At 34.5% G+C, this 60,948-nt stretch overlaps 2 protein-coding genes and 1 pseudogene across 2 annotated transcripts; 2 read left to right on the top strand and 1 right to left on the bottom strand.

The window, feature by feature from the left end:
• Positions 1-9,380: 9,380 nt before the first annotated feature.
• LOC116113994 (calmodulin binding protein PICBP-like) lies at positions 9,381-14,062 on the bottom strand. The gene is made up of 3 exons (XM_031400143.1): positions 13,751-14,062; positions 9,754-13,669; positions 9,381-9,414 (listed from the first exon to the last, which is right to left on the bottom strand). Exons 1-2 carry the CDS (start codon positions 14,060-14,062, stop codon positions 9,770-9,772), a joined length of 4,212 nt encoding a protein of 1,403 aa, XP_031256003.1. The 3' UTR covers positions 9,381-9,414; positions 9,754-9,769.
• A 10,538-nt stretch (positions 14,063-24,600) lies between these two features.
• Positions 24,601-28,587, top strand: LOC116113993 (annotated as a pseudogene).
• An 8,178-nt stretch (positions 28,588-36,765) lies between these two features.
• On the top strand, positions 36,766-37,495 carry LOC116113989 (probable calcium-binding protein CML36). Its single transcript, XM_031400140.1, has one exon. It carries the CDS (start codon positions 36,839-36,841, stop codon positions 37,493-37,495), a length of 657 nt encoding a protein of 218 aa, XP_031256000.1. The 5' UTR covers positions 36,766-36,838.
• The last annotated feature ends 23,453 nt before the right edge of the window (positions 37,496-60,948 follow it).

Below are 60,948 nucleotides of genomic sequence, written 5' to 3'. Positions count from 1 at the left end.
TTATGCATTTCTCGACCCGTGAAAATTTTCGACCCGTGTTCGTTTTACCTGTTACCTGTTGTTACCCAACCCATACCCGCTCGACCTGCCTGTTTGCCAAGTCTAATATTTATTGTAATGAAGATTGAAACATCATTTTGGTTGGCAATTTAGCACTGTTTCACCTTACGCAAGAATGTGAGAAAAAAGAAGTTCATTTTTGGAAAAAAATAAATTAAAAAATTAAAAATAGAAATGATAGGAGAGAATTGTTTACTAGAGCTTACGTACAACTTATCAGCAAACTGCAGCATCAACCAACCTCTTGCTTGATGGTTGTGGGGTCCATTAACAGAGTATACTTCTCTAAAATATCCTAGTGTAGTGCAGTAAGATTAAAGGTGGAAAAATAACCCACCTAGCCCAACCCGTGGCAGGTTAAGCAAAATTGCAGGTCGGGCCTAACCTAGCTCGCCAACATCAACCAACCTCTTGCTTGATGGTTGTGGGGTCCATTAACATAGTATACTTCTCTAAAGTATCCTAATGTAATGCAGTAAGATTAAAGGTGGAAAAATAACCCGCCTCGCCCAACCCAGCCTGGCCTGTGGCGGGTTAAGCAAAATTGCGAGTGGACCCTAACCTGGCCCGCCAACAACCTGGCCTGCCAACAACCTGGCCTGCCTCTTTGGCCAAAAGACTCAGAATTTTTTTTGTTTTTATATTTTTTTTCTTCTGTGTAATTTTTTTTAGCTAACTTTTTAAATATCAATAATTCAATTAAATTAATTTTTTTTGTTAACATTTCAAATATTAATTCAATTTTAATACAATAAAATTGTAATATAAGAAAAATTAGATTTATTCATTTATCAAAAAATAAAATAAGAAATAAGAAATTACAACAATCATTGCCTCGTTAAAAACCTTACCAAGAAAAACTCAATTGGGATAAAAACTTGATAAGGAAAAAAGAATGTAATAATTGATAGTTAATTTATAAATTATAAAGTTACAATTTATAAGACAACTAATTTGAGGGTTGACTAGGACCTCCCTTATCTGTATCAACTAAATTACAAAATTGAAATGATTATATTAAAGTATCGTTGACAACCTCATATTGATCCTGATGGTGCGACCGTTCCCAATCTCGAAGACATGTGAGAACTTTAATCAATTTTGGTGAAAGTTTAGTCCTCATGTCATTTAAAATTCTTCCACTTGCACTAAATATTTGTTCGGATAAGACGATTGAGACAGGAACAGAGAAAAAATTCAGGGCAAGTCTTGATAATACCGAAAAAAATAAATTTTTTGGTTTTCCAATATTCTAAGACATCAAAGTTTGCTCTTTGTTGTGGATCTGCTGGTAGCACGTAGGGGGTTCCTAAATATTGGTGAAGCTTATTACTCTGTAGCTGCATGGATGACAGTATATTTGTTGTTGATGCTCCTAAAGAGGAGGCTTTGCTTCAGGTTTGGGTCCTCTTCGGTCTATTAAGTGCATTCCAAGAGTCGAAGTCTTCATTTGTGTCTTCTGACGCTATTTCCTCAGGTATTTCACCTCTTCACTGGTTCCCATACATGTTTTCTTGCAATATACCTTTGCAAGACACTGTCTTATCTCTCCCAGTTGATTGACATATGTTTTGTCTCGTAAATTTTCAGTTAATGTGTCTAAACCATTTTCTAACCTCACTAATTTAATTCTAGGATCAAATATAACAGCTAAACAAAAAAGAAAATGAAGGGGTTTCCAATATTTTTTAAATTTTAATTCCATTGTCTCTATTGGTCTCGCTAAAATTTTATTGTTTCTACTTTTTTTAAATAAATCTGAAATTTTTATAATTGTATGTATTACCAATGAATTAGTAGGATAATATACACTAGAAAGTTTTTAAAGTGGACTGATAAAAAAAAATTAAGAAAAGAATAGAATTTTTTAGCTATATGTCAATCACTTTCTACCAAATAATGAGGACCCCTATTATTTGCTACAAAATAACTAATTAAATTTGCATAAGGTAAACATGAATTAAGCATTAAATAATTACTATTCCATCTAACAGGCATGTCTAATGCAAATGTTCTAGGAGACATATTTGATTTTATACAAGTATCTTGAAATTCAACATTTCTTTTATTACTACTAGTAATCCAAGCTAAAAAATTCATAATTCTATCAATATTATTTCTAATTTTTTTCGTGCCACTTTTCACAATTAAATTAATAATGTGGCATGCACAACATTGGTGAAAAGACTTCAAATTGTCATAAAAAGAAAAATTTATTTAAAAAAAATCTATAGCTTTACTATTAGCACTTGCATTATCTAAAGTTAAATTTATCACTTTGTGAACAATATCATAATCTTCGAAAACTTCAACAATTTCATTATAAATTTGTTAACCACTATGATCCACATCCATTAATCTAAATCCCAATAAAAATTTATTTAATTTATATTCGTTATCAAAATAATGACTAGTCACACAAATATAATTTTGTTTAGCTCTACCATTCCAAATATCGGTGATTAGAGTCACACTAACGTGACAGCTATATATTTTATTTCCTAATTCTAATTTCATTTTCATAAACAATTTTATTAAACCATTTTTAATTACAGTTTTAGAATAACTTTTAAATCCTGGAAAAAATGAATTTTTAATAAATCTTTCAAAATATTTATCTTCAGCCATATTAATAGGTTGATCAGTTGCAGTAATATATAAAGCTAATTGTTCCCTATGTACATCAGAATTATAGCGCCAAGTAGTACCCATATTAGTTATTTGAGTTTGATTGGTTTCTCTATTTCCATTACTAGCATGCCTTTTTAAGTTACTTGTATCATTACTTGCATCAACTTTATAAATATTTCCACAATACTTGCATCTGCTTTCTTCCCTTGAACTCCATTTTCTGTCTCGTAAAACTTTTCGAAATGCATCCATAAGTCTGATGTGTGTCTATCGTTAGTTCGACTGCAGTTGATGAACTAGCTTCTGCTTGAGATGCAGTTGGACGAGGATGACGATTACGAGAACGACTTCTAGAATTATCGAAAGCTATAGCAGCATAGGGAGGGGGGGGGGGGGGGGGGGGGGGGGGGGGGGGGGGGGGGGGGGGGGGGGGGGGGGGGGGGGGGGGGGGGGGGGGGGGGGGGGGGGAATATTATGAGGTGTATCAGATTCTAAGAATGGGAAAGTGGAACTATTTGAATCTACTGCATTTACGTTAGTAAATTTAGGGGGACTAGAATAATTTTCTTTATCGTTGAAATTGATGGGATAGAAATATCTATGCATTCTAGTTAAAAAAAAAAAAAAAAATTGGATATAGAAGAAATAAAGAATTAAAGAAGGAGAATTGGAATTTGGAAATATGAATTGAAAATTGCAAAAACCAATAAAAATTAAAATGAAAGCAAATTGACAACAAAGAGATTGAGAGATTTCAATAGAGAAAATAAGAGAATATGGGATATGAGAGTTTAGACCCTATTTATAGGAAAAAAAAAAAAAAAAGGGGAAAAGAAAATGACCAAAAAGACCCCTCCAACTACTATAAAATGGTTATATTTCAAGGGTAAAATGGGTTTTTGTGAAAAATATATATATATATATATATATATAATCCGTTGGGTCACCGAGTTGGCCTATGAAGGCCTAGCCTAGCCGATGGGGTATACTCAGGTCGGGTTGAACCCGGGTTGAGACGGGCCGGGTTAGGGTTTACCCGTCTAACCCGACCAATTTGTTCCACCTCTAAGCCTAGTTAGTAAATACGGGTACGGCAAAAAAACGGTACGGGAATTTTACGGGTATAATACGGCAAACGGTGAAAAATACGTTTATAAAAATTCGGCCATAAAATTCGGATACAGGAAAAATACGATTCGGGTTTAATACGGTGCATTGTTAATAATACGTTTTGAAAAATACGGCAATATCAATCTTAGTTTTAACACTTTTGTGGAAAATAACAAAATTATGGAAAAAGTTAAGCATATAGTCCTCCTCTACTCATCCCTTGGTTTATTAGAAATTTTATAATTTCTTTGCCCTCTCGGCATGTTTAGGTGGAAGGAGAAATTTCAAAAACTGGAGAATTTTGATGTCCGAGTATGTTATGAAGATGATAATACTGCCTGTAAACATAAAAGTTTGGATTTTCTCTTTGAAATATGATCTTATAGTCCATTGTGAATATTTATGATGGCATTAGTTTCTTCAATGAGTTTCGTGTTTTTGTCACTCTTAACTGTTCTTATAAACTAGTTTACAGTGTGGAGATAACATTATTCTTCATATGAACTATTTAATTACAGTTTAAAAATAATCTCATGGACTCATGGTTATCCTTCATTTAATCATTCAACAAATGAACCCTGTTTTTATAGTCTGAACTCTGAAGACGATCCCAAGATAGTACAGTATTAAGCAACTAACCGTTTGAACTAGCAATTGGAGAATAACTTCATCTGATTGCGTTATCTATTATATTATAAGATGTAGGAAAGGAAACAGATGAATACTTGATCTTAAAACAAACTGGGACAAAACCATGTAATATAATATAATAGCTAAACCAAGAGAGTAGAATTCTGATAACAAGAGAAACTAAAACTAATTTCCAGTAATGTACAAAAGCAAGTATCTTTGTCTTCCAGGCGAGAGAGAACCTACTAATTACACAAAAAGGAGCCTCAAAAGCCAAACAAAATTCAAGGCTCTAGCTTCTCGGCCCACCAAAAAGCTAACCAAAAACTGTATACAACTAACAAGCCTATACCAGCACCAACCAACAAAAATCTACACGAAAAATTACAGCCCCATAAAAACTAAGAGCAAAGAGAGAGCCAAGGACAGCAGCGCTTTTTAAGCCAACCACACAGACCAACCAGCGGGGCAAAAGCAAAACTGCAGTCGCAAAAGCTGCTGAATTTTCTGGGGCATTTTCCAAAGAATTCGACGGGAATAATAAATCCAAATAAAGTTCATTCCCTTCCCACCTAAGATCCAGTAGAAGCCAAAAAAGCAAATAGACCAAATCACTCCAGCAACCCATTTAGCTATATCTTCACGCCCTCTAAAGAAGCCATTATCCATCACAATCCCCTCAAGCCATTCGTGCAACCAGACAACCAATCAAGCCCAGAGTCCTCACGACCAACCACAGTAACAAATACAAATATAACTCTCAGTCTCTCACAAACATTTCATCAAACATGTTTCAAACAAATCCATCAATCCACCAGCCCCTCCTACTACTAGTCTACTACTACTCACAAGTCACAACACAAGTCACACCAACACAAACACAAGCAATCAACCAATAACATTCAAAGAGAAGAGAACAAGTGTTAAGTGTGTACCTTGAAGTCCCAAACTTGAAGTTGAAGCCTGGAAGAAGAGAACAAGAGATGAAGAAAAGCTGAAAACGTGAAGAACTGCGGAAGGAAAGCTGAAGAAGAACTGAGGAAGAAGAGGTGCTGCAAAACTGAAGAAGAACGAGATTTGTTTTAATTTTTAGTAAAAACCCACTAAAACGACGTCGTTTTGGGGGTGTGAGATTTTTTTTTTTTTTTTCAATAATTCGCGAATTATACCGAAAGCCTTATTATATGTGAATTATGCGACAGATTTTATAAAATATGTATACGTATATTTTATACGCGAATTATACGACTGTTTGTACAATTCGCGTATAATACGCGTTTTTACTAGTAGGCCTCTAAGTAGGATTGCTTTGGTTGTGCCTCTTTAGGTGATCAACTCCTCCTAAAACTAAAAGAAGGCAAAACCAGACTAAGCATCGTATGCCTGTTAATTATGTTTACAAGGGTAATTACTTTTTGATGTCTTTGTTTGTTTCAATTAATGTGAGTTCTACAACATTGTAATCTTTTACTCTCAAGAAATTAGACTAGCTTCAGTGGCAATCTTGTGTTGTTCAAGGAATAAAGCACTGTTTATGTAATCTTTTATTCACTGCACTTAATCTAAATATCAACTTTCTTTCCACTTTGTCTTGTGCCAGAAAGTAGACATGCATATATTTCCCTGCTGCTGGAAAAAATTGTAACATCAGAATCATTTAGAAAATACAGTGTACCCCGTATTTTTTTTTTATAGAATTTTATTTTGTGATTTTGGGGGGTAAAGTGTTATATTTTGAAAGTTTTAAGAGAGTAAAGCCAATAACCAAAATAATTGAGGACAAAAAAAATTTGCCACATATTTTGATGAACAGTGATCAATCAAAGAGAAGAAAAAGGGAGAAGAAGGGAACAGCGGGGAGAAGAAGAAAGGGAGCAGAAAAAGAAGAGAAGAGAGAAAAGATAGGGAAGAGAGAAAGAAAAGAGAGACAATGGAGAAAAGAAAAGAGAGAAAGAAGAAAGAAAGGAAGAAGGGAGTGAACGTAGAGAGAGAGGAGTAGAGAACGATGAAGGTGGCTGGAACGCCGGCGAACAAAAGTACTCCGGTGATCGGAAAGAGTGGAGGAAGATCAAGCATATGGGAGGTGAGTAAAGTTTAAAATTTCCCTCTTTGATGAGTTTTAGTTCAGTTGAATTGTGTTGTTTACAATTGAGTACAATGGCATGAGGGTGAATTAAAATAGGGAGATTGATTTCAATAATTTTATATGGGTAGAACATACATGTTGTTCCTAAACAAAAATGGTTAAAGATATGATTTTTTTATGTAAGAGTTTATTGTGCAAAATCTGTCCATCTGGGATTCCGAAAATTGTTTACATGTTTTGGGTTTTTAATTGAAGCTGAATTTTGGATATCTTGTTGTAGGCTTCTTAAGGAGTGTTTAGAAATTTATTTCACTCAAAAACTCGGAGGATTGAATTTTATATGGATTTTTGACGTTGCCTTGTCAATTCTGAAATTTTCGTTTTCTGTAGAGCATGTATTTTTGGAAAATGATTTGATGATCTATTCTTATCCAAATTGAGTGATTTTAAATTCTGGTGAATCCTATATGTGTCTAGTTTAATTATGGAGAGTTTCGTGAGGTTTAGATTAAGGGTTGAATTGTTATGAATTTTACTAGTTAGTAACCTCAATTCTGGAAACAGCCGGCAGATTTGAATGAGTTGAAAGAAAATTGTGTTTTAAATAGTTATTAATTCTAGAATGACTTGAGAAAATTATGGTAACAACTTATGCAACTCTAGAAGGCCCCAATAAAATTATGGCTTAAAATGATAAATAGATTTTCTATGAAAAATCTGAGTGACCAATGTTCGGTTATAAGACAGTTTTGTTAAAGAAGAAGCTAGGTTAATCTTTTGGTGTGTAAAGTATCCAATGAATTTAATAATGAGGTGTTACCTTAGGGGGATTTATATATGGAGGATTTATTAGATTTTGTATATAGGGAGGCAAGTGGGGGCATTGTTAGAGGATTTCAATCTTGTTTTTAGCTTAAGGGTCAAGCTCCAAAATGATGAGTGGAAAATCCAAACCCTAACTTTCATTTTGAAATAATTGTTTGTTATAAATTTCAAATGAGTTGTTTTGGTTTACTATTTGCCATAATTTAGTGATTTACTTCATAAAAATATGATTCATTGCTAATGTTATTGGTTTACATGAGAAGTTGAGTTTTTTTTTTTTTTGGAAAATTGTTGTTGATAATTGGGCTAAAGTGTTATTATGAAATCATTTTGAAAACTTGCATTTTAGTCTTATACTGCACATGAGAATTTAATGTTATGTTATATGTTTTCTTGATGAATAAAGGCATGAGATTTATGTAAAATGGTGAGTTAAAGGTATGCATATTGATGATAGTAGTTTTCAAACCACCATATATGGTACACATCCCTCTCATGATATTGATTTGATTCTACGCATTCGTATGATATGATTTTGCTAACCCAAGTCGATCGAAGGCCCGAGTGAGGCAGATATCGCTACACAGGATTTTGCCGGCCTATGTGGGTCAAAGGCCCGAGCGAGGCAGATATCGCTAGACAGGATTTTGCTGACCCAAGTGGGTCGAAGGCTCGAGAGAGGCAGATGTCGCTAGACATGATTTTGCCGGCCCAAGTAGGTCGAAGGCCCGAGTGAGGCAGATATCGCTAGATAGGATATGATTGTGCTGACCCGAGCGATATATGGTCTCGTTGGGTCGAAGGCTTGAGCGGTGACCGATTCCGCCTCGCAGGATGGATCTAGTGGTTCAACCCGCGCGATGTTAGATCTTGTCAGGTTGAACGGATTTACCCCTTAGGTGTTAATTGGATAAAAGTTTTCACATATGATTGAGAGATTGTTTGGATATGTATATGTATATCATGAATTTAAAATTGAAATTTATAAATGCAAATGCTATCTATCTATGAAATGTTTTAAGAAATGAGATTTTTTAGAGAACATGAGTATTGATTTGTTACTATAAAAGTTTTCAGAAAGAAGTTTTTGCAATGAGAGATTTCAGCATTGGTTATGAAAGATGATTTATATTATAAAATGTGTTTATGAAAATGAGATTTTATAAGCATTAATGTTTTATTGTATATTGAAATATTTCATTGCATACTAACCTATTCTCCACTCACTGAACATTATAGCTCACCCCTCGTTTTTAAATGTTTTTCTTTTCCACGCACACTAGGTCAAGAAGGGAGATCGTACAGAGGAGTGAATCTCACTCAAGGTTGATCCACACGACTTCATTTCATTATATGTGTCATAGTCGTGTTTTATTTTCCACTGCAAAGTTTATGTTACTTCATTATGTATTTATTTCATGTTTTGGATTGTAAAAGATACGGAAAAAAAATCTAATACTATACGTTTCATTTTGTAAAAATTCAGTTACATTTGTTTATTTACAAATGATGTTATAATTAATTGTGAAAAACAAAAATGAGTGCTTATAATTTTTTTCAGTTAGAAGAGTATTATGATATTTTAATTCATAAACATGTTTCATAGTTTTCCCGCATGGCACGTTTCGGTCATCCGAGTTTCATGGGTGTGCCTGAAGCCTATGGGATAGGGAAGGTCAGGACGGGTCGTGTCATACAAAATTTAAAATACTCCTGAAAATCATATAATCTATCAAGTACAAATATGTATAAAGAATTTAAAATGCACAAGAAACTCGTAGTCTATACACAATATATATTGTAAAGCATCATGAATTCTGCAACAAATACAAAATTAATGTAGTATTTTCCTATTTATTCTCCTAAAACACATTGGCTTAAGAATTGTAATTTACAAAATATCATAATCTTATAGTGTCTATAGAATTATGACTAGTACCTATCCCCTCCACTGCTCTCTCCAAAATGGCTTAATGGATAATAGCGTAGTATTTCCACGGAGGTTTCTCCTGATATTTTTCTTCAGAATATCACTACAAAGTGACTCAACAAACTGCTGCTTATTTCTATTCCTGCACACAACATCAGTGTAGATAAATTTAGCATGATTATAAAATATCACACCATAAAACAGACGATCTATGTTATTTATGGATGCTCTACTATATTTGAACATTGAGGGAGTCTCATGGAACTATAAATTTAGATCGGAAGCATTAAGTGATGGACTTTTCTATCAATGAAACTTTGAATCCTTCTGACGAGAGAGCCTCTACTGTCCAAGGGACTTTAGCTTATGTTGATGTAGCTTTATTGACTCCTTTTTCATAGGACACTACAACAGTTATGAGGCTTCTTGCCTTTAACTACAAACAAAGGGAAGTAACAACTGAGAAAGTCACTGTTCTTACCTAATGGATTCATAACTTAGGCAAGTACGAGTTTTGCATGAGGAGAGGCTGCCGCACTGTGCCGTTGATGATCTTTAACTTCTAAAGCAGGAGTGACTGTTTCAAACGCTTCTACAAGCAACTCCACTTTTCTTTTCCGAGCTGGAGTTAATTTAGCAACTACCTGTTGAAGGGCATAATCAAGCTTCCATTCCTCGGCATTTTTTCTGTCTTCTGTGTTTTGATGCCTTAGATGAACTTTTTCTGCTTCAGAGGCGGGGTCCAGGGGCAGATATCGTGGCTCTTGGGAGTTGAACTTCCTCACCTTTTCCAATGCCTTGATGAATTTCTGAAGAAGGATCAGTTTTTTCAGATTGCTCCAGCTCTTCTGCATTTGTGGCTTAGATTTATTTCCCAACTTTGGTATTGTTTCTGGTTCTTCTGGGGCATTGGTGTTATTAGAGTTGAGCCATGGTTCTCTTTGATCCACTGTCTTAAGATGGTCTGACTTTCTGTTCTTGGATTCTCTATAGGTATCTTCTGCAGTATCATTGGTAGTCAAGATGAAAAGTTCCCCATCTTCACCATGTTTCTTTTGGGCCTCCATTTCTGGATTCACATTGCCAGTAATTGATTGATCATCAGGTGAGTCATCTTGAATTTCTGGGAGCTGAATTTCATCGATTGCTTCTTCGATGAGCTTTATGGCTTCAATCTGATCAAGTTCAATCTTTCGGCTGCTTCTGTTTTTATTGTCAACTATTGTTTCCTGGTTCGATACAGATAAATCATCGCAAGAATCTGCATTTTTCGTTCCAAGCAATACGTTGGCTTCACCCCCTTGTTCCTTGTTGCCAACATCCTCAAGAAGTGATTGTGTTCCACCTTCAGTGTTACTTGATACCATGTGCTTATATATTAAGTACCAGAGCCTCCTGTATTTCTGTTTCTCCATCTTGGCTTCTTCTGATATATTAGTGGTGTTATTTGACTCTGGTTCTTCTAGTTCAGAAGACTCTTGGAGGACTTCATATTTCTGATCAGCTTCTTCTCCGCCGGCTGTTGCTGGTGCCTCCAACAGTTCACAAAATGAAGCTGAAGTGGTCACACTGTTAACTGCAGTTGTTTCTGCATAATTTTCTGGGCTTGAGCTTTTGGGTGGACATGCTTGTTCATCAGCTGCCTTATCAGTCTCCAACTTTTCATTGTTGAATTTAATATCTAGCTCATTGACTTGCAAATCATAGATCTCTGTGAGGATTTTTCCATTTACTAATTCCTCATGAGAGGTGCCCATGGTGTCATCTAGCTTTGAGGACGCCTTATCTGAAAATGTCGAATTTTCAAGCTTTGTTGGAGAGGAGTCAATGAAATCAGGCTGGTACTCTGTGAACATGGAATTATTATCCATTTTATCAGGGTTGCAAGCAATTGTTCTCTCTTCCTCCAAATTTGCTTGGGCAGCTTCAGAAGCCAATGTACGCATTACTGTATTACTATCACCACATGGTAAACTTCTTTCTTTCAGCTCAGAACATGTCCCTGGAATGAGCTGTTTTGCACAATCACTGACTTGGTCTGGGGTCTCTTTGAAACTCATACTCATTTCAGCATATGGTGCTTTAGAAAGCAATTTATTATTTTGCTCACTGGTGGCTTGAGCTGGAGTTGCATGAGCAGAAGCTCTTGCATTGGACCTCATATGGGTTCTAGTTTCTGGAAGCGGAGACACTGTTTCAAAAGCTTGTACAAGCAGAGCTACTTTTCTTTTTTGGGCTGGAGCTAGTTTAGAAATTACCTGTCTAAGTGCAAAATCAAGCATCCATTCTTCAGCAACTTTTCTCTCTTCCGTTGTTTGATGTCTCAGATTAACTTTTTCTGTTTCCGAATCAGGCTCCACTGGTAGACATTGTGGTTTCGGAGGATTGAAGTTCCTTACCTTTTCCAGTGCCTTGACAAATCTCTTAAGGATAATTACTTTTTTCAGATTGCTCCAGTTCTTGGAAATTTGCTGGCTAGACTTGTCCCCCGGCTGTGATGCTGCTTTCCTTTCTTCAGTATTAACAACTGTTAGCTGTGTTTCTTCTGGATCCTGCACGACACTCTCATTAGTGCCATCAAAGGAACATGAGATGTTATCCTCTCCATCTTCAACTTGCTTCCTCTCCAAGAAATCTTGTTCTGAAGTTGTTTCACTGGTTATTGATTGATCATCAGATGACTGGTCTGGAATTTCTGACAGGATTTTATCAAACGCTTCTTGTACCAGCTTAATGGCATCACTCTGCCAGAGCTCAGACTTCTGGTTGCCTGCATCACCATCTCTCATTTCCATGTCTTGATCTGTTCCAGAAGGACTCTGGTGAGAAACGGGATCATTATTATGAGACAATGTGTGGTCTTCTTCATCTTGTTCTTCTTTATCCTTGCCATCGAGAGGTAGCTGGGTCTCAACTTCTGTAGCAATACCTGATACCATATGCTGATAAATCATACCCCAAAATCCTGTAAAGTTTTGCTTTTTTATCTGGGTTTTGTGGCATCCATCAGTTGTAAAATTTGGTAAAGGGTCACCAGATTGTGAAAACCCTTCATGGAAACGATTATCTGGTTCGAAATCTTCATCGATTTCCCTGGTTGTAGTGCTGACATCAACAACTTTTTTTGATCCAGAGTAACCTTTGAACATTTCCAAGTTCAAACTTGCAACTGTTTCTCCATTGACTTCCTGGTTAACTGCTGCGTCCACTGGACCTCCCTCATTGCTGGTGCTCACAATATCATCAAGCTTCAAGGACAGATTATCACTTTGAATGGAATCCTTGACCTCCCGTAAACAGGAATCTATGGTTTCACGATGATCAAGTGTGTGAATGAGCTTATTATCTCCTCTGTGAATGTCTGATGCAACAATTTTCTCCTCCGTTCTCTTACTATCACTGGCTTCAGGAATCCGTTTAACAGGTTCTATTGCTTTGTTACAGTATTCATCCTCATTTGTTTCCTGAAATGTCGATAATGAACCAGCCTGAATGCTTGGTTTGTCCTCTAGAGAGTTACTGGTCATGTGTTGTTCCAATCTTGATTGGAGACATGATGTTTTACCAAACAATATGTCAGTGAGATTTTCAGAAACATCTATATGTTTATCTTCTATAAAATGAGCGCCTTCTCCTTTCAACTCGACCCTGAATGCCTCGTCAGTAACTGAGGAGTTTTCCCTTCTGTCTTTGGCGGCTTGTTGCTGTACAGATACTCCATTAGAGACCAGTTGACTTGTCTTAGTTCCTTTCCTCCTGTTACTAGAATGTTTTGCCTTTGGAACAGGGTGACTATCTGGTTTCATGCTCTTCTGTGCCTTCAACAAACGCCTGCGCATTGATACAAAGCGCTTCAGTGGAGGTAAATTGCCATGTCGATGGCCATGAAGAGAACAATATGAATATGGACAAACTTTCACAGCTGAAATTCCTCCAGATTCATTTCCTCCTGTTTGTTGCTCAATACGGGGAGAAAACTTGGAGTCTTTGAGAGTAGAAGAACATGTAGCTCTGACAATGCTCGAGTCTGAAAGTTGTGAGCGTTTCTTGGAGGGTCTCTTCGGTTTCAGACTCACCGTTTTTGTTAAGATCCTCTGAGGTCTCAGAGTTGTTGTTCTTTTGAAAACTCTCGTTGAGGAATCTGATTTTGGCTTTCCGATTTTTGAATTTCTTCCATTCTGATCATCGCCAAAAAAACTAGATTCAGCATTTTCCTCCCTTACAGATGCTCTTGAGCTTCCAAAACTTGCAATCTTGATTGACCTTGTCTTGTTCAATTTTTTCTTCTGGTCAGTTCCTCCAGACGATTTTCTCATCCTGAATTTTGTACTAGACACTCTGGTTAGACTCTTCACCGGCTTGAAACTAGAGCGTCTTGATAACATTCTTGATGGTTTCTGCTAAATGGATGCAGTATACAGTTTCAGTTCACCAGAATTCTAATAAAGCAAACAGAAATTTAGCATGAGAGAACTTGCCTGAAAATGCCCATTCTTTGCATCGGAACAGCTCGTTGGTTTCTTGTAATTTGGTGATGCATCTGAGATGACAACTGGAGTTGACTGTTGTGAAGTTGGTGCATAAGCAGCTAACAAGCTTGGAGATTTCAATGGTCTCAAACATGATCTTAAACTTGGCAATCTGATTGATCTCAACTTCATTTTATCATTTGCCCCTTTTCCTCTGCTTTTGCTATTCTCATCCTCAGAAGATGCATCACTTATAGATAGCATCTCAGAATCTGCACAAACTTGAGAATCTGTTTCCACTCCAACCTTGTATGAATCCATTTTTAACTCTTGTTTTTTGTGTTTCAAAGTTTGAGATAGAGGAGAATTGTTTGTTCTGGAAAAGTTATTCTCGTTTCCTGAGAAGAAAGTTCATGCATAGAAAAATTCAAAGTAATTTGTATTTTATTGTAAGTTTGATTATGAAATTTGACGTGTCAGATTAGAATATGGTTGGTAAGATGCCTTGACCTGCATACTAAACAGAGAGAATTGACTTGTTCTTTTTGAATGAGACTCTCACTTTATTCTGGCATTTACCATTATTGAATTGATGGTGTGGACATGTCTGCATGTGATTGTGGCCTGTAAAGGACTAAAGCTTCATCATATAAATAAGATATCTTTGCATAAACACATCACATGGTTGGCGTGGACCATCAAGATAATTGCTCCATGCGTAATTGACGGTGATGGTACACCCTTTTTTTCTTTTAACAATGAGGGACCCCAAAGTCCAAACTTTTCTCCATCAATCATGTGATGGGCGATTTTCTTTCTTTTAATTTTTTTTTTTTTTTTTTTTTAAGAAATTCAATGAACAAACTTTTTATGAAAATCACATATTATTGAAGCTCCGATGTTAGCCGGAGGATCACAATTTCTTTTAGAGCGGTTATTTAATATATTTTATAATTATAAGTTTATCCTCCAATGAAATTACTAAATTTATTCTTTTATATAAACACTTTTAAAATCCCATTCATTTGTACATAAACCCTAATTTTTTTTATATTTCTCATTCAAATTCTATTTTGATAGATTTGAAACAATTTTTAGAACTAAAAGGAGTTCTTTTAAGGAAGAACTAAGTTTCGCTAAGAGACATATTTAGTTTTGAATAATATACAATTTTAAGTTTGTGATTGTAATCTTAAGATTTATTCATTAATAAAAAAAAAAAAAAACACTCATCTTCTAAACATATATTTATAATAGACATTTTCATAGCCAACAAGTGTTTAATCTAATGTGGGTAAATAATTTGTGAAGAAATTTTATTTTTTTAGTTTTAAGTTATTTTTAATTGCCAATTTTGAATAACTAATTGCTTTTTTAAAAAAAAAAGAAAAAAAAAATATGGGCAAATTGCATTAGTGAAGATCATGATTTAGGTTTTTTTTTTTTTTTTTTTTTTTTTTTTTTTTTTTTTTTTTTTTTTTTAAATCAAATTAGGGATTTATGGTATTTGTGGTGCTATAAGCATAGAAAGTTTTTTAAAACTTTTAAAGGTGTGTTTAGATCAGGGTAATATCAGATAATGGAGATAATCTTTGTTTATTTTGCAAGATTTCGTTGTTTGGTTTGCAAATAATAAAATATTATGGGCATCTTTTATTGTAAATAATGTTTACTGCTAATAATATAAGGGGGTAATTAGATACCCTCTCCAGGAGCTGTTATTAAAAGATTACCGGGTAATCTGATTTTTATACATATTTTACCCTTAATTAAATATCATTTCGGACACAACTGTCCTCAAATGTCTACCAAATAATAATTACCTTGCCCCCCTATATTTGAGAAATTAGCTAAAACACCCCAACCACAAAAAAGTTTAAAAGTTAACAAAATACCCCTAGCCACCCAAGACCATCGCCAACCACCACCACCAACAACCACCGGTGGTAGTCACCATAATGGCGCACGACCGGTGGGATCTAGCCAGTTGTGCGCCACTAAGGCCGTTTCTATGGCCGTGAAAAGCCCATGGATTTGTGATCCATGGCCGAAAATGGCTTTGCCGGCATATGGTTGTCCATATACAACCAGTTGTGCGCCATTTCGTTGACTACCCGTGATGATCGGCGACAGTGGCTAGCTATTGGCAATGGCCTGGGGTGGGTGGGGTTTATTTTGCTACAAAATAAAGTTTTATATGGTTGGGGTGTTTTAGCAAAATTTCAAATGTAGGGTGTTAAAAGAAATAATTCAAAAAATAATATTATATTAATATTTAAAAAGGAGGGCAATTTAGTAATCTATATAACATACACACCCATTTATTCTTCCAACCAAACATATTACTCACTAATTTTTTCAAATCAACCAAACACATTTCCTAAACATTCATAATAATCTTCAAAGTGATCTATCTATCTATTAATATAATATCCCCTATAATAAAATATTATAAGATCCAAACGCCCCCTAAATAGGATGTAATAAGAAGTAGAGTTCTTCTAATGAATAATACTTACCCGTGCCAACTAGGGATGTAGCTAGGATTGGATTATAGGGGGTCCAATTACAAATGACAATATGATTGTCAATAAAATTTTAACATATTAGATCAAGTAATTTTTATTGATAATATTTTTTGTAAATAATATATTTATAATTGTAATTAATGAGTATAAAATTTGGTCAAAATAAACACTTTTATACAGCTAACACAAAAATATAGTATTTCCAAATTAAACCAAAATATATATCTTATAAATAAATATTTTATTGTTTCATCCAACTTCTATTATGAAATTGTAGCCCTTATGGTGATCTCACCGTTATATTTGGATCAACTGAATAATATTTTATCAAAATATATTTTTAAATTATTAATAATTTGATATATCAATGATGGATGCTTACCTTACATCATGACATTCAGTATTTACTTTTTTAGTTTTTAGTAAAAAATTTGAGAAATAAAACAGTTGGTAATATTTAGATTTGACTAGAAAAGATTATCAATATTGGTAATTCTAGAAAGCAAATAAAACTTTTTATATTTTGTTTTTTGTGGATATATTAAGACAACTTGGAATAAATTTTGCAAAATTTAGAAAGAAAAATTTGATATATTTTGTAAAATTTAAAAGTTTATATTGATATTTTAAGTGTACTTATAAACAATTTTCCATATCATCAAATGTGCCTAACTGCCAAGTGGTCACTCTTGAGTCTTGACCTCCCCTGGCTTCGTCGATGGTGCCAACTATATTCCAAATTTTACATTCTAAATGATTTGTAACCGTATCATCGAATGTGTAAATCATTTTATTTACATGTCAATGCCACATTTAATAAAACATCATTATTCTTTAATTTATAGCATGTTTGGGATTGCTTTAGATCAATTCTTGAGCTACAACATAAAAAGTGCTGGGTTAACGACTTTTGAAGCTTATTATCGTATAATCAAATTTATAAAAGGATTTTAAAAGCAACCTTGTGTAGCTTTTAAAAAGCAGATCATTTCTAAAATTGATTTTAGTTATCGGAATGACAAAAATGCCCATATGAGATACTTTAAATTACAAAATAATATTACGTTGAAAAATAATGCCCCTGTGGTCAACTGCCAACACTTACAGTAGTCGTTACTCAACAACTAGTTTTGCAAGGCTTGTCTATATGAACTTTGTTTCCCACTTCTTTAGACAATGTTTGTGACCTGAAACTGTAAAAATCAATTCAAAAGCCCTCCAAATCAATTTGTGAAAATTTTAAAATAATACTACACCAACAATCCTCTCGCATAAACTTTCACTCACAACCCTGACGTGATAGCTCGCAATTGGTCAGTTTGCAATTAATTAGTGGGACCTATGCAAAACCCATGTGGGACCCATTGTAAGCTGACTAATTACAAACTGTTATATCAAGTTGTGAGAGCAAGTTTGTGAGAGAGAGTTGTTGGTATATTGTTATTTAAATTTTATTTCTTTCATACCCTTGCTACAAATAAAACTTTTGAAAAAGCCATCTCCATTTCAATATAGGGATTTTATTTGCATCCTAAACCTAGACCTGGTCAAAGACCGGTCCCAAGCAGGCCCAGGCCTGGGCCCGTTTGGGACCGGTCTCAAACCCATGAGCAATTTTAGGACCCAGATCGGTCCTATGGGCTTGCAAAATTTGTTTCCCCCCTTATCCTTTTTTATATTTTAGGGGCGAAATGAAATTATGTAGGAGGTTTTAATAATTTTCAGGGGTAGATTAGTAAGTTTTTAAAAGTTTAATTAATTTTAAAAAATAAAAAAAATTAATAGTTAATTTTAACATAAATGTAATATTCACACATTCACGCTTCACAAATAAACAATTAAATAAATTTTTTTATTAAATTATTCATCTTCATTGTCAACAATATTTAAATCATTAAAATCTGTATTCCTAAAGAGTTCGAGTAGTTCAGGATCTTCAGGGTGCTATTGTAGTCTTCTTTCTGTATGAGTCCAATCTCGTAAACACATTATTACTTTAATCATCTCATTAGTTAAAGAGCATCTTCTGTCTTCAACAATCCGACCACTCGTTGAAAATGCTGACTCAGATACAATTGTAGAAACAGGCACAGATGAAATGTCACGTGCCATTTAGGCTACAATGGGGAATTGACTTTCATGTTGGTTCCACCATTGAAGAATATTCATCTCACGTTTCTCCTTCATCGTCATGTAGGACAGGTCCACTTGTAGGTAGCGATTCAGCTCATTTGGTTCATGTATGTACGAGTTGGAGCTGCTACTTCCGCTATGTTCCATATACGTCCACTTGGTCGATTCTTGACAAAGGTCTGAATCAGGGTCCTAATCGTCTCTCTTGAACGTTCCACTTCCACTTCCATTGTACCTATTCTGATATAAAGAAAAAAGGTTTTCCAATTTTTGCTTAAAGTCAGTCAAATAAGACGTATAATCATATCCTAAATACTAGCCTTACTCAGTAATTATACAGTTAACTACATGTAATTTAAACCTAGGATCTACAACAAGGCCTAATCCATATAAGAATGGAATATATAACCAATATTTCTTGTATTTTTCTTCCATCTTTGAAACAATTGCCATTAAAACATCATTATATCTATATTTAGCAAAAGTTTTAGCAATTTGAAGTAAAATATCTAACACTAAATTAGTAGTCGGATAATAAATACCACTTAATGTATTAGTAGAATCATAAAAAAAATTTAAGAAATGAACAAAAAAGTACCGCCCAATCATCATAGCTGACAACTTCCTCTAGATAATTCTTCCGATTGACAAAATCTGTAATTTGTTTTGCGGTTGGCAAAGCTTTTTCAAACATCAAGTAGGTGGAGTTCCAATGGATAGGCATGTCCGTACATAACTTCAAAGGTCGAATCAGTGGGTCCTCTTGCCTATAATATTTGACGTACTCCTGCCATCTTTTATTGCTACCATCGACGATAAATCTGATAGTCGTGCGCACCCTCTCCATCTTCAAATGTATAACATCTAAACCTGCTTTAACTATTAAATTGATGATGTGGCAAGCATATCTCTGGTGAAAAAATTTGCCTTCACCACGCGGATCCAATCTCTCTTCAAATAAAGAGATTGACGCTGTGTTAGCAACTACATTATCAAGCATTAGCGCTACAACTCTATCAGTTAATAGATATTCTAGCAAAACTTCAAGAATTGTAAAATAAATAATGTCAGCACTATGTTTTTCATATAATGGTTTAAAACCCATCAATTTTTGTTGTAAACCCCAATTATGATCTAAGAAATGTATTGTGATAGTTAAAAAATCGGTTTTTAATCTACAAGCCCATATGCCTGATGTAAGTGCAATAGATATATTCCTAAAATTTTGAAATTCGTTTTTAAGTTTATATTTTATTTTGTTATAAAGTTTTAGTATATCTCTTCTACTAATAGGGGTATATGCTGGACAAAATGCAGTTTTAATCATGTGAATAAAATAAGGATTTTCAGATAAACAAATGGGAGAGTACGTAGCAACTATGAAGCTTGCTATTTTCTCTCGTGCAACGTGTGCATTGTATTGCCATGTTGAGAGAGTTGAGGATTGTGGATTAAAATTAAGTTGAGTTTGAATTTTCCTACCTGATCTGGTTGAAGATGTACTAAGCAATTGCATTATTTGGGGGTGCTTCTTCTCCAAGTGTCGTCGCATCGTCGAAGTCCCCTTCTCAGCGCCAATCATGGTTCCACAGAAATTACATACCCCATATGATTCTTCCCCCTCCCCATTTGTCTTTGGCCATTTTGATTTGGTGAAGTGTCGCCATACATCGGACACGACCCTCTTTGACGGTCGAGGGGCTTGGGCTATGCCCGTGCTGGTTGACTCGCAGCTTACATGTGTTTGGCTATACCTCATCCTAGCTGAATGTGGTTGGAATTGCAGTTGCTGCCTTTGGAGGAAAGGGTGAAATGGATTGAACCCTTTCATTTCTTTAGTGGATGGAACGTAAAACTCATTTGGGGATGATCCTCCGAATGCATCATGTCGGGAATCCATTATGAATTTATGATAAAATAATAAATAATTAAAATGAAAAAAAATTAAATAATAATATGAATAAGAGATGATATTGAAAAATATAAATAAATAAATTATAATATGAATAAATTATAAATATAAATATAAATTGAATGAGAATTTGATTAGAGATCTGGAGTAGAGAGTGGAAAGATTGAGTGGTGTGGAAAAAATGAGAGATTTAGATGATATTTATAGTGCAATTGTTGCCTCTGAATATTTATAGTGTAGTTTGGGGGGGGGGGGGGGGGGGGGCGCGACGCTGGCAGGCTGGGGGCCTACAAACTACCGTTGGCTGCTGTTAGTGTATGCCCTAGAAACCATTCGTGTTATCGGTTTCAGAGCATTTTGTCTTGTATCAGTATATCATAAATAATAGAAGAAAGAGTTCTTCAATTCATATATATAAATTGCTTCCTTTATTCAGTCATGCATTTAAAATAAAGTATGTATATGAAATTCATATATATAAATTGCTTCCTTTATTCAGTCATGCATTTAAAATAAAGTATGTATATGAATTGTCTAGATGATTCATTTAATCGGTAAATGAATTTATCAGAAGGTTCCCAAAAAAGCAATATAATTTGGGTAACTATATTGCATAGTAGACATACTGGATGCTTCCGAAAGATATCATGAGTTGATATAAGTACGAATGACGATGATAGTCATGTCACTGGGGCATTAGTATGGATTAGCGGTTGATGAACTGTTTTTTGAACGTGACTAAATAACGACAAATCACTTGGAAAAGCATGTAGTCAATGATTTATCGTTTGGTTATATCAGTTCACGATGTAGTCCTTTAACCTGAGACATTGTGGTCGGATCCGATACGGATGCGTATGGTTCATACAATGTATAAGTAAGAGACTAGCCATGTTTCGTATGATAGAGCATATTTGGTCATGCGTTGTTCATATGTGGAAACGAACAATGATCAAGAAGGGATCTACTGACTCCGAAATATAGGATCGAGAGTACCGCTGACTGTCGATAAATGTCAGAAATCATAATCTCTTACCAGAGTCTATTATTAGTCATACGAAAGCAAGTTCGTGATGACAAGTTCCAGACATATTCGGTAGAACATCGAGTTTAGGATTTTGACGTTTCATGAATCCCTACTCGATCAGAATATATCAATGGAAGGACTTTACCTGCATGGTACATATGATTTGAAAAGGGTTCGACGAAGTATTTCTTCATCGTGGTTTAGGGACTATGACACATTACTAGATGTTTGCCATAGTCGTTGGGCCTCTAGACACGTTTCCGAATTCATCCAAAACCGGCTCACGACTAATCCACGGTGGACCTACATGGTCACACCAATAACCTTGAGAAGTTAGAGAAGGATAAGAGAGAGAAATGATTATCCGAAGAGGGCTAGCACCTTCCGAGGGTAATGACAGGATTTCTATGGTAATAGTTACATAGAAAATTATTTGTGACATTTTAAAGGTTAAAATGGTCAAGCAATGCGTTAAGATAAATGAGATGAACTAAAATAACATTTTAATAGTTAAAGGGCAAAAGGGTAAACTTATGGGTTGTTAATGTAAACTAGTTTAGTTTACATGGGCCCTTGAATAATATTGATTATTCAAAGGGAAAATTAATAAATGTTTGGGCTCCTTTTAGAATAAGATTTTATTGGGGCATGCAAGTGAAAAACAAGTAATTACAAAATAACCCATGTATATATAAATGCAAATGGTTGCATTTTAGGTTAAGTGTTCATTTTGTTCACTCAAAANTAGTTTAGTTTACATGGGCCCTTGAATAATATTGATTATTCAAAGGGAAAATTAATAAATGTTTGGGCTCCTTTTAGAATAAGATTTTATTGGGGCATGCAAGTGAAAAACAAGTAATTACAAAATAACCCATGTATATATAAATGCAAATGGTTGCATTTTAGGTTAAGTGTTCATTTTGTTCACTCAAAAGAAAAACAAGCTCTCTCTCTTAGGTTCGGCCACTCTCTCATTCTCTCAAGGTGGTGTTAAAGTGTGGAGGATTCATACTTTTGAATCTTGGCTTCATCAAACCTAAGCACTAGGAGAAGGTATAGGCTCTGTTTGGTTCACTTTTTTACACTTTTTAGAAAAGTTTTGTGAAAAAAGTTAAAAAAAGTTGAATTGGGCGGGTATTACGATGTAGAATTTGGAAATTAATAAAAATACCCCCTATATTTATTTATTTATTGAACACCCATATAATAAAACATTAAAAGTTAACAAAAATACTCCCAACCCACCCAAAAAATATGGACAGCCGGCCACCACCGCCGGAGGGTGGCCAGAGTAGCCGTATCGACGCATGACCGACTGGATCTTACCGGTCAAAGGCCAAATCTACGGTTAGATTTGGCCATTGATGGCCAGATCTGGCCGTATTTGCTCGTCAACGACGACCAACATATGGTCATCGTTGATGGTCAACGACGACCATATGTTGGCCGTCGTTGACGACTGGTTACGGCTAAAGATCTGGCCGTTAACGGCCAGATCTTTGGCCTTAGATGTGACCTTTTTCGACCAGATCCACCGATCGGCGCACTACCGGCCAGATTCAACCGGTAGTCCGCCGTTATACCAGATTTCGGCCATCTTCCGACAATGGTGGTCGGAATCTGGTAAACGTGGGTTGTTGGGGTGTTTTTGTAATTTATAAAAAAAATATTTAGGGGTATTTAATTAAATTAACAAATTTAAGGAGCTTAAAAAAAGTTGAATAATATTGTGAGTTTTTGCAATTTTACTGTTTAACTTTATTGGGAATACTAATAGTAGTATTCCCAAAAGGGAACCAAACAGAGCCATAATGTTTTTATGTTTTATTTACTGTTTTTGAATCAAATTAATCCATATCTTTACATGCATGTCTTGTTTACATGCTTCCAATCAACATTTTCTGCCACCTCTTCATGGTTCGTTCAACTACCAGCCAACGGATATTAAACAAATTTTTTTTTTTTTTAAATTTTGTAAAAATTTTTTTAACCCCTATAATTTATGTTTATTTCAAAATTTATAGGGGGTTTTATGTAATTATATAAGGGACTAAAAAGAAAAAAACTAAAAGGGTTTAGGCTCGGGCCTGGGACCGGTCCTAGGCTCGGGCCTTGGAGGAGGGCCCAGCGGAGGGACCAGGCCCTCCTCCTTAGGCCTGGTCCGGTTTTGGCACTAGACTTGCTAGGACCGATCCTAGGATCGGATTTTTGGGCCGGGTTTTTGGACTCGGTCCCAAATGCCCAGCTCTACCTAAACCCATCCGATTCGCCAAATTAACTCCCGAATCGCCAACCCAATAAAGATGGTTCCCCATAGGTACCTAAACTCCTGGAGTATGTTGCCATCTCTATGTTCCACTCACAGATAACATGATAGGTTTAGTTAATAAAGGAAATTTTATTTTTCATTGTTGACTACATAAAATAACAAATACTACAACTTTTTTCATACAATCTCGAGGCTTGTGTAGAAACTACCCAAATTTTGATATTTATTTCTTCAGTAAATATATGGGTTGGGATCTCAAAAATCTAACACAAATCTAGGTTAGCACTTGTTACAACTCAAACCTAAAAGAGAATCCAACTTAAAAGACCGATCCTAATAAACCCAACCATTAATATAAGGTAACAAAAATTTAAATATATGCGTCTTTCATCTATTTAAATTTTACATCATAGGAATTATTTCTTGAAGCAACAAAAACAATTTCGTTCACGCAACAACTTTTCAAACTTAAAATGACGTCGTATTGTTCTCTCCCTTTGTTCCCAAATTTTAGCTTCCAGAACAGAACGACCAATAATCACCAGTTTTGTCACCTACCCGTGCTTGATTTATTTTATTAATATCTAACCTTTTCATTTCGTTACTCCATCGCCTATCCAACTACACAATCAGCACCGATTCAGTGATGCGTCATCGTTTTCTATCGGTATCTTTATCTCTTCCCGCCTCCCAATGCACCGCATAACTTCACCTTTTAGTTATTTTTAGTTGCTTCTAAGTTTAGCTATAACCCTTGTGCTTAGTTTAGTTATCTGGCAGTTATTTTAGTTTGGTTTGGTAATTGGATTTCTTTTGCTTATTTTGATCTTGAGGTTCTTGGTTGGACATCGCCTCTGGGACACCCATCTGTATTTTACTGACTTTATTTGTATTTCAGGTGTTTGGTTTCTTTCATATATATATATTTTTTAAATTTCTTCTTTCAAATTTGGTTTCTTGGAATTCTTTTTATTTTTTATTTTTTATTTTTTTATTTTTTTTTTATTTTTTGTATATATTTCGATTTGAGAAAAGTAATTTCTATCGGTGTTTGGATCTTAGGATCCAGTTGGTGGGTTTCAGGTCAAATTCTTAACTGGATCAAGAGGTTTGAATCTTTTACTTGTTTCCATCTCTTGATAGTTGCTTATGATTAATTCAGGAGATTGCTAGAAAATCTTATTTGATTCTCTTTGATTCTTTTATAAAATTAACAGGTTGCTAAAAATATTATAATTGGTGTAAATTTTTTACATTGATTGAGAATTCCTTGTTGGATTTGTCTTTTCATTAGCCATAGAACCTTGATAAGCTTCAGCATCTTTATACAACTGAGAAATTATCCTAACATAGGGATATTGTTTGAACAAAGATATGGACATTAGTAATGAGGCTAGTGTTGATCGTTTTTCAATTGGACCATCATCCATGGTTGGTCGGACAATTGCTTTCAGAGTCTTATTCTGCAAGTCAATTTCACAATTGAGGCATCAGATCTTTCATGTCTTGTTGAATTATATATTTAGATTTAGGGATTTCTTGGCACCTATGATATCATGGCTGCATCCCCGGAATCCACAAGGGATATTAGCTATGGTAACCATAATTGCTTTTTTGTTGAAACGGTATACGAATGTGAAAGTGAGGGCTGAAATGGCGTATCGGAGAAAATTTTGGAGGAACATGATGAGAACGGCATTTACATATGAGGAATGGGCTCATGCTGCTAAGATGCTTGATAAGGAGACCCCAAAGATGAATGAAGCAGGCCTTTATGATGAAGAACTGGTGCGGAATAAGCTTCAAGAGCTCCGCCACCGTCGTCAAGAAGGTTCTCTTAGAGATATAATCTTTTTCATGAGAGCTGATCTCATCAGAAACCTTGGAAATATGTGCAATCCTGAACTTCACAAGGGTCGGCTTCAAATGCCCAAACTTATAAAGGAATATATAGATGAGGTCTCAACTCAACTTAGGATGGTCTGTGACTCAGATTCAGAGGAGCTTTCTTTGGAGGAGAAGCTTGCTTTTATGCATGAAACAAGACATGCTTTTGGGAGAACAGCATTGCTCTTGAGTGGGGGTGCTTCACTTGGAGCGTTTCATGTGGGTGTTGTTAAAACACTGGTAGAGCATAAGCTTTTGCCCCGTATTATTGCTGGTTCTAGTGTGGGATCAATTATGTGTTCTGTTGTTGCCACCAGGTCATGGCCAGAGCTGCAAAGCTTTTTTGAGGATTCTTGGCACTCGTTGCAGTTTTTTGATCAGTTGGGTGGAATTTTTTCGGTTGTGAGGAGGGTCATGACACAAGGTGCTGTTCATGACATCAGGCAACTGCAATGGATGCTGAGGAATCTTACAAGTAATCTCACATTTCAAGAAGCCTATGACATGACAGGTCGAATTCTTGGAATAACGGTCTGCTCCCCAAGGAAGCACGAGCCGCCTAGGTGCCTTAACTACTTGACTTCGCCTCATGTCGTTATATGGAGTGCTGTGACTGCTTCTTGTGCCTTTCCTGGCCTGTTTGAGGCCCAGGAACTAATGGCCAAGGATAGAAGCGGAGATATTGTTCCTTATCATCCACCCTTTAATTTGGATCCTGGGGAGGGCACACCAGTGCGTAGGTGGAGGGATGGTAGCTTAGAGATTGATTTACCAATGATCCAATTGAAGGAGCTCTTTAATGTCAACCATTTTATTGTTAGTCAGGCAAATCCTCATATCGCACCATTATTGAGGATGAAGGACTTGGTGAGAGCTTATGGAGGTAGCTTTGCAGCAAAGGTATGTATCTTTAGTCTTCAAAATTATTTACTTATTTTGATTTTGATTTTTCTTGTTAGCTTTTTGTGAAGATGCCTTTCCATACTATTTCATTTTATATTCTCTTCTTTTAAGTAGAGTAAGAATAAGTGAAAGGCCAAAAGTATGGAGGATTGAAGGGTTTATATCTACTACCCAATCAACCATGAATCTAGTATTTTGAGGGAATCTGTGTGCAGTATTGTCAAAAGGTCATAAATTAAATTACAGGATATTTGCTGACATATTCTGGTCTTGGGATTTTTTTATATTAATTCTTTTGATTGTAAATAAAATCTGATTTGACTGTTTTCTGAAGGCTCCATCTGTCTTCTTTGTAAACCAGATAACAACCACATTCACCTAATAAGGTGGAAATCATTAAGCTACTTATGAGGTTGGATAAGTTAGTAGAGGAATATATGAACTTTAAGAGTAACACTGGACTATTTCTGTTCTTGTGAGGTAACTTCAGCCCAAGGTGGAAATCATTAAGCTGCTTATGTGTTGTTAGTCTAAAACCACTTTTGTTGGATTCCCTTATATGTCGCAGCCAAACAATCAAAACTTACTGTACATGCATTACCGATTTTCATGGTCTCTTAGACATTCAACTTTAAATAGCATAAAATCAGAGAAAGTTTGAATAGAGCGTTGCTATTACGCCTTTAGAATCACATATTACTTGGAGGAGTTTTTTATTGGCTCTTTAGTTTTTATTTTTTTTTAAATTTCTCTGATAAATGTGCCTATCTTTGTAGCTTGCTCATCTTGCCGAGATGGAGGTAAAACATGATGCAATCAGGTATTGAACTTGGTTTTCCACTAGGGGGAGTGCCAAGCTTTTTGCTCAAGAAGGGGAGGTGATGTTACTGTTGTTATGCCTGCCACACTTCTCAGGTAAATGAAATTTACTATTCTATGGTTCAATAAAATTCAATTGTACAATATTTATTGACATGGAAGCCTAAAGCTTCAGTGTCATTATTTATTCGGTCATGGAGATTCACCTATGAATGATATAATGTGAAATATTGGTGACACAAATTTAGGTGACTTGAGGCTTTGTTTTAAAGTTCTTTCTCTAATGACTGTATTTCTTGTGGATCATTTTACCTATTTCTCTGGACTCTATTATGTGGATTGTTTAAAACAATCATTTGCACTGTGACTAACTGGCTTTCTGCTTCTCAAATACAATGCCAGTACTCGAAAATAATACAAAATCCAACCCATGTGGAGCTTCAAAAGGCATCCAACCAAGGGAGAAGATGCACTTGGGAGAAGCTTTCAGCAATAAAACAAATTGTGGCATTGAGCTTGCTCTTGATGATGTGTTGCAATTCTAAACACATGCGTAGACTCAAAAGGAGTGCTGAGCGAGCTGCTGCAGCTTCCCATGCCCTTCCCAGCACAAACAAATTCAGTGCTTCAAGAAGAATTCCTTCCTGGAACTGCATTGCACGAGAGAACTCAACTGGCTCCCTTGAAGAAGACCTCCTTGCAGATGCTGCTGCCTCATTCCATAAGGAGTTGGTAGCTCTTCAGGAGCACCATCTCCTGGTAGGAATTCTCGGGCTCACCGTAATACCCACGAAGGAAGTGATAGTGAATCTGAAAGTGTAGATCTACATTCTTGGACAATCTGGTGGTCCTTTGATGAGGACATCTTCTGCAAATAAGTTCATTGACTTTGTCCAAACTTGGATGTTGAAACTGAACTAGCCAAAGGTTTGATCACTCACCTAGTTCTCATGCATTTCAGATGGGAGGCAGGGATCCATTAATCGTAGCCCAAGGACAACTTCAGATAGAGGTTCAGAACATGAGTTTGATCTGAGGGAACTTGCAATAGACTGTCTGCTGGTAGTTCTAGCTCATGGTTGCCGAAGGTGATCTTTTGCCTCTGAGAGGATACATATGGAATTGTGTTTAACATTGTAAAGAAAGAAGGATTAGGGCAATCAAATAGGGCTCAGGATTTGGAAAATTACGACAGTGAAGTTGCTGAAGTGCAGATTGATTGTCCAGTAAAAGAGATAGATGGTAGCTAGCTCAGAATCTGAAAGTGGTGATGACGTTGTAAATGCAGCCAATGGCTTAAATGATGCTTCTAACGATCCTATGAATCATTCTGAGATACCCAGTAATACAATCAGAGTGTGGTAGATGGTTAGCTTGAGGCAACAATTCTTTTGAGTAGATACGCATGTCACTGTCAACCTGAGGAGGTCATACAGGACACAGGTTGCAGGCAGAGCAACTTTATGGTGACATTTTACTTGTGTAGGACATTGATTTGCTGAGGAAGTAGCATTGAATTGCACTTTCAATGGCCTATGAGCCAACCGATTGCATTACACTCCTCATTGCAGAACGATGTGGAGGTGGTGGAGGATATGCTTGGTTGTGGAAAATGCAATGTCTTACTTTGTAGACTAATGTTGCAGGGACATGTAGTCTTACAAATCTTTATGAAAAAGATATTAACTCCTCATATGTATCCGCATTCATGGGAGGGGCGCTTGTGCTTATGTTGGGAGGGTCAGTGGCTAATTACTCTGCATTGAGCAACCAACGGTTCATCTTTTTCTGGATTGGTGAGTATTGATATTACTTCCTTTGTTCATAAAATCGAGGGGGGATGGTTCCATGCCATGTACATATTTTATGTTGATGACAAGTTATATGAATTCAAGATGTATTAATTATCATCATTTACAGATTATAGCTACAGATAGATGTTTTTATTTTATCATTCGAGCACCAACTGAAACCATAGTTCAGCAGCCCTTCTTAATAAGAGTGTGTTGGGGATTGTTTTATTTAAGAATTAATCACTATAGCTTAAGAATTAAATTTAAGCTGATTATAAAATAATCAATTTTATAAAATGATTTAAAAGCTAGTAACATGTTTTGAAAACCTGAATCCGGTTCACAGATGAATAAAACTGAAATTAACTTTGAACCGTTTTAGACTACTATTGGACCGGTTAATAGTATCAAACCATTGGTCCAATCGGACGTGAAGAAAACCGGGTCAAAAAAGTTGAAAAACTAAAAACCCAAAAACTAATCTCTAATCGCTATTCACATCTCATTATCTTCTTCCTTCGTTCTCGTTGACGACGCAAACTTCTTCATTTTTGAATCTTCTTTTCTTGACTTGATCATTGTGGACCTTTGTTGTTCGATCTTCTTTGAATCTTTCATCATTCGACCGACCGGCCATCATTGACCTTCGTTTATCTTCCGATTGTTGACCATCTTCGTTTTTAGTCGTTGTAACAAGTTAATATTTTTAGAGTACATAATTGTCCATGCACATTTTCATTATTTTTTAAAATAAATGAATAACCTAAATACTCTGTGGGTGATTTTAGGAATTAAAATTGTGTTGCTGCTTGTTGAAACTTGAAATTGATAAAGCCAATGTCTTCCTACAGACTGTGGTAGTTTCGAGATAAATAACATAGAAATAAAATCACACCACACAAAGATACACGGTATTTACGTGGTTTAACATAATCCGCCTCAATCCACGGATGAGAGAAATTTACTATAGTTCATGAACACGATATCCAAGAGTGCACAACATTATAACCCGATACATAAATAGAGCAAAAACAATCATAGTTTCTAACCGCTCTCAACCCAGTACCTAGAGTGGAAAAGATCCTAGTTTCTAAGACTCGACCCTGATGTTTAATAACTCTTATATCAAATACTATGTGTTCTCATATTCTCTCATATTTTTTCATAACTTTGAATTGGTTCTCACCCCTATATTCATAAGTATGATATGAGATATTCTATTCTAATAGGATTCATATTTTAATTCTTAATAGGACTCCAAAATTCTATTCTATTTACAATGGTATTCTTTTTAAATAATTTTTTTTAAAGACATGCAATTTTACATAAGAACAAATAGAAAAACGAGTTACAATATCCCACAGACTAGGATTTTAGGAAGCAAAAACAAATTTAGTTTCATTATCTGTTTCTTTTGTTTGATTGCAGTTTATTTGATTGTGTTGCTGGATTATTTTCTGGGTTTTCTTGGTTGTTTGATTGCTATTTTTTTTTTTTTTTCCAGGTTAATGAAGCTAGAAAAGAAATGAAACTGAGTAGCTGACACTCAATTTTAAAGGGAGTTCAATTTGATATGCAATTGTACCGAGAATTGGGAATTGTAATGAAGTTTCAAGTTTGTTATTGTTTCTTATGAATTGTGATATCGAACATGTAATTGATTGTGAATTTTGATGATGGAAACTTGTTTGTTACTGTCTTGATGTTTTGTTGTTGAAATGAAAAAGAATGGGAATCAGGATTTTTTTTTTTTTTCTTGGCACGCATCATGTTGACGTCACCGATCCGATCAACCGTCTCACTGGTCAGACCGGTCAACCCGTGAATCGGTGGCCTTAACGGGTCACTGCCTTGTCTGGTTTTCAGAATCTTACTAGGAAGGGTAGCTTTTAAAAATCACATTATTTACAAAACTAATTTTACATCGTAAATAACAAATATACCCATGCATGAGTCTTTAAATTACAAAATGAACTTAAACAACATTTAACTCATTGAATTAATATTTATTTAAGAAAAATCTAAGTTGTAGTGGTTTTAACACCGCTAACGGTGGACGATCGTTGATTAATAGTTAGTCGACGTCGGTCAAAGGTGGTGCGTTGGCTCCTTTGTCAATCTCAATAGAACCAAAACTTCTCATTTTTATAGGAATCCGACTGAATCATTTGATTTTGACTAAAGAAGACGATGGAATATGTCGTCTCCTTTGGTGCCCAAACCAAACATTGGAATTCGGTCAACCAAAAAATTTAGTCCAATTGAGATGGACAATGGAGCCAATGCACCACCTTTGATCAGCGTCAATTGTTGTTTTATTTTTAAAAATTTTAATTAAATATAATAGATAATAATTATGATGTATTCTTTAAATGTTTATCAAATAAAATATAGGATTATAAAAATATTTTAAGAAATAATGTGAAATTTAAAAAGTAAAATAAAATTGATATCCAACTTAGTGAGCATGTTATATAAGTTACAAACTTAAAAACAAAGCACATGTAGGAAAGAGACAAGTTGATGGGGCAATATTGTATTGAAAGGGGAAAAGGTGAGTGATGAAAAGGAGTGGATCCAGCAAATGCCCACTAATTTGGGGGGAATTTAGCATCTACCATGGGGTGTCGGGCAGCCTGTCACTAGATTTTGAAAATTTATTTTAGAAAGTTTACTTTGAAGCAATCTTATTTCAGTAAAACGTGAGAAGTGGGTGGAAAGTCGTTTGTAGTGTTAAGTGAACGGGGGACAGTCTTGGCTCACCCTGACACGCTACTCTCAAATGATGATCCAAGGGCTACCACAACCTCCAGTTGATTACTGGACGGGTACGTTAACAATCCTAAAATTAATTCCAGATTATATCTTAATTATTATATTTATTCTATAACTATAATTGATAGATTATTCAAATACGTTTTTGTAAACGACTTTGACAGAGAAAATTGCTTATTTTTGTTTTGCAACTTTTTTTTTTTTTTTCCCCTTGTCTTCACGGGTAAAGGACTGGAAAAACAAAACAACACAGAATCGATCCTAAAAGGAGAAAACTGCTAAAAATCACTCGAACCGGTTTTTTATACTTAATCTGTAGCCCAATGGGGCAAAGGCCCACGGGGGCCAGTCTTCCTATTATACTACTCTAATTATTAAAATATAATTCTTATCTTGAAAAGTGACAGAAATGAAAAGGTAATTCAACCCATTTTAATATTCTTAAGAAGAGAAACAAAACTAAGAATTGGAAAACAAGAAAAAAAAAAAAAAAGGTAGTATCATCTTATATTATAGTAGAATCTTTTTATAGTTGGAACCAATTAAATTTATTACTATAAAGAGATTATAATGTAATAGAGGTGTAGTTACATGAATTATTATTTTGATTTCTTATTTATAATTCATGTTTTAGTAGTATTGAGACTTCAATTCATTATTTTAGTAGTACTAGGATAGTACAGAAATTGATATAAAAAAGTCGCTGTAAATTTAAGTAATCAGATTCGACAATTTCATTACACTAATCAAATAGATATTAATGTCGTCCTCAATAATCCAAATAAGTAACAAGTCGTGTATGTTTTAACTGAAAAAGAAATCATTACTGAAATTAAACATGAAGAGGAATGAGAAAATATTGAGGATGATAGTATAGAAATATAAAAAATTTCATGTCAAGAAATTCTAAACATGCTTGAAAGTTAGAAATATTTTGGTTTCAACAAGAAGGTATTCATGCCAGTGGCTTGTTATCTACCAGTAAGATAAAAGATGTGGTAACAACTCTAAAGTATAAATCATTGTTCCGAACAACTTTAGATAAATATTTTATTTCATTTTAAACCCTTAATGTAACATAGCATATATTTTTTGCAATATACATATAACTATTACTATGTAGAGGCAAGTTTCTTAAGACGAGACCTAGAAAAATTATAACTTATTACAATATGAAATTTATTCTTTATTTATAACTGGCCCAAGTTGGGACCGAAAGTTTTTATGACTATATGGAGGTTATTCGTATATAAAGTATCACTATAGAGAAGTTCTACTGTACTTATATTATCATGTTTGGTTATTAAGTAATATAATATTTCGGTAATCTTTCAAAACCAATAGTAATTATAATTACTGTTGGTTATATAAATAGTAGTCTGAAAACCACCATTTTTTTAGGTATTTTAAGATTACTTATGATAATTTTATTACAATTTTTTCTTAATTATTAAAATTTTTGGACAATAATGCCCTTGTTTTGAAAACAATTTACAAAAATATTCATGGACTATTTTATCCTTATATACAAAATTTTTAAAACATAAATACTTTTGAACTTGAAAATAATTACCCAAGACCAGTGGCCACCACTGTCGGCCATCTGCACCGATCTGGCCGTTTCTAACCAAATCTTTGGCTGGAAGCGACCATATCGCCATAGATTAGACTGTTAACGGCCAGATCTGGCCAGTCGTGTGCCATACCAATCACCACCGTAGGTGGCCAGCAGTGACTTGGATTGCTGAAATATTTTTGTTAATTTTTAAACTGTTATTATGAAGTGTTTTAGCTAAATTCTCAAATATAGTGATTAAAAAATAATCTAAATAATAATAATAAATAAGAATATAATAATAGCATTAAAAAAGAATGATAATTTAGTAATTTATATATCATACCCATAAATTTATTCCTCACAACCAAACATATTAATATAGCATACCCACTAATTTAGGGGGTATTTGTCTAAGCTTAGAAACTGGTCAAACCAGCTTATAAACTCTAAAATTAAGATGACCTGTTTGTTTGTAATTTTTTTGAGCTTATAAATCAAAAGAAATAAGTTGGGGGAAAGATATATATATATATTTTTTTTTTTTTTGCTTTGACTAAGCATATTTCCAAATTACTCATTTTTAATTTTAAAATTCCATCCTATACCCTTATTCTTAATTGATTATTTGATAAAATAATATAGTACCATTTTTAGTCATTTTAACAATAAAATGTACTTATAAGCCATATTTTACCAAACGCGTCAACTACTTATCAGTTATTTATAAGTACTTTAACCAAATACGTAATTGCTTAAATTTCAAATGCTTATAAGCTCAAATTAGCTTATAAACTAATTTTCATAAGCTCAGCCAAACACATATAACATTTTCATAAGCTCAGCCAAACATATATAACATTTTCAATAATCTTTAAGATAATTTATTTTTTCTTTAATATAATATTCCCAACAATACAACATTTCTTGAACCAAATACTCCCTCAAAATTGGTCTTCATCTATCTCATTTTCTATTTGACCAAGTGATAGCCACTTAGGAGAAATAGTAAATAAGCAATTTAAGTGGTTCATATTAAATTTGCTACTTCTACAAGAAGTAGGATTCACTATATAAGAGAACAAACAATAATATGATAAGTCTTAATCTTTCAATCTCAAAATCTCGATTGTGTTAGGGGGTTTGCTCACTCTCTCTGTAGACTTTTGTCACTAATTATGTATGTTCGCTCTCTGACTTGACTCTCTTTGATGTACAGACAGTGTTAGGTTTTTAAGGGTTTTAATACCTCTTTTTTTTTTTTTTTTTTTTTTTTAATAATCGGAATTGTTTGGATTAACTTACGTACACCTCAACTAATCTTTTGAGATCCTATAATTACTAGTCGGATAAGAGTTTCAATAGTTACCTCTATTGGAAACTGAGGAAGAACTTCAACTCAAGACTTCTTAAGTAATACATATAAGAGCCTATATCGAATCACTTGACTATCCAAAAATATTTAATACCCTTTCAGAATGCTGAAGAATTAGGTTGTATCACCACTTTTTTGGCCTCCTTTATTTGAGTTAATGTCCAACAAATATGTAATATTTTAAATTTTGTATATAAAAATAAAAAAGGTTGATATGAAAGTAAAAAGAAATAAGAAATGAAGACTTTTGGCAACATGATGTGGTGGAAAGGAGATACGAAATTACCATCTAGTTCCGAAAAGACACCTTTAACCACTTTTTTAGACAGTAACTTGTCAGAAAGTAAAAAGTTTCATATTAAACAAAAGAGTAAACGACATTTTCCCACCCAAGGTTTGGTGAATACCTCTAGTTTCATAAATTATCGATTCTCATCCTTAAATTAATAAAAAATTATTTAATCTAACAATTAAGAAGAGTAAAATAATCATTTCAAAGATAAAAATTTTAAAATAATTTTTTATTTCTCAAATTCACTCCACCAAAAAATTTTAAAGTAACTCTTCACTTCCCAAATTCACCCCACCGACGATTTCATGTCATTCCAACCTGTTTTCGGCACAATCGACCCCTCTCAACACCACCATTACAATTCTCTCAACTCTCACATCAAAACCCCTAACCTCCCCGCCTGATTAAACCCCCCAATCGTCTATTGTAGCTTTTAGTGTCAATTGGCATTTCATCCAAATTCTGACAGGTTCCGACATCGAAAACCACCCCCAAGACCACCAATAGCATTGTCGGCGTCCCCCCACCAAAACCCCCAGCATCGTCGATGGCAATTGCCCGCTGATCATCGCCGCCTCCTCTCCCTTAAGTTTTTGAATTTTGTCGCCCATTTCCAGCCAAATTCTAGCACCTTGCCAAGGTGCAATCGAGTGGAAAAGTTAGAGGTTTTGATGAGGAGGATAAAGGGATGCTGATTGTGGTGTCGGGGGGGTCCAATGATGTCGAAATCAGGCCAGATTTTTGGCTTGGCCGAGATCTCCTCTAGGGGTTATTTGAGAGAAATTTGAGATGTGAAGGTTATTTTAAGAGAAAAGTAACGGTGTTAATTTAAGGGTGGGAATCTGCAATTTATGAAACCAGGGGTGGGAACTGTAAATTAGCCAAACCTTGGGTGGGAAAATGTTGTTTACTCTAAACAAAATTTAGTCTTCCATGTTTTAGCAGATATATGTTCAAATCGGTGTTATCTGAATAATCTAAAATCATATTTACCTAACTATTTAAATTTTTATTGTTGTTATTTATTATGTTGAAGGTTATTTTGCAATGAAAAATTATTTGTATAAATTACGAGTCTGACTTTCTATATCACATATTTGAACTGAAAACAAGCAAACTCCATTAAAAAATCAATTAGTTGTGAGCATGTTGTACTAGTATTATACTCAAAATTAAATTAATGGGAGACCAAGTAAAAAATTATTTAATTTTCATATAATCTTTAATTAACCTGTAAAAATTAAACTTTTATTTCAATAATCACGCAAAAGTCTTCCTCACAATTGCTCAGTAACTTCCGTGTAATTTACTTTTTATTCTAAGATTTGACGGTTCACAAAAGCAACATTTTAAAATTAAAATAGATTTTTATTAATACAGTTAAAGAAGAAAGTTTCACATGAAATAAACTTGGGAAACAACACAAGAGCGCCACGTATCCATATAAGAAAACCACTTTCACAAATACAATTAAAACATTATTTAATTATAAATCAATTCCTTTTATTTACAGAATAAACAATTATATGTCATTTAATTAAAGATGAAGTGACAACTGACAAAGTTAACATCGTCTCGGGAGACCCACCACAACCACAAGCAAATAGTCCTTCCACATCCGTCAACTTAATTATAAGTATCATCATTTAATACCTTTTACGAAGTTTCCTGGAAGCTCCCTTCTTCCCCAATCACCATGGACTCCTTCTCTCTTTCTCCTTTTAACCTCTTCTTCCTCTTCATTTTCTTCCATCTCAACCCACTCTTTTTCTTCATCTCTTCTTCCCCTTCCCCTTCCCCTTCCCCTTCTTATTCTCATTTCACCCATGAAGCATATCATCCACAAACTCAGCCCCACACGTTTCTTCCTAAAGAAGAATAAAGATAAAGTCACTCGTTCCCACCCTTCTTCTTTTAGCTCCTCCTCTTCTTCAGATTCTTCATCTTCCAATCACCATCGTAAACCCAGCTCAACCCCTGATGTTACCTCCACTCCCACCAGTGTTTTACCCCAAAGATCTGGTGACTGGTCCGATATTTCCGCAGATATTCACTACGAGCTCGTCCAGGTGTTCAAGTTACTCGACAGTGACAACGATGGTTTGGTCTCCAGAACCGAGCTAGAGTCGCTCTTGATCCGGCTGGGAGACGAGCCTCCCACTCAAGAAGAGGTGTCTTTGATGCTCAGTGAGGTGGATTCTGACGGTGATGGTTGTATAAGCTTGGATGCTCTGACGAGCCGGGTGGTTGACTCGGCTTATAAGCCGGCTCGTGAACCGGAACTAAGAGAGACGTTTGATTTTTTTGACACCGATCATGATGGGAAAATAACGGCCGAAGAATTGCTGAGGGTGTTTACGAAATTGGGGGACCAGCAGTGCACGTTAGAGGACTGCCGGCGCATGATAGCACTGGTGGGTAAAAATGAGAACGGTTTTGTGTGCTTCGAGGACTTCTCTAAGATGATGGAGTTGGAGAGATGATCATGATTGTTGTCTTGTTGTTATTATTATTATTATGATGATGATCATGTGATGGTGTGTGTTCTTGATGGATAAAATGAAAGTAATTTCATTGTTTTTTGTTTTTTATTCATAAGAATATTATTTTTCTAATATTTATTATTTTTGGATAAAAGCGCTTGAGCACTAACAAAACAATGGCATGAAATAATCAAATTATTAATACAATAACACTAGACATATATATATATATATAAAGTAAGAGTAAACGGCTTTTTTCCACCAAGTTTGCCTTAATGACACTTTTCACCCAAAAAATTTTTAAATACCGCTTTTTCGTTCAAACTCTATATTTTCATACGTTTCACTGATGAGTTATCAGGAGCAGTGTAAGAGAGGTTTTTGGAGGTCAATCGATCTAATGGTAGGGATTGATTAAATATTCGTCATAATACATTTCACTCGGGAGTTATCAGGAGCTAGCTAGTGTAAGAGACGTTTTACACCGGAGATTAGTGGATCTAAATGTGGTGATTGATTAGAATTAGTCAAAAAGACTAAAAGTAAGAAACTAGGATGGGTGATAATCGATAAGAAATTAAGTGTGATATAGTTTTTGTTGGGAGGAGATGGGAGAACGAGAAATTAGGTGTCAGAAATAGAGTTTTTATAAAGAGGTGATTAAAGGTTTAAATAGTGGTAAAATCTTTCTATGACAGCGATGAAAGACTCATCCGGCAGATATCTTTTAATAATAATAATAATAATATGTGTTTTGAGTTGTTTGGGGATAGCCTCAAAGTCAATATATGTTCCTCGTTAGTTGTTACTAAGGCAATTTGTAACCTTTATTTTTATATGTCGACCAATATTTCGGTGCAAGTAGTACCATGAATATGATCCTAAGTAAAATTTTGTCACCGATTCCCCAAAAGTATCATGGTTGGTAACAATGATCAAATTTAAATATAAGGTTAAATAATTCCAAATATTTATACCAGTATGGACATATTTAAATATAACACTCTATGATTAAAATTATTTAATTTAAGTATATGATGGAATCCGATTTGGTAATATTATTTTATACACACATCAATATATGCGAAACTTTGATGCTCTATTTTTCAGTGGAAAAAAGTATTTTATTATTTTTACTGATGATTTTTCACATTATGAATATATCTACTTGTTTAATGAAAAAATTCAATATGTGGATACACTTGAGGTGTACATAAATGTGGTTGAAAGACAATTAGATATAAAAGTAAAAATAATAAGATTTGATCGAGGTCGTGAATACTATGGAAAACATACTGATTTAAGACAATGTCTAGGTCTATTTGCAAAGTTCCTCAAAAGTCATGGCATATGCACACAATATACTATGCCAATAAAATGGTGTGCCAGAAAGACGTAATCGATATAATTAGGAGTATGATGAGTAACTCCCCATTATCTATATCTTTTGGATGCGTGCTTTTAAAACTATTACATAATTAATGAATAGGGTTCCTAGTAAGGCAATCTCAAAACTCATTTTGAGTTATAGAAGGGAAGGAAACCAAGTTTAAGATCACTGCATGTTAAAGGTTGCCAAGCGGAAGCAACCTTTAACATGTACCCATAAATATTTGAGAATTATAGAGATTGGTATTGCCAGATTTCTTGAAAATGATGAAGTTAGTGGGAGTGAGGAATGACGAGTTGTGAACATACAGGAAATTAAGCGATATCTTCTTGTACCCATAAATGTTTCCTTATCCACAACTACTTCAAATTTTGTTCTGGTTGTTGAAGAATGCCCTTACAACGTTGGACAACTTTTGAACGAGGATACACTCCCAACAGAAACTAACTCATAAAGATCTGGATCTACTCATCTCAAATGATGTGTAATCCTATTTAATGTTGATATATAAATGAAGTAATGATTTAATAAATAAAATGTCAACACTACATACAATGACATATTACTTGAGATGAGATACACTTAAATCTCCATAAATTAATAACTTTAATTAAAAAATATTTTTGGTTGGTCCCATCTCGGGATTAATGTGCTAAATTAGTAATTCGCTAAATTTATAAGATAATACATTAAAAAAAAACACATAGGTATCACTTCATATAAAAATTAATAATCTCTTTATACATCAAAATTATATATATACATGACTCAAATAGAAGGCTTTGTAAAATATGACTCAAATAGAAGGCTTTGTAAAATATGACTCAAATTTACTTGCTTTCTATAGACTAATTCCTATGCCACATTAACTATGAGCTATTCCTTATACTACATTAATTCTTAGCTATAAGTTACGCTGATGATGTTATTTCCAACAATTATTTCTTATATCATATTAACTATACACAATATGTACATGTATTAAGTTCAATGTTTTGAAAAAAAGAAAATAAAGAATGCCTCGATAAATTAATAATTTATTAATTTATATAATTAAATAATATATCGATTAAAAAATAAATTTTCATGATCTGAAAGATATTAATTTATTTAGGTTTAACTATATTTGAAATATCCATGAGGATGTGTAACGTTAATCTTAAATTATCATATTGGATGATTAAGGGTTATTTTAATTTCATCGTTGAGGTTTTTTATATTACACTTATCTCCAATATTATGGAATACAAACAGTTTAGTTCAATTTGATGAAAATTTCCATAAAAAGTATATAATAACCTTGTTGTCTTATTCGCATGTTATTAGAAATAAATAAAATATAAAAATTAAGAAGTATACGTTACACTAAAAAAAAAAAAAAAAAAAAAATCAATAACGGTTGTCGGTTGATATCCAAATATTATATGGACCTTGGAACTAAGGTACCCAAATAATCCCGTTGTTACCAAGACATGAAACACCAAGGAGACGCCGAGAAAGAGGAAGGATTGGTGTTGTCGCCTACACGGCTACACCTATTGTGCGTAGTAATACATGGTCTCATCGTTAGTCCTCCTAACAAAATAAGGTTCTCACACCACTTCAATGACTCAAATGATGGCATGCGTAGGAACCAATAATAGAGGACTAAAGCAATAATAAATGTCCTTGGAGAGTTAACCTTTGAAGGAACCAAACAAGCCTTTGGAACATGCTAAGGAGTTCCTACTTCCTAGTACGGAACCAAACATGTCTTTGGAAAGAGGCCGAGGAGTCTTAATGTTACAAAATGCTTAACAGAAGCACCTATCACCAGTAGAATTAGCAATCCATAGCAAGAAAATAAGTGAAATGAAAACATACCTCAAAATCATGGAGAAGAAGCGCCGATTTTGTTTGGAGTTCTTTTTTCGTTGTTACTTGTTAGGGATTTGGCCTTTGGGATTTAGGGTTACTTTAGGCAAAAAATAATTTGGGATTATTTGTTTTTAAAAAACCGGATCGAATTCGGATATCCCTTTTTTTGCAGAGCTGATCCAGTATCCGGATCTTTCAAAATTGCAATCCAAATCCGATCCAGATTTTTCAGATTGGATTGGGCTGGATTCAAATTGGATATTAGATTTTTTTGCACACCCCTACCTAGAATGTCACATATGAAACAAGGGCGGGAACACTCCATAGTCATAGCCACTGGTCCAAAACCATGAAGACCATATAAAAACCCTCTTAAAAAGGTAAAAGGCAACTAATTCATTCATATTCTCACAAGTCCATACACATAAACACTCTAAAATTAGCTCTTAGGGTGTGTTTGGTTAGGGCTATGGAAAGATAACTTCGGTAATCTATCTTCAATTTCGGACATTCCCTTGTTTGGTTGTCAAGTAATAAAAAATGTCGGTAATCTTTCAATACCAATAGTGATTACTGTGAGTTAAATAGGGGGTAATTAGATTACCTCCTTAGGGGGTGGTATTAAAAAATTACTAGGGTAATCTTAATTTTATACCAATTTTGCCCTTAATTAAATACTATTCTGGACACAATTGCCCTCAAATGTCTACCAAATAACAATCATCTAGACCCCTTACATTTTTAGAATTTAGCTAAAACACTTTAACCACAAAAAGTTTAAAAGTTAACAAAATAGCCCTAGTCATCAAAGACCATTGCTAGCCGCCAGCCACCACCACCGGCCACCGGAAATAGTCACCAGATTGACACACAAGTGGCAAGATTTGGTGGGCCGTGCATTGATCTAACTGTTTCTAGACAGATTGAAGGCCGAAAACGGCCAGATTGCCGTGGATTTGGCCAGAAATGGCCAAAATAGATCGGTCATTTGTGGCCGTTGATCCACAATGATCTGGCTATTTTTGGCCTTTGATCTGGCCAGAAACAGCCAAATCAGCATGGATATGGCTGGAAACAGCCAGATCGCCGTGGATTTGGCTCTTTTCGACCATATCCATAGTGATCTAGCTGTTTTCGACCTTCAATCTGGCCGAAAACAGCTAAATGGCCACGACCAGCCTAATCTCGTCGGTCTTGTGCTGTTTTGGTGACTAACGTTGGTGGCCGACGGTTAGTGATGGTCTTGGGTGGCTGGAGGTATTTTGTTAAAATTTAAACTTCGTTATTGGAGGTGTTTTAGCTAAATTCTCAAATATAGGGGGTCAAAAGAATTTATTTAAATAATAATAATAATAATAATATTATTATTATTATTATTATTATAATGATATTAAAAAGGAAGGGCAATTCAGTAAAAGCCTCTATTGATAATATTTTATTCTTCCTAACCAAATATCTTAATTATTTATACCCACTATTCTAATCAAACATATTGATATAACATTATCTCGTAATCTTTAAGGTAATCTATCTTGGTGGTAATCCTATCTTTTCAACAATAAAATATTCCCTGAACCAAAAACACCTTTAATTTATCTCTTTTGAAACCATTAAAGTTTTATTTTGTTCATTTTTATACTTGAGCATTTTACATATGAATTTGGATAAAGACCATATACGAATTTGCTTAAAGACCACAATCTGGTTTGAACGTCAAAGAGTTAACGCTAGTGACACTCTCATTAACCCTCTTTGACCTATCTAATTTGTAGAGGAGAATTAAACCTCAACCTAGATAAAGTTTGGATTTAGTAAAACTTGGAAGAATAAAGAATTTAACGTCAATCACCTGATAGCACTTCACCATTGTTAAACATCCTAAAACCCGAATTCAAAACTACATGACACGCGGCCCAGTGATTTACTCATTCTCTTTACATACCCACAATTAGCAGCTTTTAGATTAGAAATCATAGAATAAGTCATGAAGCAATTTATGGTAATAAAATTAGGAAATTTTTGTGCACATTTATAATGTGTGGCTGCTTCATTCACAACCCACTTGATATTAAAAATTGACCAGACAAAAAGCAGCACAAATTGAGAGCTCATCCTCACCTTTGTATTTGTTGTTAATAATGCACAGCCAGTAACCGACCAATTAAGGTCATGATCCATGTATATACAAAAAGAGAAAAAAAATCACACTTAATAGTTAGTTAAAAGAATATTATATTAATGAATAAAAAGTGGACATGTTTATTTATATAATTATAGGTTTTATAGTTGTTAGGCATCGCATTCAATAATCTAATCCCATAATAAAATTATTATAATTAAGAATGTTGATATATGTACAACTACAAATTGATGGGTTTAATTTGTGACATATAAAAAGCATAAGTTGTGACATTACTTTAATTTTCTTATTTATTATTATATTTTGTGTTATTTAATGCGAGAGTGTATGAAAAAGACATAAATATGAATATTAAAATTTAGAAAGAAGAAAAGTCATAAAATTAGGGCGTGAAGTAAGGGGAAGGAAAATACATGTTTGGTGAATGAGGTCACTATTATTATATTATTATAATGTAATAACGCCGTGCTTCAAGGATTGAAACTTTCTAGGAAATTTCCATTTCCTAAAGTCTTGCGCTTGGGTGGACAAGAAAGTATAGGCTGCGTTTGTTTCAGTTTTGGGAATACTACTTTTAGTATTCCCAAAAAAATTAAACAGTAAAATACTCAAAAACTCAGATTTTTGGGAATACTACTCCCAATATTATTCAACTTCTTTTAAACCCCTTAAATTTGATAATTTAATTAAATACCCCTAAATATTTTTTTAAAATTACAAAAACACCCCAATAATCCACATTTACCAGATTTCGGCCACCACCACCGGAAAATGGCCGGAATCTGGTAGGATGGCGCACTACCGGCTGAATCTGTCCGGTAGTGCGCCGTGGATCTGGCCGTAAAAGGCCAGATCTAAGGCCAAAGATCTGGTCGTTGACGGCCAGATCTTTGGCCGTAACAGTCGGTCACGACGGCCAACAAACTGTCGTCGTTGACCATCAATGACGACCGTTTGTTGGCCGTCGTTGAGAGCAAATACGGCCAGATCTGGCGGTTGACGGCCAGATCTGGCTGTAGATCTGGCCTTTGCCGGCCAGATCCACCGTGGATCTGGCCGGAAAAGGCCATATCGGCGCATGACCAGCAAGATCCAGCCGGTCATGTGCCCATAAGGTGACTTCGGCCACCTCCGGTGGTGGTGGCCGACTGGGGGTGTTTGAGGGTGGGTTAGGGGTATTTTTGTTAACTTTTAATGTTTTATTATAGGGGGTATTTTGTAAAAAAATAAATATATAGGGTATTTTATTAATTTATAAATCCTACATCGTAATACCCGCCCAATTCAACTTTTTTTTAACTTTTTTCAAAAAACTTTTCCCAAAACCCCCAAATTTTGAACCAAACGGAGCCATAGTTTTGAAGATTTGGGGGTGGGAGTGATTAAAGAAAGGTGAAATTTGAGTACTTGTCACATTAAGTTAAGGTGAAGAATATTACAAAAAGAATTCACATGGGGCATCAGTTTCCAGGAAACTTCTCAATTGAGTAGTCCAAAATTACTTCTTTTCTCTTCCAATTGGAGTATACGGCGGGTGAGAATATGGGAGCAAAAGATGCTTTTGGCAGGCAGCAAAAAAAAGAAAGCCAAATATATACACGAATCTTTAAATTATTAGAAATTATATAAAATAATCCGTTTTTCAGATGTAAGTTATTTTTAAAAGTTTTTTAAAAAATAGCATTATTTCAAATTTCTAACATTGGTTAAACCAAATTACCATTCATTTACTAAAAACCACTTTGATCGATACCAACAACTAAAAGCCGATAAGGTTTTGCATGAGTCAATTGATAAATCAAATAGAGTTTGTTTTGTATCATAATACCCCTATGTGAAAATTATATATACCCTCTATTGTCCTTTGGGATGTTCGATACCCCCTGTAGTATCGAACATCTAGTGCCCCCCAATTGCACAATGTCAAACACTTTTTCTCGTCTTTAGCCTTGGACTAAAAAAAGTTATTAATACCCTTCGATATCCTTTGATAGATAGTCATAGTTTTCGTCAAAAACATTAAAATCCTTCCAACTTTCAGCATTCCCATCTAAAAACTAACTCAAACAACCAACTTTAATCAAATATCCTTCAACTTGGTAGGGACCGTAGTTATGGAGAAAGAGTTAGATGAGTTTTAAGGGTTGAAGGGTTAGAGATCATCTCAACAAGGCTATGATAATCACCATTCGGTCCAATAAGTCAAGAGATATGCCGTGATCCCTCTGCAACACAACATAAACACTTGTTGTTAAGTGCATGCGAAAATCCAAGTAATTGGCTATTCAAATTGCCGTGTTCTCCCATTTGCACAATGTTTTCAAACAAAATCATTTTTCATCTTTGGAGCACACAGTAATTGTGAAAGACAACCACCAGAATACAAAACATTGATGAGTCCTTTCGAAGGAAGATTTCTTTAAGACAACAAAATGATTCCAACATCACCGTGTCCACAATATTCTCTTAGTCATATGTCATGAGATTTCCAATGAAATGTGTAACTGAGCCAGTAATCAGAAACCCATGTAACTAAACAATATATACAAACATTTATGCTGGAGTGTGGCCACAAGCAGCCTTGCACTTGCTGGCCACAAGCAGCCTTGCACTTGCTGGCCACAAGCATTGTTGGGGTGTGGCCACCATCGCTGGCAGCCGTGGTGGCTGCGTTTACAAAATGGCCATGTCTTCTCTCAACCATGGTCTCAACTCTCAAACTCAAAAACACAAACAACTATGGTATATAACCCATTATTAGTATCCAATGCTGTGGCTGCCCAGAGAACTCTACCATACGGGCCGTTAAGGTGACATCCATCAAGCCCAATATAGCTCCCATATCCCCTCAAATATCCTTCTTTTAGTGCTGGAGAAGAGCAAGAAAACACCTCACAAATGTAGAAGTTACAGAGGGATCTTTCCCCTTGGAATATATGAATACATTTGTACCAAAATTTCTCTATTTTAGAACATGTGCATATGATGATAGTTTGTTGAATCAGTTTTTGTGATTCGCTTTTGATTCTTAAGGTCTAGATCCTTAGCCCTATATAGTGTCAAGTTGCTAATAGTCACCTTGTATCAATGTTTTGAAAACCAAATCGGGACTTGACCCGATCAAGGGCCTAGTTCACAATTTGACCAGTCCGACCAGCCGGTTGGATCGACAATGTCAGTTTTTCAAAAAATTTTAAAATTTTGCAAATTGGTCATTTAAATTCTTGTATATTATAAAATATCCCTAAAAAAAAATACAAATTAGTCCCAAAAAATTTAATATAGTTTAAAATGCCCTAAAAATTTAATTTGTCCCTAAAAATTTGAAACATTACAAAAACACCCCTATAAAATTACAAATTAAGCCCTATATGTTTAAAATATAACAAATACCCCTTGGAACCTCAATCGAACTAGAGAGGTTGCCGGTTCCCGGTCCGATCGGCCGGTTCAGTCCAGTTTTCAGAACCTTGCCTTGTATTTTTCAGTTAATATATCACCTAATTCCTTAACCTTGATATTTGGGTTTGACCTTATAAGCCCACCCTATTTCTTTGCCACCCATGGTGCATTTATAGTTGAAGGCTTGACATCGTTTTCAATACAAATATGGTACCTAAAATGCTTCTTGATCTTCAATGTTATTGCATCCCTTAGAAATCACTTGGAAATCGAAAAAAAAACAAGCGGCGGCAACAATCGGCTTTTTCCGGCGATTGACAAGGCTAACGGGGGTGCGGTGATATGAGTTTTGGTCAGGAGGCTGAGGGGAATATTTTTTCGTGGTGATAGGGAGGGTTGTCGACGCTGGCGTGAAGGAGATCTAGCCTGAAATATCAACGCCGACGTCTATGAGATTAGGTTGAAATCGAATCGATTTCGGCTAGATTTCGGCTAGATTTTCCAAGGAATGGGCTCAAGGGATGATTGAGATTGCATTTGGTGTGTCGTTGCTGCCAACCAGTCGACCATTGATTTATACTTGGGGTGTGTTTGCTAAATTTCAAACATGTAGGGACTTAACTAAGATTTTAGGTGTGTATTTGCTAAATTTAAAATTTTTGTCACCCAATTTGATTGTCCGGTCAAACCATTCAACTCAGGACCTTTGCCGAGTTTGATCCCAGGTTGGTTATTAAAACATTGATATTTTTATTAAGTACATTTAAGCAATTGCACCAAATCACAGTTATCTTAAGCAGGGGCGAATCCAACACTAGTTGAGGGTGGGCCATTGAAATATTAATTGATAGTCTTGAATTTTTAGACACGGCATGGCATGACCCACTGCCATCTCTACTGACATTTGATTATTTTTAAAAAAGACATGGTAGTTTATTTTAGAGTAAACAACATATTCCCACCCAAGGATTAGGGAAATCCTAAGTTAATATCCCTGGTTTCATTTACTCCAAATACCCACCCTTAAGGTAACATTGTTTCCTTTATTTTAACTGTTAAGGTCTAAAAGCGTCAAAATAACCCATTTCTATCAACTCAATTGCCTTTTGCCGGAATTCTTACCAATTTCGGCAAGAAGAACGTCACGACCTTTCAACTTCCAAGTTGATTTTCGGTGTCAAAAATCCACCTTGAAACCACCACCAGAATCCCCATCCTCTTCTCTCTATAAAATTGGCCCTTTTTTTTTTTTTTTTTTGCCATAATTGGTTAGATTTGCATTGCCATTGTGCAAACCACTCCCACCACGTGCCCACCGTATTCAGACCAAATCGGCCTGAATCTAGTGCCGTTGAGCATCCCCACCACCACCAATAGACTCCTCACAACCCCCTTAACAAAACCCCTCTCTTTCTTGAGCAATTCCACCCCCTACCGCTGACCATCGCGCACGGTTGACTAGCATGATTCTAGCCTTTTTCTGGCCGATCCCAGTTTTGAAAACCCCATCCAGCATCACCCTTTGGCTCACTGACTTCCCCCTGTAAAACCCCTAACCTTCCCGGACCCGGCAACCCACCGTTCATCATCCACCACTCAACCTAGGGTTTGCTGCATTTTTTTGAAATTGGTTGTTGAGGATTTTTTTTGATAAAATTGAAGTTTGGGGTTTGTTTGAGGGATTAATTGAAGGGTTTTTGGTGGTGGAAGGTTGAATTTTAGTGGTCGGAAGTGAGTTATAGCCTAGTGGATTGGTTGGGGACTTTCCACAAATAGCTTGAGGGTGGCAAAAGAAAGGCCGGTGGACAACAAATAGTGAGTGAGGGAAGGTGGTATGAGGATGGGTTTTGAAGAGGGTGGTATAGGGGTTTGAATGGTGGTGTTTAGGTGGATTTCTGATGAGGGAGTCGATCGGAAAGTGGATACAAAGAAGGGGGGTTGAGAAGACAAACGGTTGCCCTTTTTTGGCGAACGACCGGAGTAACGGTGGCGGGGAAGGTTGAGGAAAGGTAAGGAAGGTGCAGGGAAGAGTAAGGTACTCGTTTTAGGTGGAAAAGTAGTCGGAGAATGGCTAAAACCGCCAGGTGTGGTGGTGGTTTGGAATGGGATGAAGGGCAGTTTGGTAATAGCATCCGTTAGAACCCAACAGTCACTAACAGTGTTACTTTAAGGGTGGGTATCTAGAATAAATGAAACACATGTATCAACTTAAGATTGCGCTAAAGCTCAGGTGGGAATGTGTTGTTTTCTATTTATTTTATTTTCCCCTTGTAAGATCATTTAGTATTAACTCATTCATTTCGTCTATAAAGTATAAAAAGCACCCACATCAGTTTTTTTTTTTTTTTTTTTTTTTTTTTTTTTTATATAATATTTTAAGGGGATGTTTGCAGTGATTAGAAACTCAACCCATGTAGTGACCTGGCCAGGTCACGGGTCGAACAGTTTGATCGGCGGGTCAAATCGGTTTCCAAATGTCTGAAATATAACAAAACCACCCCTAAAAATTACTGTAAGTCCCCATAGGTTTGAAATCTTGTAAAAACACCCCAAACACCACTGTCGGCATCGACAAATAGGGCTTGTTTCTGGAGATGACTAAAAGATGGAATGCATAGAGAATGATACATGTGATACTATAATATGTATATTAGTATTTAGCAAAAAAATTTCAATCAAATTGAAAACAAGTACGGTATGACTTGTTACCTTAAGTCCTTAGCAATCTTGGAGGCTTTTCATTTCAAGAGAAATTAAACAAAAGAGTATCCACACTAAGGTAAAAGAAGAATTAGGCCAGAGATATTTTGGGTTCTTAGAAATTTTTGATCTCTCTACTAAAATTGATATATCATTTTCTTTATATATGTAGCCTTGTAAACAATTTAATAATTATTTTGGACTTCCTTAAATAATTCCATAATTGTTTTGGAGTTGTAAATAATTCCATAATTATTATGAAGTTATTAAACTTCTTTAAATAATAACATTGGATTAACATTTAATCACAATTAACAACTTAACTCTTAAATTGTTTACATAACAATTTAAACCTTAAATTGTTTATATGTTTACAATTACATCCCATTGTTAAATTCAATTTAATATAAAGAAAATGATTAATTATGAAATGGAATTCCATTTAATTCCAATTAGTAATTTGACTCGTAAATTATTCATAATAACTAATACAACCCTTCATTGAATCTAATTTAACGATAATAATATAAATAACTTTATTACCCTTGGTAGGTGCTAGCTAACCTTGGATAATCAACTCTCTTTGGCTATTTTTCCATTCTCCTTAGTTTTTATGTGTGACCTTTTAGGTTCTCTGTAGCCTAGCCATGGGCCCAATATCATAGTCTATTCCGATATGTTTTGTCATAATTCTTTATGACCGAAACTCCCACCAATTATGGTAAGCATCTAGCAATGCTCCATAACCCCTAAGTCACAATGAAGATATACTCCAACGAACCCTTTTATAAACATACGCGCTGTGTAATCAAATCCTTATGTTGTCTAATCCCAATTAAGAATGAATTCATGGTATGTCAACATCCTTGTCTTGATTTTATGTCAAATTGACAATCAATACATACAGAATGTATCACCATGAAACCACCTTTCAGGTAACATTTTATATACCTTGGCCGGAGATTTCCCCTTTCCAACGTATCTTGACATTTGTCAAGGAACTAGATATCAATCTATACAAAGTCAACGGATCCCATCTTGACTTTCACTTGTCTTCACACATAAACAGCACATGGTCAAATCGGCTTATTAACACATGACATGATTAGCCTCGTGTTTATACACCATATGAACCATATGCGTTTATACAAAATCCAACCGTAATATATAAAGACTAAGGATTAATAATACAATAGTACAATCTTATGATAAATAATTGACTACATTTTAAATGTCCATGTGATTCATCATAAATGGCCATATTTGATAAACAGTTCACTAACCACTTACCCATGCTAATGCCCAAGTGATATAACTTTTATAATCACCCACACTAATACCATCACATGATATTCAATGGAGGCATTCACCATGCCTAATATATAATATTATTGCCCAATTAATATTACCTATGTAGGGAATACTTTGATGATTTTGATCTTCTAAAGATTTGTATCATCCGGATATTTCACATGTAATACATATATATATAAATGAAGTAATAACCACATATGAAATACGAACACTTTCTTTTATTAATAAGCTAATAATGTATATGCAAAATATATACATTAACACATATATATAAAACATAATACCTTGGAACTGACGACACGATTGGTCCCTAGGGTATACAATAACAAAACTCCCACTTGCACTAGAGCCAATCATTGTGGTATCTAATACTTATCTTCCCAAGATAATGATCTATTACTTCTATTTCATCGCTTTAGTAAGTGGGTCAGCTACATTATTCGCTGAAGGTGTTTTTTGCACCAAAATTTCTCCAGCTTCAACAAGCTCTCTCAAAATATGATATTTGCGCTGAATATGTTTTGATTTCTGGTGTGCTCTTGGTTCCTTTGCTTGTGCAATAGCACCATTATTGTTGCAGAACAAGGTTATCGAATAACTCATGTTCGGAACCGCGTCAAGTTTAGCTACAAATATCCACATAGCTTCTTTTGCTGCTTCTGAAGTGGCAATATATTCAGCTTCTGTAGTGGAGTCGGTAGTGATCGACTGCTTGGAACTTTTCCAACTAACTGCTCCTTCATTACATGTAAAGATGAATCCTGATGTAGACTTTCTATCATCCACATCTGATTGAAAATCAAAGTCTGAGTATCCCTAGATTTTCAATTTTGAACCTCCCTAACTTAGTATTAAATCTTTAGTCCTTCTTAAGTACTTAAAGATTGTTTTAACTGTTGACCAGTGTTTCTCTCATGGATTTGATTGATATTTGCTCGCAACATTTATATCATAGGCTATATCAGGCCTTATACATAGCATTGCGTACATAAGACTACCTACGACTAAAGAGTAGGGTATATTATGTTAGTGTATACCTTAGGAACCAATCGTGTCGTCAGTTCCAAGGCATTATGTTTTGTATATATATGTTAATATATATATTTTGTATTTATGGTAGCGTGCCGAATGCACCAAATTAATTAACCTTACTAACCTAACTACTAAATTGTATATAGGGTGAGCAAGAGTCGATCCCACAGGGAATGATTCGATTAAATCCTATATTCTATGCCAATAGCCACAATGAAAACAATAGAAAAACACAATAAAACCCTAAACAGTAAACAAGACAACAGAGTAACGAAAGGGGGTGTGATCAATGCAATCTAAACTAAAAACAAATAATGGTAGAAAATATCAGATTAAAAACACCAGTTCTCGGTTCAAGATCCACCTAAACATGCATTGGATATACTAACTGTAACATTATTCTGTCTCATTATTATGGAACTACTGACCCTAGGAAACAACAAGCTCTGTTACCCAAATTTTCCCTTAATTGTCACTACTGAAATAAGCTCTTCAAGTAGATCCTAACCCTCGAACAACCTAGAATAAGCTCTCTAAGTTTAATTCAATGGCAGCCTTAAGAATTAGGAAAATAGATCAATCTAAGCAACAATCACGCAAGCTCGGATTATTTAACTTAGGTTATGTTATTCAAGATGACAGAATGAAAACTTGTCCATAATCATCTATCATCATGTGTTACCCATTGAATAGAAAAAGGACAATTGCGGATCACAATTCCTAATTCTAACAGATAAAATTCCGATAAAATAATTCAGCAGGCCATTACTAAATCACTCAAACAGAAAATTATAAACAATTAAAACAGAATAACATAAACAATTCCAATAAAATGAGATTAATAACAATGTTACTGAAGTTATGTTACACCAATGACATGAATTTAGAATTCAAAATCCCCTTGAACCGACGAAGAAAGATCAACAACGTAGAAAGTAAAAGAAAACCGAAAAAACTAAAAACTACTGTTGTTCTCTTCTCCCCCCTTTTTAACCTAACAACTCATCAATAAATAACATGTGTTTTCCTTAATTCTACCCCAAGAATCACGAAAATTCTTTCCTAGACGTTTCCTAAAAGATAGACTTCTAGATTTGTCAAAATCTTATCAGATATGGAAAACAGAATTCGTCTCCAGCTTGCACCAGGATTCTTGCAATGTAAAAGATCTTTTCTGGGCTCGGTAACTTCATGAAAATTGTATTGCAGGATGTGTAGATGAATCTGGGCTTTTGAATCACCCGCTTTTGATATCTGACGCTCCAGTTAGGCCCATTCGAAGATTCAATACTCAGCCAGGAAATCCTTCCGCGACTAGGATTCCAGGTCCGGTTTTGTAACAACTAATGAAGACCCAAACGAACTCGGATTCTCGCCCATAATACCTTCCTGGAAAGCTTGATTCGTAAAATTTACTTTTTCTGAAGAACACTTTTGCAATCGAGAAATATGACTCCATGAAAAACCTGAAAAACGCAGCACTGGTCAGAATAACAAAAATCTGGAATTTCCTAATCTTTTATCACTTATTTCCTAAAGTCTATCCAACTATGCCAAACTCACAAAATAAACTCTAATCAACTCAAATGGGCATAAAACATAACAAAAACATAATATGGAAGGAATAAAAATATATAAATTACACTCTTATCAATATACATTTTATCTTATTAATAGAAGAAATTGTTCTCATTTCACATGTGGTTTATTGCTTCATTTATATATATGTATTACAAGTGAAATGTCCGGATGACACAAATCTTTAAAAGATCAAAATCATCAAAGCATTCCTTACATAGGTAATATTAATTGAGCAATAATATTACATAGTAGGCATGCTGAATGCCTCCGTAGAATTCATGTGATGGTATTAGTGTGGGTGATGGTATTAGTGTGGGTGATTATAAAAGTTATATCACTAGGATATTAGCATGGATAAGTGGTTAGTGAACTGTTTATCGAATGTGTCCATTTATGATGAATCACATGGACATTTAAAATATAGTCAATGATTATCATAAGATCGTACTAGTGTATTATTAATCCTTAGACCTGAGATATCATGGTTGGATTCTGCATAAACGCATATGGTTCATATGGTGTATAAACACGAGGCTAATCATGTCATGTGTTAATAAGCCGATTTGACCATGTGTTGTTTATGTGTGAGGACAAGTGATAGTCAAGATGGGATTCGTTGACTTGGTATAGATTGATATCAAGTTCCTAGACAAATGTCAAGATACATTGGAAAAGGGAAATCTCCGGCCGGAATATATAAAATATTACATAAAAGGTTGTTTCATGATGACAAGTTACAAATGTATTGATTGTCAATTTGATATAAAATTAAGATAAGGATTTTGACATACCATGAATCCATTCTTAATTGGGATTAGATAACAAAAGGATTTGATTATACAACGTGTATATAAAAGGGTTTGTTGGAGTATATCTTCATTGTGACTTAGGGGTTATGGAGCATTGCTAGATGCCTACCATAATTAGTGGGAGTTTTGTTCATAAAGATTTATGACAAAACATACTGAAATAGACTGTGATATTGGGCCCACGACTAGGCCACATTTGTAACGCCCACATGGAGGTACGTAATTTAATTTATGCTCTTATACCTTTAGTTGATTTTTTTTGCTAAAGTTATTTTGAGAAAATGTGAAGAAAATGTCTTAAACTTGCATTAAGGGTAAAGTGGTATTTTCACTCAAAATTAGTTGGAAAAGTGGGGAGTAAAAAGGGGTAGAATTTCATGGAGAATGTATTAAAAATAAGGGCATTATGGTAATTGACTAAGGGACATAGATGAAATTTTAAAAAAAGTGCAAGGGCAAAATGGGAAAGTATGCATATTAATATGAGATATTAAGAGTTCAAGCAAAAAGACCCTATCATTCTCTACTCCCTTTCATGCCACTTCACTCTCAATTTATCTCATCTTTTCATCAAATTTCTAAGGGATTTTAGAGGGCTTTTGGTTGGATTTTGGTAGAGATTTGATCCTAAGCACCCAAAGGTAAGAATTCTTGCAATAGATGTGAGATTAATTTTTAAAGTGTTGAATTCTTATAGTGTTTATGCTTAGGGTTTTAGAGAAAGAACAAGTCTACCAAAGAAAGAGAGATTCTAGTGGAATTACTCAAGCACAAAGTAAGTAAATCCTACCCTAAGTATGATTTAAGTTATGTTGTATAGAGAACTTTCTTTATGCATATATATGTGTTATATGTAAAATTGTTGATGGATTTGATGTTGAATAATGATTAGAACCTATCCATGAGAAGTTGTGTTGGTGTAGTTGTTATTTGATGAATGTTTGGATGAGATTTGGAAGAATTGAAGTGAAAATTTTGAAGTGTGTATTTTGGGCAGATTTGGTGTTAATTATGGAGGAGTTTATTCCAAATTTTTGGTGGCTAAAATAGAGATAGAAGTGTAGCCAAATTAGTTTTGATTTGTGCACATGAATTGTTTGATGAAATGCCAAAGAGAAGTGCATGTATGAGAATGATTATGTGTTACTTTGGGATGAGTTTGTAGATGGTAGAGAATGACATGTTTGCATTCCATAATGCATAATTGCATTTAAATATGTGAATTTAGAAAGAATTATAAGCATGAAACCATCAACATGCATACATATTCAAAAGAGCATGAAAAAGCCCTAAAATATGTTAAAGAGAAAATAGAAAGAAGTGAGAATATTAAAGATATTCAAAGATATTCAAAGATATTAAAGATATTCAAATCTGAATTTTTCTTAAAGAAGTTAAAAAAAAAAAAAAAAAGATAAAAAGAAGAGAAGGTTGTTGCGATGGGGAGCCGTGAGTGACATAGTCCCACATGCATGCCGCCTTTAGTGAGTGGCCTCAGAATTCAGAAAGAAGAATTGTATAGTCTGTTAGAAGTGTGTGTGGATGAGGACTGTACCCAGAATTAGAGAATTCACTCACACGGGCTAGGCTCCAAATCCACGCCTCAACCAAGTCCAATCGGCAAGAATAGAAAGAAAGAAAGAATAGAAAGAAAGAAAGAAAGAATAGAAAGAAAAAATAGAAAGAAAGAAAAGAAAGAATAGAAAGAAAGACTGTAAAAGAAAGAAAGAAATAAAGAAAAAGAAAAAGAAAACAGAATAAGAAAAATAGAAAAGAAAATGCATAATTTATTCATTTGTGCATTTGCATCATGAATATGCATAATACCATGCTCATTATCGTGGGTAGTGAAAAAAATTAGAAAATAGAGAGAAAAACAGAGAGCAAAATAGAGAAAGAATAGAGAAAGAACAGAGAGAAAAACAAAGAAAGAATAGAGAAAGAACAAAGAGAAAAATAGAGAAAGAATAGAGAATACTCGGGAAATGAGTTGTAAGGAAAGAAAATTCAGGATTTAAGCAACGGAGAGAGAAGGGTCTGAGCCATTAGTGCTCACTCCGTTGTTTTTAATGTTTTGCAGGTAATAGGTGAGTTGCAGTCACTCGAAACATCATGCAGTGGAAGGGTTGGGCTACACTATCAAATTGCTATTTTTGAGAACATTTTGTAAATATTTGAATATAAAGAAAAATTAAATATGGGCCCATACTTTATTACTCGTATATATATGTGTATTTTCTTATATATATTTTTAATGAGTTTTAGTGATTATTTTACGAGTATACTAGCTAGAAAGAAAGCATTACAACAGTGAACCTAAGAGGTCACACATAAAAACTAAGGAGAATGGAGAAATGGCCAAAGAGAGTTGATTATCCAAGGTTGGCTAGCACCTACCAAGGGTAATAAAGTTATTTATATTATTATCATTGAATTAGATTCAATGGAGGGTTATATTAGTTATTATGAATAATTTAAGAGTTAAATTGCTAATTGGAATTCAATGGAATTCCAATTCATAATTAATCATTTCTTTATATGAAATTGGATTTAATAATGAGTTGTAATTGTAAACATATGAACAATTTAAGGGTTAAATTGTTATGTAAACAATTTAATAGTTAAATTATTAATTGTGATTAAATGTTAATTCAATGTTATTATTTAAAGAAGTTTAACAACTTCATAATAATTATGGAATTATTTACAACTCTAAAAACAATTATGGAATTGTTTAAGGAAGTCCAAAACAATTATTGAATTGTTTACAAGGCTTCATATATAAAGAAAATGATATATCAAATTTAGGGTAGAGATCAAAATTTCTAAGAACCCTAAATCTCTCTCTTGGCCTAATTCTTCTTCTACCTTGGTGTGGATACTCTTTTGTTTAATTTCTCTTGAAATTAAAAGTCTCCAAGGTTGCTAAGGACTTAAGGTAACATGTTATACCTTATTTATTTTCAATTTGATTGAATTTTCTTTCAAACTATGAATATACATGTTATAGTATCACATGCATCATTCTCCATGTATTCCATCTTACATATTACGCATCCGCTGTTGCTCCTGATCAGTATTAGGACTCATATCCTTAGAAAGATGTAGTCCATGACCGCAAGGCAAAAAGCCTCTTTTGGAGTCTTGCATGTTGAACTTTTTCAACATTTTCTCTATAGACATGCTTTGAGATAGCCCTATCAATCCTTTTGCTCTATTTCTATGGATGCGAATTCTTAGAATGTAATTTGCTTCTCCCAAATCTTTCATTGAGAAAGCCTTTAACAACCACATCTTAACTTCGATCATCTTGCCAATATCATTTCCCATTAATAATATGTCATCTACATATAATATGAGGAAAATTGAGACATGATCTTTTGCCCACTTTGATACACATGGTTCATCCGGATTCTTCATGAAACCAAAAGTCTTGATCGTTTCATCAAACCAGATATTCCAACTTCTGGAAGCTTGCTTCAATACATAAATGGATCTATGTAATTTGCACACTTTATGTCTCTCAGTACTGGATACAAAACCTTCAGGTTGTTGCATATATATGTTTTCCTCAATAAATCCATTGAGGAATGCAGTCTTGACATCCATTTGCCAAATTTCATAATCATAGTGTGCCGTTATGGCTAGCATGATTCTAATGGATTTAAGCATTACAATTGGTGAAAAAGTTTCCTCATAATCCAACCCTTGTTTCTGTCTATAACCTTTCACTACCAGTCTAGCCTTATAGGTCTCTACCTTTCCATCTTTGCCAACCTTTCTCTTGAAGACCTATTTACAACCAATAGGAACTATTCCTTTTGGAGGATCAACAGGTTTCCAAACTTGATTAGCGTGAATGGATTCTATTTTAGAATTCATTGCTTTTAGCCATCTTCTAGAATCGATATCTAATATCACTTCTTCATAAGTTTTAGGATCATCTCCATGATCAACTTCTCCCATTGAAAAAGATTCAAATTTTTTTTCATGTAAAAAGCCATAATATCTCTATGGAGGTTGAGATATTCTAGAAGATTTATGGGATAGAACCGTTGTGTCATGCGTTAAAGGTTCTTGATCTGGTTCATCTGTCTGAGCATTATCGATTTGAGACTCTTCGGAATATTCCTTGAGTTCAATTTTTCTTCCTGCACCTCCTTCTTTAAAGAATTCTTTCTCAAGGAAATGTGTGTTTCTATTGATAGAGATTCTTTGATCAGTAGGGAAGTAAAAATAATATCCTAAACCTTCTTTAGGATACCCTATAAACCGACCTTTTTCAAATCTTACGTACAACTTGTCTGTTTTGATAGTCTTGACATAAGCTAGACAACCCCTGACTTTTAAATAGTTAAGACTAGGTGGTTTGCCACACCATACTTCATATGGTATTTTCTAGATTGATTTAGATGGTACTCTATTTAAAATATGCACTGCTATTTGTAAGGCATACCCCACAAGTAAATCGACAAGTCCGTAAAAGTCATCTACGATCGTAACATATCCAATAAAGTACGATTTCTCCTTTCAGATACACCATTATGTTGTGGTGTAAATGGAGGAGTTAATTGTGATATAATCCCATTTGCTTTTAGGAAATCTTGAAATTCTGTACTTAAGTATTCACCTCCCCGATCTGATCGTAGAATTTTAATACTCTTTCCAGTTTGTTTCTCTACTTCATTCTTGAATTCTTTGAACTTTTCAAAAGATTCTGATTTGTATTTCATTAAATACAAATACCCATACCTTGAATAATCATCAGTAAAGGTAATGAAGTAATAAAAACCCCCTCTGGCTATTTCATTAAATGGTCCACATACATATGTATGTATTAATTCCAGCAATTCTTTGGCCCTTCCCCTTTACTCTTAAAGGGTGACTTGGTCATTTTCCTTGAAGACAAGATTCACAGGCCGGATAGGGTTCTAAACCCAATGAACTTAAAAGTCCACTTTCTCCTAACTGGATTACTCTTCTGTCTCTTATATGACCTTATCTATGATGCCAAAGTAATTTAAGATTAATTTCATTTCGAGTTTGTTTATTAGTTATGGAATTCATTATGCTATGGCCATTTAATTCTAGCACATACAAACCATTTGTATTGATAGCTTTGTCAACAAGTTTATTTCCAAAATAAACTAGACATTCATTTCTATTGAACTGTACATTGTAACCATATTTACATAATATAGAAACATAAATTATATTTCTAGTAGCTTTAGCAAAATATAGGACATTGTACAAATACAAAAAATGTCCTGATGGAAGCATCAAACTGCATGTTCTTATGGCTTCAGCTGCAACATTTGCTCCATTCGCCATTCTTAACATGACTTGATATTTTGCCAGAGTAGAACTATTCTACAGATCCTGCAAACAAACACAAATGTATGAAGTAGCAGCAGAATCTAATATCCAAGATGAATTATTTGAACTAACATTTAATTCAAATTCAATGACATAGCATTGGGACATACCTGATCTAGTCTTCTAAATGAGAAGAGCTTTAGTCTTCTTAAGACCTTCTAGATAGAGAAGACAATTCCTCTTCCAGTGCCCATTTTCTTTGCACCAAAAGCATTGACCCTTTTCTTTAGATTTATTGGCTTGAGGTGCAGCCTTTTTCTTAAACCCTTTTCCCTTGGGTTTCGTTCCCAATTTCTTTTGGAATTTCATTGGCTTTTTCTTTTTTTCTTACTGGAAGAAACCATATTAACAACCTCCTGCCTTTTTCCTTTTCTTTCCAAATCATAAAACTATTGAATGTCATTCAACAAATCATGAAGATTTCTCTCAATCCTATTGAGATAATAATTATTGATGAAAGGTGTGAAACTTGAAGGTAGAGATTGGAGAACTAAATCAACCTTGAGGGTGTCTGGCATTTCAATTTTCATGGCATGTAATCGCCCCAGAATATTAATCATTTTCATGACATATTCTTCTGGTGACACACCCTCTTTCAACTTCATTCCGAATAAAGTTGAACTTAATTCATATTACCTTATCCTTGAATTTTCACGGTACAACTCTTGTAACACGAGGTAAATTTCATTAGCAATTTTCATCTTTTCACACTTCCTCTAGAGCTCGTCACTCATTGATGCTATCATATAAGAGCGAGCTTTAAGTTAATCTTCCTTCCATTTTTTATATTCATTATGCTCATCAGAAGGAGCATCAGAAGGAGAAGGTTCAGACATGGGCGTTTCTAAAACGTAGGTTGTGTTTTCTGAATTTAATATTATTGTCAGTTTCCTTAACCAATCGTTGAAATTACTATGACCAACTAACTTGTTCTCATCCAAGATTTTCAATAGTAGATTATTCATCTTTTACGGTTTAATATTTTATGAGAGATGCTGCAAGGAAATTAAAAATTATGAGTGTTTTGTCACATATATATTTTATTAAGCTAATCTAATTAGCTCCCACTATTTTATTCAAATCCTATACTTCCCTGGATGAAGATTCGGAAATTTCGCTGAATTAAAATTTCTAGTGGGGAATCAAATTCTTATCAAATTTAATAAACCTTACATAATAGAAATCTTGGTCCATTAAATTCAATAAGTAGGAAACTATTTCCTTTTATATCACCATATAAGCTATGATTCATTTCATTGCCTCTAGTTTTAGATACCTCACATAATAGAAATCTTGATACCTTAGACTAGTTAAATCCAACCCATTATGCTTTCTTAAAATAGAATTCCTATTATACTCTCACATAGTAGAAATCTTGGGTACAATGAAAATTTCTATCTAAGAACTAAGACGATCAATTCTATGTCATAAAATTAGCATTCCTCACATAATATAAATCATGGGATATCTAATTCTATGGCAAAGAATTAATGGACTCATAATGGAAGGCTTAGACTTAATGTTTTAATTAGAGAAGATTTAAGGATTAGGTTTTGTTTTAGGTTAATGTTTTAATAACTACCCTATACATATCCACCATATGTATCAACTAAATATAAAACATAAACCCCAAACTACAAACCTAAAACTAAATGTCATGCCATAAAATTAAGTTTCTACACTTCATATAAATATTAAAACTTAACTATAAACAATGACATAATTAATATGCATAAATCATATAAGCATATTACATGCTTAAATACGGCATCACATGTTATCAAACATAACAAATATGCAATATGTTAATGTAACACATGTATATCCCATATATTAATGATATCTAACAAAT

Source organism: Pistacia vera, unplaced genomic scaffold, assembly GCF_008641045.1.
Source record: "Pistacia vera cultivar Batoury unplaced genomic scaffold, PisVer_v2 Contig698, whole genome shotgun sequence".
NCBI classification, from domain to species: domain Eukaryota; kingdom Viridiplantae; phylum Streptophyta; class Magnoliopsida; order Sapindales; family Anacardiaceae; genus Pistacia; species Pistacia vera.
Note: the sequence above shows the minus strand (reverse complement) of the source record. Positions and strands in the feature narration are given on the sequence as shown.

What these genes read in the sequence shown, in the direction of transcription:
- LOC116113994 (XM_031400143.1), bottom strand. Translation starts at nt 14,062, where the DNA reads ATGGATTCATACAAGGTTGGAGTGGAAACAGATTCTCAAGTTTGTGCA. An exon ending in CAAAGAATGGGCATTTTCAG is followed by an intron (nt 13,670 to 13,750) that starts GCAAGTTCTCTC and finishes TCCATTTAGCAG; the next exon opens with AAACCATCAAGAATGTTATC.
- LOC116113989 (XM_031400140.1), top strand. Translation starts at nt 36,839, where the DNA reads ATGAAGCATATCATCCACAAACTCAGCCCCACACGTTTCTTCCTAAAG.